This window comes from Amphibalanus amphitrite, unplaced genomic scaffold (genome assembly GCF_019059575.1).
Source record: "Amphibalanus amphitrite isolate SeventyFive unplaced genomic scaffold, NRLGWU_Aamphi_draft 000102F_arrow, whole genome shotgun sequence".
Lineage (NCBI taxonomy): Eukaryota > Metazoa > Arthropoda > Thecostraca > Balanomorpha > Balanidae > Amphibalanus > Amphibalanus amphitrite.
This window is the reverse complement of record NW_024881597.1, coordinates 79,733-150,204: the sequence shown is the minus strand read 5'-3', so window position 1 is coordinate 150,204 and position 70,472 is coordinate 79,733. Positions and strand designations below refer to the sequence as shown.

The window sequence follows — 70,472 nt, the reverse complement described above, 5'->3', positions numbered from 1 at the left end:
TGACAGGGGCGACCCCAAGGCCGCCCGACCTGCCAGCACCGAAGGAGGCGACCCCACGGCCACTTGGCCTTGCAGCACCTTGGCCGCCCGGCTTGCCCGACCCGCCAGCACCGACAGAGGTGACCCCACGGCCGCCCGGCTTGCCCGACCTGCCAGCACCGGCAGAGGCGACCCTACGGCTGCCCGGCCTGCCAGCAACGGCAGAGGCTACCCCAAGGCCGCCAGGCCTGCCAGCACCGGCAGAGGCGACAACGTGGCCACCCGGCCTGCCCGGCCTGCCAGCACCGGTTGAGGCGACCCGACGGCCGCCCGACCCGCCAGCACCGGCAGAGCTGACCATACGGCCGCCCGGCTTGCCCGACCTGCCAGCACCGACAGGGGCGAGACCCCAAGGCCTCCTGACCTGCCAGCACCGACAGGGGCGACCCCAAGGCCGCCCGACCTGCCAGCACCGGCATAGGCGACCCAACGGCACCACGGCCGCCCGGCCTGCCAGCACAGACAGATGAAACCCCGCGGCCGAAGAACTGACAGAGGGGAAAACGTGGCCACCCGGCCTGCCAGCACGAAATGAGGCGACCCCACGGCCGCCCGACCTGCCAGCACCGGCAGAGTTGAGCCCACGCCCTCCCGGCCTGCCAGCACCGGCAAAGACGACCCCACGGCCGGCTGACCCGCCAACATCGGCAGAGGTGACCCCACGGCCGCCCGGCTTGCCCGACCTGCCAGCACCAGAAGAGGCGACCCAAAGGCCGCCAGGCTTCCCGACCTCCCAGCACCTACAGGGGCAACCCCAAGGAAGCCTGACCTGCCAGCACCGAAGGAGGCGACCCCACGGCCACTTGGCCTTGCAGCACCGGCGGAGGCGACCCCACGGCCGCCCGAATTGCCCGACCTGCCAGCACCGGCAGAGGCGACCCCACGGCTGCCCGGCCTGCCCGGCCTGCCAGCAACGGCAGAGGCAACCCCACGGCCGCCCGGCCTCCCAGCACCGGCAGAGGCGACAACGTGGCCGCCCGGCCTGCCCGACCTGCCAGCACCGGCAGAGGCGACCCCACGGCTGCCCGGCCTGCCAGCAACGGCAGAGGCTACCCCAAGGCCGTCCGGCCTGTTCGGCCTGCCAGCACAGACAGATGAAACCCTGCGACTGCGCGGACTGTCAGAACTGACAGAGGCGAAAACGTGGCCACCCGGCCTGCCAGCACGAAATGAGGCGACCCCACGGCCGCCCGACCCGCCAGCATCGGCAGAGGTGATCCCACGGCCGCCCGGCTTGCCCGACCTGCCAGCACCAGAAGAGGCGACCCAAAGGCCGCTAGGCTTGCCCGACCTCCCAGCACCAACAGGGGCGACCCCAAGGCCGCCCGACCTGCCAGCACCGACAGGAGCGACCCCAAGGCCGCCCGACCTGCCAGCACCGACAGGAGCGACCCCAAGGCTACCCGGCCTGCCAGCACCGGCTTAGGCGACCCAACGGCCCCACGGCCGCCCGGCCTGCCAGCACAGACAGATGAAACCCCGCGGCCGCTCGGACTGTCAGAACTGACAGAAGCGAAAACGTGGCCACCCGGCCTGCCAGCACGAAATGAGGCGACCCCACGGCCGCCCAACCTGCCCGACCTGCCAGCACCAGAAGAGGCGACCCAAAGGCCGCCAGGCTTCCCGACCTCCCAGCACCAACATGGGCGACAGCCGACAACGTGGCCGCCCGGCCTGCCCGACCTCCCAGCACCGACAGGGGCAACCTCAAGGAAGCCTGACCTGCCAGCACCGAAGGAGACGACCCCACGGCCACTTGGCCTTCCAGCACCGGCGGAGGCGACCCCACGGCCGCCCGACCCGCCAGCACCGGCAGAGCTGACCATATGGCCGCCCAGCTTGCCCGACCTGCCAGCACCGAAGGAGGCGGCCGCTCGACCTGCCCTACTTGCCAGCACCGACAGGGGTGACCTCACGGCCGTCCGGCCTGCTAGCACCGGTATAGGCGACCCCACGGCCGTCCGGCCTGCTAGCACCGGTATAGGCGACCCCACGGCCGTCCAGCCTGTCTGACCTGCCAGCACCGAAGGTGGCGACCTGACGGCCGCGATTGCTAAGCATGAAGCATGAAGTCCTAGCATGAAAAGTCGTGAGTTATTTTGAAAGGCATCTAGGCATCCGAAATGGAGGAAAGACGTTTTCGTCCTGGCGTATTTGAAACACCGCATATTCGCCGATACCATAAGATCTCGCAAGCAAAAGAAGCGTAACTACGTAGTTAGGTACGCTTCTTTTGCATTTCGCTATGGAGCCGCGCGCTGCACATACGGTTGCCGGACTGCTGGAGTGAATGTAGTTACGCTTTTCTTCCCTACATGCCTTGCTGCAATTTGAGCATGGAGTGAAAAGCAAAAACACCTTACACCATTTTCTAGCAATATCTTATATGCCACGTAAAAAATATTAACACTGTTAGGTTCAGTGCAGTATTGCGAACAGTTTGACACCAAGTTTTCTTTGATTATTTAAGAACCGACGATAATACAAGGTAAAACAGAAAAATCGCTCTCCTGAAAAATCGTCAAAAGCGAGTTACGCTTCTTTTCCTTTTCACGGCAGAATGGATGAAGCAAATATTTATATGGTGATTTCCTCCCTTTGCACCCTTTAAAAACTGAAGATATTCACCAAAAAAAAAAACATGAATAGGAAGAACACATCCTTTTAACCCTCGCCGGACCTATTGGTTTTCTACATACACGCCGGCCGAGGGGGGGGGGGGGGCGGGTACGACCACCCCCTCGCCGTTTCGCCCCTGGTGGAGCTAGCGCGTCGCAGAAAAAACGAGCGTGTGCGCCGTTACGAGACGCAGAGATTGGTCAGTGTGTCCAAAATTGTAATGTTGCGGGAAAATCCACCCATAATGAAAAGTTTAATGACCTCCTAAAAATATAAACAAAAACATCCTCACTGCAGTCACAACTTGTAATATAACCTCGAACCCAAACGTATAGGAGCAGGAGAGACGCGAACCTTGCAAACTCTCACAAGACACCAAGACAACCATTCGAAAAACCGAAATGTTCAAATGTATGAGCTGACTTAAAAACCTCATTTAACATCCCGAATATAAGAGTGCCTTCAAAAACTTATCAGTATTTGATATTTCTACATCATTTACATCTCTACATCGTGACATATATGAAAATGGTGCTTAAAAAGGGTCGAAGTCAAGTTTTATGAAAATAACTACATCCTTTCCGGCCTTTTTTCTACATCCTCCCCCTAACGTAAAATGAATTTAGCCACACTGAGATTGGTACCCGATTTTAAGGTCCTAGGTCAACCGGTGACCTCTGAGGTCAGGTCAAGTGCCCCAAGGTACGGTTCAGTTTTTGGTGAATAACTTCGCAAAAAACGGCCGCAGAGCCGCGATTTTGGCAGCATCGTGTTCGCCTCGCTCAGGCGCGTCGAATGATATCCTTTTTGTTCGGGTCAGGTCAACTTGGGGTGTTGACCTCGGTCAGGTCAGCACCCCAAGGTCACGAAGTTGGTCGAACGAGGTCATGTCGCATATCATTCGATTCGGCAGGTCTTCCTGAGTCCATTGGTGGCTTCCCCGACTCTCTAGCTCAATTTGATCAGGAGTTATTGACGAAAAACTAATATGACCTTGATGACGTCATAAATGACGTCACACAAGGTCAACATTGCAAAAGTGACGCATCTAACCTTGCAAGGAGTGCATCAAATTACGATTCTGTGTGCTTGAGATAGTTGGAGATCATTCCCGGCGCCAGAATAACAGTTTTCATTTTTCCCCATTGACTTATAATGGTGAGGTCACGAAAATGACCTGACCTCATATGACCTTTAGGAAAAATCTGAGATATACAAGTTGTGAGACTCATAATGGATACTAGATCCTGCAAGTTTCATTTCCCTGTGACATCTCCTCTAACAGTGAGGGCGTTGCGAAGTTGCGACATCTGAAGACCGTGCAGAGGTTCACTTATGACGTCATAGGTCAGTGACCTGACCTGACCCAAAAATGCGGTTGGTGTCAAAAGATGCGGCTTGGATCAAAGGTCAGGTATGCCAAGTTTCAGCTCTCTATCGCCAGCGTGTTCGGAGCTATCGCGAAAAAACCCTATGGGGGGGGGGGGGGGCGGCACCCGCCCCCCCCCTCGGCCGGCGAGGGTTAAGTTGCTTCTAAGGTTGAAAAGTGAGACCACACTTAAATACTTCGATACTTTGTACACAAAACATCTTACACCCAATCACTTGTGGAGTCAGATAAGGTCATGTCAGGTTAGGTAAGTCAAGGTTAGGTCAGGTTGGATTGGGTTTAATATTTCTGCTTGTAGTGTACCTGCTTTTTCTAGCATTAAATGATCATATGAACAATTTCCTGGGATGACATATGTTTTGTGACAATATAGGGTGTTTTTTCAATGTTGAGCCTAGGGTGCAAAAGGGGACTTCACCATTGATATTGTTTTCTTAGCTAAGTCTTATGGATCTTATGGTAGGTAGTAGGTACTGAATGTGTAATCTATATATGGTAACTAATGATGTCATGGATAATTGTTTCTATGGCAGTGCAGTCTTGAGCTATGAGAGTTGGTAACTGCACTACCCATTCAGGTAGATTTTTCCTATCAGTGGCAACCCTTTTTAATTTTGTGAAGAAACATCACCTTCCCTTGCGTCACCCTTATCTCTTAGTTCATTATTACATTTAATTTACAGTTTGAATGGTTTTATGCTAAACCATACCATGAATGTTATAATTATGCTCCAGCCAGGTGCTCTGGTGCTCAAATTTGGCTTTTATTGATCCAAATCTAATACACATGCTCAGATAACTTTTCAGATGTTGCATTGGATTCTAACAAACAAAACAACTAGCAGATGAGCTGAACAACTGCTCATCAAAAATTGCTCAATCTACCAAAAAATCAAATGGCTCTCTTGGCCTTTTATGACCAAAATTACAACCCTAAATGGGTAAAAATTATGTTGATCAAGACAGCCCATATTCAGCCCAGATTCAGCCCGGATTCAGCCCAGATTCGGGACACCTCCGATCAAGCTGAAACTCGCACACAGTGTAGGCCATGACATGTCCAATCCACAGTCCGAGTCATTCGGCGGCACTCCCAGCCGTTTGACCTACAGAGGTGAGCAAAGGTCACGTGGCCCAAATTTGCACAGCAGATTGTGGCCCACCCAGTAGAGCTAGAGCGCTAAAAATGGCATCAACCGACTCGCCAGCATCTAATCTTACTTTCCCAATACTCATTTGACCTCTCAAGGTCATGCGATGACCTAAGGTCAATTGTGGGCTATGTCGAAAATACACTTGCACAGCAGTTTTCGAGTAGAGGGATTGACTCAATTCCAAATCAAAGCACATCATCGGGTAGCCTATAAGCCGTAGTAACTTTCCTTAAAAACCGCTTCTCGATATGTGACCCCGTTTGACCTCGGCAGGTCAAAAAGTGCAAATAAACGACACTCCATACGTCGCAGCCCGGATTCAGCCCAGATTCGGGACATCTCCGATCAAGCTGAAAATCGCACACAATGTAGGTCCTGACATGCCCAATCCACAGTTCGAGTCATTCGGTGGCACTCCCAGCCGTTTGACCTACAGAGGTCAGCAAAGGTCACGTGACCCAAATTTGCACAGCAGATTGTGGCCCACCCAATAGAGCTAGAGCGCTAAAAATGGCACCAATCGACTCGCCAGCATCTAATCTTACTTTCCCAATACTCATTTGACCTCTCAAGGTCATGCGATGACCTAAGGTCATTTGTGGGCTATGTCGAAAATGCACTTGCACAGCAGTTTTCGAGTAGAAGGATTAACCGAATTCCAAATCAAAGCACATCATCGAGTAGCCCATAGGCCGTAGTAACTTTCCCTAAAAACCGCTTTTCGATATGTGACCCCGTTTGGCCTCGGCAGGTCAAAATGTGCAAATAAACGACACTCCATACGTCTCAGCCCGGATTCAGCCCAGATTCGGGACATCTCCGATCAAGCTGAAAATCGCACAAAATGTAGGGCCTGACATGCCCAATCCACAGTCTGAGTCATTCGGTGGCACTCCCAGCCGTTTGACCTACAGAGGTCAGCAAATGTCACGTGACCCAAATTTGCACAGCAGATTGTGGCCCACCCAGTAGAGCTATAGCGCTAACAATGGCACCAATCGACTCGCCAGCATCTAGTCTTACTTTTCCAACACTCATTTCACCTTTCAAGGTCATGCGATGACCTAAGATCATTTGTGGGCTATGTCGAAAATACAATTGCACAGCAGTTTTCGAGTAGAGGGATTGACCGAATTCCAAATTAAAGCACATCATCGGGTAGCTCATAGGCCGTAGTAACTTTCCTTAAAAACCGCTTCTCGATATGTGACCCCGTTTGACCTCGGCAGGTCAAAATGTGCAAATAAACGACACTCCATACGTCGCAGCCCGGATTCAGCCCAGATTCGGGACATCTCCGATCAAGCTGAAAATCGCACACAATGTAGGGCCTGACATGCTCAATCCACAGTCCGAGTCATTCGGTGGCACTCCCAGCCGTTTGACCTACAGAGGTCAGCAAAGGTCACTTGACCCAAATTTGCACAGCAGATTGTGGCCCACCCAGTAGAGCTAGAGTGCTAACAATGGCACCAATCGACTCGCCAACATCTAATCTTACTTTCCCAACACTCATTTGACCTCTCAAGTCCTGCGATGACCTAAGGTCATTTGTGGGCTATGTCGAAAATACACTTGCACAGCAGTTTTCGAGTAGAGGGATTGACCGATTTCCAAATCAAAGCACATCATCGGGTAGCCCATAGACCGTAGTAACTTTCCTTAAAAACCGCTTTTCGATATGTGACCCCGTTTGACCTCAGCAGGTCAAAATGTGCAAATAAACGACACTCCATACGTCGCAGCCCGGATTCAGCCCAGATTCGGGACATCTCCGATCAAACTGAAAATCGCACACAATGTAGGTCCTGACATGCCCAATGCACAGTCTGAGTCATTCGGTGGCACTCTCAGCCGTTTGACCTACAGAGGTCAGCAAAGGTCACGTGGCCCAAATTTGCACAGCAGATTGTGGCCCACCCAGTAGAGCTAGAGCGCTAAAAATGGCACCAATCGACTCGACAGCATCCAATCTTACTTTCCCAACACTCATTTGACATCTCAAGGTCATGCGATGACCTAAGGTCATTTGTGGGTTATGTCGAAAATGCACTTGCACAGCAGCTTTCGAGTAGAGGGATTGACCGAATTCCAAATCAAAGCACATCATCGGGTAGCCCATAGGCCGTAGTAACTTTCCTTAAATACTGCTTCTCGATATGTGACCCCGTTTGACCTCGGCAGGTCAAAATGTGCAAATAAACGACACTCCATACGTCGCAGCCCGGATTCAGCCCAGATTCGGGACATCTCTGATCAAGCTGAAAATCGCACACAATGTAGGTCCTGACATGCTCAATCCACAGTCCGAGTCATTCGGTGGCACTCCCAGCCGTTTGACCTACAGAGGTCAGCAAAGGTCACGTGGCCCAAATTTGCACAGCAGATTGTGGCCCACCCATTAGAGCTAGAGCGCTAATAATGGCACCAATCGACTCGCCAGCATCTAATCTTACTTTCCAAACACTCGTTTGACCTCTGGATTGGGCATGTCAGGACCTACATTGTGTGCGTGTGATGCACATTTTGACCTGCCGAGGTCAAACGGGGTCACATATCGAGAAGCAGTTTTTAAGAAAAGTTACTTCTGCCTATGAGCTATCCGATGATGTGCTTTGATTTGGAAATCGGTCAATCCCTCTACTCGAAAACTGCTGTGCAAAGGTATTTTTGACATAGCCCACAAATGACCTTAGGTCATCGTATGACCTTGAGAGGTCAAATGAGTTTTGGGAAAGTAAGATTAGATGCTGGCGAGTCGATTGGTGCCATTTGTAGCGCTCTAGCTCTACTGGGTGGGCCACAATCTGCTGTGCAAATTTGGGCCACGTGACCTTTGCTGACCTCTGTAGGTCAAACGGCTGAGAGTGCCACCGAATGACTCGGACTGTGGATTAGGCATGTCAGGACCTACATTGTGTGCGACTTTCAGCTTGATCGGAGATGTCCCGAATCTGGGCTGAATCCGGGCTGCGACGTATGGAGTGCCGTTTATTTTCACATTTTGACCTGCTGAGGTCAAACGGGGTCATATATCGAGAAGCGGTGTTTAAGGAATGTTACTACGGCCTATGGGCTACCCGATGCTGTGCTTTGATTTGGAAATCGGTCAATCCCTCTACTCGAAAACTGCTGTGCAAGTGTATTTTCGACATAGCCCACAAATGACCTTAGGTCATCGCATGACCTTGAAAGGTCAAATGAGTGTTGGGAAAGTAAGATTAGATGTTGGCGAGTCGATTGGTGCCATTTTTAGCGCTCTAGCTCTACTGGGTGGGCCACAATCTGTTGTGCAAATTTGGGCCACGTGACCTTTGCTGACCTCTGTAGGTCAAACGGCTGGGAGTGCCACCATATGACTCGGACTGTGGATTGGGCATTTCAGCAGAGCTGGGCAAGTGCGTTCCTTTAGTGCGTTCCTGCGTTCTTCCGTACGTACGCACCGCCCTTTTTAGGAACGCAAGAACGCAGGAACGCAAAGTTTTTCAAAGGAACGCAAGTAAGAGGAACGCACCACCCGAAATTTTGAAGCGTTCCTGCGTTCTTGCGGAACCACCCGAAAAATTATATTGCTGCCAATGACCTCTGTGTCAAATGTTTGAATCTCGATTACGTGTGTTTGCCGGTAGAGGCGCCACTTGTCGGTCGAATCGAGGAAGGCTTGCTTAGATTTAGTGGTGATGTTTACTATTCGATTCGGTTTCAGGCATTAAATGTGTAAAGAAATATGATAACTTTTACTTAGATACATCTTTCAACTTAACTATTGTTTTTAAGCAGGTCAGATTTTTGTTGAAAACCCTACGGATGATATTGGTAAAACGTATTTCAGATATTCGATTCGGAAAAGAGATGTCGAGTTGCTTTTCGGCCCCGCGTCGCCATTCTGGGTATTTTGTGCAAATTCTGTGATCGATTCGCCCCGTGTTTGGTTGGGCCCGCGCCGCGTGGTTCGGCGGTATTTATTTGTCCACGACTTCAGTTGTGAAGAACACGCCTGTAGTGTTGGACTGGCGCGATTTGCCTACTTTGTCCGCTACAGTGTTGCGTTGCACTGATTTTGGTATGATTTGCTGCTTGGTAGAGCCAGAATACAATACGGGTTAATAGTTTAGGACGCAGGAACGCAGGAACGCTAACGCACCGAGCGAAAAAAAAATTGAGGAACGCTATTCCAGGAACGCACTAACCGCGGCCGGAGGAACGCAGGAACGCTAACGCACTACCGAAAATCGAGGAACGCGCCCAGCTCTGCATTTCAGGACCTACATTGTGTGCGATTTTCAGCTTGATCGGAGATGTCCCGAATCTTGGCTGAATCCGGGCTGCGACGTATGGAGTGTCGTTTATTTGCACATTTTGACCTGCCGAGGTCAAACGGGGTCACATATCGAAAAGCGGTTTTTAAGGAAAGTTACTACGGCCTACGGGCTACCCGATGATGTGCTTTGATTTGGAAATCGGTCAATCCCTCTACTCGAAATCTGCTGTGCAATTGTATTTTCGACATAGCCCACAAATGACCTTAGGTCATCGCATGACCTTGAGAGGTCAAATGAGTGATGGGAAAGTAAGATTAGATGCTGGCGAGTCGATTGGTGCCATTTTTAGCGCTCTAGCTCTACTGGGTGGGCCACAATCTGCTGTGCAAATTTGGGCCACGTGACATTTGCTGACCTCTGTAGGTCAAACGGCTGGGAGTGCCACCGAATGACTCGGACTGTGGATTGGGCATGTCATGGCCTACATTGTGTGCGAGTTTCAGCTTGATCGGAGATGTCCCGAATCTGGGCTGAATCCGGGCTGCGACGTATGGAGGGTCGTTTATTTGCACATTTTGACCTGCCGAGGTCAAACGGGGTCACATATCGAAAAGCGGTTTTTAAGGGAAGTTACTACGGCCTATGGGCTACCCGATGATGTGCTTTGATTTGGAATTCGGTCAATCCCTCTACTCGAAAACTGCTGTGCAAGTGTATTTTCGACATAGCCCACAAATGACCTTAGGTCATCGCATGACCTTGAGAGGTCAAATGAGTGTTGGGAAAGTAAGATTAGATGCTGGCGAGTCGATTGGTGCCATTTTTAGCGCTCGAACTCTACTGGGTGGGCCACAATCTGCTGTGCAAATTTGGGCCATGTGACCTTTGCTGACCTCTTTAGGTCAAACGGCTGGGAGTGCCACCGAATGACTTGGACTGTGGTTTGGGCATGTCATGGCCTACATTGTGTGCGAGTTTCAGCTTGATCAGAGGTGTCCCGAATCTGGGCTGAATCCGGGCTGCGACGTATGGAGTGTCGTTTATTTGCGCATTTTGACCTGCCGAGGTCAAACGGGGTCACATATCGAAAAGCGGTTTTTAAGGAAAGTTACTACGGCCTATGGGCTACCCGATGATGTGCTTTGATTTGGAATTCGGTCAATCCCTCTACTCGAAAACTGCTGTGCAAATGTATTTTCGACATAGCCCACAAATGACCTTAGGTCATCGCATGACCTTGAGAGGTCAAATGAGTGTTGGGAAAGTAAGATAAGATGCTGGCGAGTCGATTGGTGCCATTTTTAGCGCTCTAACTCTACTGGGTGGGCCACAATCTGCTGTGCAAATTTGGGCCACGTGACCTTTGCTGACCTCTGTAGGTCAAACGGCTGGGATTGCCACCGAATGACTTGGACTGTGGATTGGGCATGTCATGGCCTACATTGTGTGCGAGTTTCAGCTTGATCGAAGGTGTCCCGAATCTGGGCTGAATCCGGGCTGCGACGTATGGAGTGTCGTTTATTTGCGCATTTTGACCTGCCGAGGTCAAACGGGGTCACATATCGAAAAGCGATTTTTAAGGAAAGTTACTACGGCCTATGGGCTACCCGATGATGTGCTTTGATTTGGAATTCGGTTAATCCATCTACTCGAAAACTGCTGTGCAAGTGTATTTTCGTTATAGCCCACAAATGACCTTTGGTCATCGCATGACCTTGAAAGGTCAAATGAGTGTTGGAAAAGTAAGATTAGATGCTGACGAGTCGATTGGTGCCATTTTTAGCGCTCTAGCTCTACTGGGTGGGCCACAATCTGCTGTGCAAATTTGGGCTACGTGACCTTTGCTGACCTCTGTAGGTCAAACGGCTAGGAGTGCCACCGAATGACTAGGACTGTGGATTGGACAGGTCATGGCCTACATTGTGTGCGAGTTTCAGCTTGATCGGAGGTGTCTCGAATCTGGGCTGAATCCGGGCTGCGACGTATTGAGTGTCGTTAATTTGCACATTTTGACCTGCCGAGGTCAAACGGGGTCACATATCGAAAAGCGGTTTTTAAGGAAAGTTACTACGGCTTATGGGCTACCCGATGATGTGCTTTGATTTGGAATTCGGTCAATCCCTCTACTCGAAAACTGCTGTGCAAGTGTATTTTCGACATAGCCCACAAATGACCATAGGTCATCGCATGACCTTGAGAGGTCAAATGAGTATTGGGAAAGTAAGATTAGATGCTGGCGAGTCGATTGGTGCCATTTTTAGCGCTCTAGCTCTACTGGGTGGGCCACAATCTGCTGTGCAAATTTGGGCCACGTGACCTTTGCTGACCTCTGTAGGTCAAACGGCTAAGAGTGCCACCGAATGACTTGGACTGTGGATTGGACAGGTCATGGCCTACATTGTGTGCGAGTTTCAGCTTGATCGGAGGTGTCCCGAATCTGGGCTGAATCCGGGCTGCGACGTATTGAGTGTCGTTTATTTGCACATTTTGACCTGCCGAGGTCAAACGGGGTCACATATCGGAAAAACAGTTAATAAGAAAAGTTACTACGGCCTATGGGCTACCCGATGATGTGCTTTGATTTGGAATTCGGTCAATCCCTTTACTCGAAAACTGCTGTGCAAGTGTATTTTCGACATAGCCCACAAATGACCTTAGGTCATCACATGACCTTGAGAGGTCAAATGAGTGTTTGGAAAGTAAGATTAGATGCTGGCGAGTCGATTGGTGACATTTTTAGCGCTCTAGCTCTACTGGGTGGGCCACAATCTGCTGTGCAAATTTGGGCCACGTGACCTTTGCTGACCTCTGTAGGTCAAACGGCTAAGAGTGCCTCCGAATGACTTGGACTGTGGATTGGACATGTCATTACCTACATTGTGTGCGAGTTTCAGCTTGATCGGAGGTGTCTCGAATCTGGGCTGAATCCGGGCTGCGACGTATTGAGTGTCGTTAATTTGCACCTTTTGACCTGCCGAGGTTAAACTGGGTCGCATATCGAAAAGCGGTTTTCAAGGAAAGTTACTACGGCCTATGGGCTACCCGATGATGTGCTTTGATTTGGAATTCGGTCAATCCGTCTACTCGAAAACTGCTGTGCAAGTGTATTTTCGACATAGCCCACAAATGACCTTAGGTCATCACATGACCTTGAGAGGTCAAATGAGTGTTGGAAAAGTAAGATTAGATGCTGGCGAGTCGATTGGTGCCATTTTTAGCGCTCTAGCTCTACTGGTTGGGCCACAATCTGCTGTGCAAATTTTGTCCACGTGACCTTTGCTGACCTCTATAGGTCAAACGGCTGGGAGTGCCACCAAATGACTTGGACTGTGGATTGAGCATGTCATGGCCTACATTTTGTGCGAGTTTCAACTTGATCGGAGGTGTATGGAATCTGGGCTGAATCCGGGCTGCGACGTATTGAGTGTCGTTTATTTGCACTTTGTGACCTGCCGAGGTCAAATGGGGTCACATATCGAAAAGCGGTTTTTAAGGAAAGGTACTACGGCCTATGGGCTACCCGATGGTGTGCTTTGATTTGGAATTCGGTCAATCCGTCTACTCGAAAACTGCTGTGCAAGTGTATTTTCGGCATAGCCCACAAATGACCTCAGGTCATCGCATGACCTTGAGAGGTCAAATGAATGTTGGGAAAGTAAGATTAGATGCTAGCGAGTCGATTGGTGCCATTTTTAGCGCTCTAGTTCTACTAGGTGGGCCACAATCTGCTGTGCAATTTTGGGCCATGTGACCTTTGCTGACCTCTGTAGGTCAAACGGCTGGGAGTGCCACCAAATGACTTGGACTGTGGATTGGACATGTCATTGCCTACATTGTGTGCGAGTTCCAGCTTGATCGGAGGTGTCCCGAATCTGGGCTGAATCCGGGCTGCGACGTATTGAGTGTCGTTTATTTGCACATTTTGACCTGCCGATGTCAAACGGGGTCACATATCGAAAAGCGGTTTTTTAAGAAAGTATGGGCTACCCGATGATGTGCTTTGATTTGGAATTCGGTCAATCTATCTACTCGAAAACTGCTGTGCAAGTGTATTTTCGACATAGCCCACAAATGACCTTAGGTCATCGTATGACCTTGAGAGGTCAAATGAGTGTTGGAAAAGTAAGATTAGATGCTGGCGAGTCGATTGGTGCCATTTTTAGTGCTCTTGCTCTACTGGGTGGGCCACAATCTGCTGTGCAAATTTGGGCCACGTGACCTTTGCTGACCTCTGTAGGTCAAACGGCTGGGAGTGCCACCGAATGACTTGGACTGTGGACTGGGCATGTCATGGCCTACATTGTGTGCGAGTTTCAGCTTCATCGGAGGTGTCCCGAATCTGGGCTGAATCCGGGCTGTGACGTATTGAGTGCCGTTTATTTGCACATTTTGACCTGCCGAGGTCAAACGAGGTCAGATATCGAAAAGCAGTTTTTAAGGAAAGTTACTACGGCTTATGAGCTACCCGATGATGTGCTTTGATTTGGAATTTGGTCAATCCGTCTACTCGAAAACTGCTGTGCAAATGTATTTTCGACATAGCCCACAAATGACCTTAGGTCATCGCATGACCTTGAGAGGTCAAATGAGTGTTGGGAAAGTAGGATTAGATGCTGGCGAGTCGATTGGTGCCATTTTTAGCGCTCTAACTCTACTGGGTGGGCCACAATCTGCTGTGCAAATTTGGGCCACGTGACCTTTGCTGACCTCTGTAGGTCAAACGGCTGGGAGTGCCACCGAATGACTTGGACTGTGGATTGGGCATGTCATGGCCTACATTGTGTGCTAGTTTCAGCTTGGTCGGAGGTGTCCCGAATGTGGGCTGAATCCGGGCTGCGACGTATTGAGTGTCGTTTATTTGCACATTTTGACCTGCCGAGGTCAAACGGGGTCACATATCGAAAAGCGGTTTTTAAGGAAAGCTACTACGGCCTATGGGCTACCCGATGATGTGCTTTGATTTGAAATTCGGTTAATCCATCTACTCGAAAACTGCTGTGCAAATGTATTTTCGACATAGCCCACAAATGACCTTAGGTCATCGCATGACCTTGAGAGGTCAAATGAGTGTTGGGAAAGTAAGATTAGATGCTGGCGAGGCGATTGGTGCCATTTTTAGCGCTCTAGCTCCACTGGGTGGGCCACAATCTGCTGTGCAAATTTGGGCCACGTGACCTTTGCTGACCTCTGTAGGTCAAACGGCTAGGAGTGCCACCGAATGACTTGGACTGTGGATTGGGCATGTCATGGCCTACATTGTGTACGAGTTTCAGCTTGATCGGAGGTGTCCCGAATCTGGGCTGAATCCGGGCTGAATCTGGGCTGAATATGGGCTGTCTTGATCAACATGTAAAAATTGACGTAAGTTTGGATTGGGCTGGTAGACAATGACAAATTTTGTAATTGAGAGTCTTTCATTGGACACTTTAGCCCTTGCTGGACCTACAGGTTTTCTACATACACCATGGTCTTTAGGAGGGGTGGGGGTGGGGGAAGAAAGTGATTGAAAGTGCACTGCAAACCTCCACCTACGTGACCGTTTTGCTCCAAAGTGAGCCTGAGCCTGCAGCAAAAAAGAAGTGTGCACTGTTTAGTGTTCAAGATGCAGCAACTGTTGACTATATACCTACTGGGTATCCAATGAGGGTTTCAGACCAATATGTTACCTATGACTTCAGTTCAAAGACATCAAATGAGTATCTGACTTTGGGTAATATGCTTGTCAGAATTTGACTCAAAACTGCTGTATTGCCACCATCGTGTTCACCATGCTCAGACACTTGCGTTATTGAGCGTTTTGGCTTGAGTTTTGCGCTGGTCCCGTAGCTCAGTCGGTAGAGCTTTGGACTCCGAATGGTGAGAGCACGCGTTCCCGGCTACACTAGTCCGGGGTTCGAGGCGCGACGGGCGCTTGACGCTTATGAGCCTCCTGGCGGGTATGGTTGCGGTTGGTGGCAGGCTGTACTCTGGAGAAGTCAGTGAGAGGGCCGACCGGCCGTACGCGACCAAGTGCGTACGTTAAACTTTGGACTCGAAATTCTGTCATAGACAGGAATTGCGCGATCGGAGGGTGGAGGGCAGGGCCAACGCAACAAGCTCTGCTGAGCGGGGGCCCTGCCTTTGTGAATCCCTCCATTCAAAAGTTTCGGACAAAATTTACGTGAAAAGGCTGCATACATAAACATTTTTGTCTATGGATGATCTGAAACACCACCGCTCAAAATTAGAGTAAGACTGGGTCCTGTTATCTACGCTGTGCGGCTCGCCATTGACCCGCTGTTTGCGCCGCTGTGCCACCAGGTCGGAAGCAGGGGGCTCGCGCGGCGGCCGGCGGCTCGGCGCTGCCCGACCTGCGCTCCCAGGAGGAGGTGCAGACGTTCTTCCTGCAGGAGGTGCAGCTGGGCGAGGAGCTGCTGGCGCAGGGTAACATGGAGGATGGCGTGGAGCACCTGTGTAACGCGGTGGCGGTGTGCCACCAGCCACAGCAGCTGCTGCAGGTGCTCCAGCAGACGGTGCCGCCCCAGGTGTTCCAGCTGCTGCTGCAGCGACTGCCGCTCGCTGGACAGGTGCGTCTCGGCTGCCTTACCGCAGTCCTAACCAATAAACCGAGGATAGGTAACGTGTGGAGCGGGGCAGGGAAGATTGTTGTACTTTCATTGTGATTGTTATCAAATGCAACATTTGGTTGCACCTGTCTATTTTTCCTAATCTTTCTTTGGTATTTTTATTTTACCCTCATCTATTTTTTCGCGCTGTTCGAAGGTGCAGGAATTTTGTGATAGTAAAGATATTGTTTTATTGTTATATGCAATTTTCTTCTCCGAAACCTAAATTTACCTTCAACCTTATTTGCTCTAAAGTAGGCGGCTTTAGCTTTGGCTCCTACTCATATACATTTGCAAGTAAAAGTAATGCTCACCAGACTTTCTAAGACAAGTGATTGCTATGTAATCCATGATTACATAACGATCACCGGTTACTTTATATGCCATTTATGTACTTTCGTTCATTCTTGTTTGGTATAATGCTATGTATAATATGATCATGCAATAAAGAAAAATTGTGACAAAAGCTGAAGATAGTCTGAAAATGCATCTCTTGATGCATATTACCCGTAGAAGCAATAAATAAACCTGTCAAATCAAATATACATAAGTTCCAAAGCAGGTCAGATCGTTTTCTTAGATGAAGCTTACTCTCGTGCCTCCTACAGCGTCTGGCCGCGTCCGCTGCCGCCAAGGAGAGCGCCTCCATCACCGAGGATGACGTGGAGTAACCGGACAGTGGTCCTGTGACGTCATAACAAACACTACCACCTGCTCTGGGTGACGTCACCGCGGCGCGTGTGCGAGTGTGCGTCCGTGCGTGGGTCTCGGCGCGTGTGCGTTTGCCAGGTGTGTGCGTGTGTGCGTGTGAAAGAGGCGTGTTCTTTGATGTGAGGCTGACGGAGATCTCGCGCTTTGTTGGAGTCCGTACAAGGCCAAGGGCACTACCGAGCGTTTTCTAACAAGCGTGCGTCTGTCGCCTAGTCATCATGATTGTGTGGACGCTGTTAATAGGTATTACACAATTAATAAACAGACTTTTACACATCGATCTCTTTTTGGGGGGGGGGGGGGGGGGGGGGGGCTCGACATGCTGTGGTGACTGAAAGATGCAGTACCATGCGGCATGCAGTACTTACAGATGTTTGCATATCCTACTCTTAGCATAAAAACATCTTCGTAGTATCTGGCGAAACTGTCCGATTCTCTAGAAGTCGACCGATATATCGATTGATTCAGTTGTGGGCAAGGTTGTAGGACGGTACCTATGTAGGAAAATGCGCCACGACAAACTGTAACCATTTGGTGTGTGTTGAAACCAATTCAGTTCTTAGTATGTAATCGATATTTGGTTTATTTATTTAATAAATACGCATGCAAATGTACATTAATGTTGCACTCATATCATTTGGCACTCTATAGATTTTAGCTACAGTCAAACAGCACTATGTCCGGTGCTAGTTGCCCAGTCACATGACAGAGCTAGCGAGAGCAGCACTTGTTCAGACAGTAGCGGGCATCTTGCAAACGAAGAAGTGCTCCTTGTCGCATGCTGTGTCGTCCCACTCCGCCGCGTGCGGGTTGTCAGGCTGAGGAACGCGCGTGCAGTCCTGGCCGAACTGGTTGTCGGGCTGCTGACGAGCCCAGTTGAAGAAGTCCACTTGGGTTCCGTCCGACCACTGAAACTGGCCCTCCTGAGCGATGTCGTTAAAGCCGATCCAGGTTTCGGCAAAGTCGTAGGTCTGCATGATAAAGGCGTTCTCGAGCAGAGAATGAATGGAAGCGAGCTGGGAACCAACGCCAACCGTGGGGCAGGCGATAACGGCCTGCTGCCACGAGGTGGCGTAGGTGGAGCGCCAGTAGCAGAAGCCGTCGAACTCCTGCCACTCGACGTTGGTCGGACAGCCAGCCGAGGCCAGGCCGGCGCACAGCAAGACAGCCAGCAGTTGGTACAGCATAGTGGCGATCGGTACTCGCGGGTCTCTGGAAATAAAAGGACATGGGAATTAATCGGTGAATGCGGGATGAATTCCGCTTCACTGCCTGGTGAGATGTCTCTTTATCAATGTTTATGCTATGGCATGACTCTTCCCATCAACCACTCCAGACCATCACTGTCATGGGTGGAGAACCTGCCCCGGCCACCCCGGCCGTGGCCGGGGTAACTTTCAACCGACCCCGGCGCGGCCGGGGTAACTTTTTCCACTTTTGTAAATCCTAAAAGCTGTCTCCATACGAAAAAAACTGCCATCTATAAAAGCGTCTCTCATTATTCTTATCTTCCTTGAAAAGTTCTTGAAAATTTACTTTATTTTCATTTTGGAGCTTCTATGTTTTTAAGTCTTTTCATCGCGGAGCCCGACATGTTTCTTCAAACAGAATTAATCATATTTAAGGGCCGTTATCGTAAGATGGCACTGTAATAACATCACAAGACAGGACGAGGGTAATATCAGTGAGGTAGAAGGACGAGCTGCTGGGGCTCAAGGCTCCCCCAACTTAACTCGCGCTAGGGTGGTGGCCTTATCGTAACACGTTGAGTCGAGAGGTGGACTTTTCACGCTCCTTCTAACTCGGCTACTGGGCTACGAGGCGAGAAGCGGAACGACGTTTGGAAGATTGACAAACGTGACCAGAGAAATCTGGTCATGTTTTAGGCAAGCTCAATAATAAAATCACCATAGATCATCAAAAGCCAAATTTCTCTGATTTTAGCGTTCTCCGACAACTTTTCTCACAGTTCATGAACATAACGGAGCTTAAACACTGCAAACAAAGCATTCGATTACTCGTTTAACCCTCGCCCGCACATGGGGGGGGGGGGGTTGCCACCCCCCCAGGTAGTCTTTCTGCTCTGCACTCAACATTTTTAGAGCTAGAAGCCTGATTTTTCGCATAGCTGCTTCTCTATCCTTTCTTGATGTCCACTGAAAATTTCAAGTTTCTGCGGTTTTTGGTTTCGGAGATATGACCTTGTTTTTCAGGTCATGTCATGGCCCAAATGATCAATTCTCAACATCTTGCGTTGGCTATGGGCCTTGTGAGCTTTTGACACCTTGATTTCGGCCTTTTTGCCAGTCTTACCTCCCACCTGTCATGGAACATGTTGTTCGACGATGTACAGATGTCAAGGTCAGGGTCAAGGTCAACCTAGGTCATCTAAACTAATTGCGTTTTAGGCAAGCTTAACCCTCGCCGGCACAGGGGGGGGGGGGGTTGATGCAACCCCCCCTAAGGTTTTTCGCGAATAACTCGCGTAAAAAACGGCCGATCGCGACGAAACTTTCAGTACCCTCGCATTGATCAATTTTACACCTACCCTGAAAATTTCATGACCCTGACCCCAATGACCTTTGACCTGTGACCTCTTTTCCGAGACCATGTTTGGCCGGAATCGCGATTCGGCGTATGTCTGCTAACATTAGCCGCGCGTTTGCAAGCTTTTCGTGGTTTCAAACGTTCAAACATGTGATTTGATGTCGCTCCCATACATTAGGGTGGGTGTCAAGGTCACCTGAAGGTCAGGTCAGGTCATTGACCTTTGGTAACCTCGGGTGACCTCGGTTCACTTTTTCGAGTTTTACATGTTTCTAGGCTAGTTTTTGGAGCTGAATTCGAATTTGGCAACCATTTGAACATTTACGAAGTAGTTTTGGTGCCTTCGTAACATGTTACGAAGCTGTCAGAGGCGGCTGACACGTATTACGAATACCCGTCACAACCCCTACCGGTTGACCTGACCTGACCTGACCCGACCTGGTCTAAATGCTTAAAGACATCATTTCTGATCAAAACTAACACGATATTCGTGATCAGCACCCTGGAAAACCACATAGCAGCCACAATTTACGACTTTCTAACAGGTCCCGATTTTCCCGGTTTTCGGGTCATTGGCCTGACCTGGAAGGTCACCCGATGACCTAGGACCTTAAAATTGGGTATCATCGGCTTCGTCTCGTGACGGGCAACACGCTCGTTTTTTCCGCGAAGCTCTAGCTCGATCAGGGGCCAAACGCGAGGGGGGGTCGTACCAACCCCCCCCCTTGTGCCGTCGAAGGACGCAAAATGGCCTGTGCCGGCGAGGGTTAATTTACTTTTCGTAAAGTTTTTTGACTGCTTTTTTGGTAAAAGCTTCTCAGATCATGATTTTATGTAATATGGACACATAAACACTCGGTGCACACATCAGTATACACACAGACACACACAGACATACAAACACATATAATTGACCTTGACCTAACTTGACCTGAAATGACCTCAGCAGCAAAAATCTGGTCGGGTAATGTTACAAAGAGGTTCTAGCTGGCTTGGCACCAGAAAACGGCATCGTCATCGGTATATGATGAGCTTGATATCCAACGGTGACCTAAAACAGCAACATTTTTTTTGTTTGACGTGACCTGGAAGGTCAATGACTGACCTGAGAAGGTAAAACTGGGTATCATTGGATTCGTCTCTTCCCAAAGAATCTTTTTGGTCTTTACCGCGAAGCTCTATCTCCAACAGGAACGAAATGGCGCTGGGGGGGGGGGGGGTGGCAACCACCCCCCCATGTGCGTTCTAGGATGGGAAAATGGCATGTGCGGGCGAGGGTTAACCCGCGCCCAGATGGGGTCTGCCGAGCAACGCGGTCTGATGGGGAGGGGGCCGTTTTGGCCCCCCCCCTAAGATCTCGAGAACCACGCAACATAGCGACAAGCGGTAAACGGCGTTGGATAGCCCCAACGGGGAACTACCTTGTGACCCAATTTCATTGACCTCGGTCAAACCGATGACGTCACAGGTCAGGTCAAAGGTCGAATTTTCACCGTTTACAGGCATTTCAAGAAATGCGTTGTAAAATCGAGTAAAATGCATTTCATTGAAAATCATCGATGGGGAAATGTTCTTCAAACACATACTTTGCTATTTGAGGTCACTGATACCAGGTCAGGTCACAGAGGTCAGGTCACTGGGGGGTCACAATATGAAAATGTCGTGTGATACATGTTTTATGGTCCATTTTACGTGACAAATGCTATTATGTGGGTCAGACAGACTTAAGGGCCAGCTTAGGTCACGTTTTGGTCAAGGTCAGGTCAAGGTCAGGTCAAGGTCAGGTCAAATTAGGTCAAATTTCAAAGTTGATATTTTTGCATAAAATGGGTATCGATTCGATGCAGCTCGTCACGGGGAGTTCAATGGTGGTCTCCGTTTTGCGCTACGAGGTCTAGAATTGCTAAAAATTGAGTTCAAAAATTTGACGTCATCAATTTTTAACAGTTTTTTCGCTATAACTTGGCCAAAAAAAGAGGTATCGATCTAAAATTTGGTATGTATATCGAAGAGCGCAGGGACTATCACATATATTCCGGTTTTTTTCGAAATTCGAAAAATTTTTTGGAAATTTTTTTAAATTTTCTAAAAAAATCAATTTTTTTTTTATTTTTGGGGGTTAAAATCCCAAAATTTCGAAAATCCGAGATAGCAGTTTTGTAGCGCCGTCTTTTCTCTATACAACCACATAACGAACTTTAAAATTGCTTGTTAACTGTAGAATTGGTGAGAGTTTCAAGATGTCATGTTTTTTGCTCATTTTTACTCGAACATGACCTCAGTTTGACCTCAATAACGCCTGACCTGAGGTGACCTGTGACTTGAACTTTTGTGTGAAGGTGTCAAATTGATGTCCGGTAAGGTACTCAAAATTTGGCGGCGCTGCGCGCCGCCGTTTTCTCGCTATTTAAGAAAAACCACAGGGGGGGGGGGCCAAAATGCCCCCCCCCATCAGGGCGCGGGTTAAGGCTCGGTCGTGAATAATATTTCATGTGCGAGCTCAAATCAATAAGAGGGTCAAAACGGTCAAATTTGACATTTTGATTTGTGTGGGAAGGTTGCAACTTCCACGGAATAAGCTTTGCAATGGGCATGATGGCATTTTTAGCACGATCATCCAGCAAATTTGATCTGATGACCTGACCTAGCACTAGGTGACATGCGTCCGAAATTTTAAGGCGTGTTGCAAAATTGTTGTTACAATTACGAAATCTTCCGCACCTGTGTGCAGCAGTTTTCCCTAAAAACGTACAAACGGCAGACATCCATTATTCTATGCCACAGAATAGGGGTTTGTTGATAACCTTTGACAAATATTTGAGCATCATCGTCTTTCTGACTTTCGGTCGCCGGCCGGGGTAACTTTTTCAAACATTCTCCACCCGTGATAACTGTTAAGAGGCCATGTTCATTGTGCATATCAAGCGCCGGAGCATAGACCTCTGGCCGGAGCAACTCAAAACCAGGACCTCATCCTGAGAGAGTTCGATACTTTATTCAACGTCGAGCTGCGGGATGATAACAACCAAACCTGGAGCAAAACATTTTAATCAAACTAGTCCAGACATTATTTCACAAATACCGTTGGCTTGGCGAGCCATTTTATGGGGTCATTGCTACAAAATGTGTCATTTTTTGTGGCCAGACATTTTTTTTTAAACCATCCCCGGCCGAGGGGGGTGCCACCCCACCCATAGGATTTTTTTCACGATAGCTCTGAACTCGCCATAGATAGAAGGCTGAAACTTGGCATATCTGATATTTGATTCAAGTCGGACCTTGCGAAACCGACAGCATTTTCAGGTCATTTCAGGTCACTGGCCCATGACGTCATAAGTGAACCTCTGCATGGTCCTCAGATTTCGCAACTTTGCAACGCCCTCAGTGCCAGAAGAACCTTTACAAGGAGATGAAACTTGCAGGCTGTAGTATCCTCCAAAGGTCTCACAACTTCCATATCTTGGATTTTTTCGTAAAGGTCACATGAGGTCAGGTGGGTCACGTGACCTCACCATTATAAGTCAATTGGAAAAATGAAAACTGCTATTTTGGCGCCGGAAACGATCTCAAACTATCTCAAGCACACGGAATCGTGATTTCATGCACTCCTTGCAAGATCCCATGCTTCAATTTTGTATTGTTGACCTTGCGTGACGTCATTTATGACGTCACTTGCGTCATAAGAGTTTTTCGTCAATAACTTCCCATCAAATTGAGGTAGCGAGTCGGGAAGGCCACCACTGGACTGAGGAGGACCTGCCGAATGGAATGATATGTGATATGACCTCCTTCGACCAAGCTTGTGACCTGGGGGACTGTGACCTGACCTTGACCCGAGGTCAACACCTCAAGTCGACCTCACCGAACTAAAAGTATAACATTCGATGCGTCTGAGCGAGGCGACCATGATGATACCAAAATAAGGCTCTGGCCGTTTTTTGCGAAGTTATTTATAAAACCGAACCCGTGCCTTTGCCGACTTAACCTGACCTCAGAGTCACCGGTTGACCTGAGACCTTAAAACTGGGTACTAGTTGCTGTGTCTCGTTACGGCACACACGCCGTTTTTTTTCACGAAGCTCTAGCTCCATCAGGGGCGAAACGGCGAAGGGGGTCGTTCCAACCCCCTTCGGCCTGCACATATGTATAAAACCAATAGTTCCGGCGAGGGTTAAAACTAATCCGAAATCGCCGCCATCAGGTCATCTTAATCTGCGCCCTGATGGGGGGACCATTTTGGGCCCCTGTGTTTTTTCTTAAATAGCGACAAAACGGCGGCGTGCAGCGCCGCCAAATTCTGGGTACCTTACCGGGCATCAATTTGACACCTTCACACAAAATTTCAAGTCACAGGTCACCTCGGGTCAGAAGTTATTGAGGTCAAGCTGAGGTCATGATCGAGCAAAAATGAGCAAAAAACATGACGTCTTTAAACGCTCACCAATTCTACAGTTAACAGACAATTTTAAAGTTCTTTATGTGGTTGTGTAGAGAATAGACGGCGCTACAAAACTGCTATCTCGGATTTTCGAAATTTTGGGTTTTAAATCCCCAAAAATAAAAAAATGATTTGTTTTTAGAAAAACTCAAAAAAAATTCGAAAAATTTTCGAATTTCGAAAAAACCGGAATATATGTGATAGTCCCTTCGCTCTTCGATATATGTACATACCAAATTTCAGATCGATACCTCTTTTTTTGGCCAAGTTATAGCGAAAAACTGTTAAAAATTGATGACGTCAATTTTTTTAACTCAATTTTTAGCAATTCTAGACCACGTAGCGCAAAACGGAGAAAACCATTGAACTCCCCGTGACGAGCTGCATCGAATCGATACCCATTTTATGCAAAAATATTAACTTTGAAATTTGACCGAATTTGACCTGACCTTGACCTGACCTTGACCTGACGTTCACCAAAACATAATCTAAACTGACCCCAAGGGCTGCCTGTCCCACATAATCGCATTTGGCATATAAAATGGACCATAAAACATGCATCACATGATATTTTTAATTTGTGACCCTCAGTGACCTGACCTCTGTGACCTGACCTGGTATCAGTGACCTCAAATGGCAAAATATGTGTTTGACGAACATTTCCCCATCGATGATTTTCAATGAAATGCATTTTTTCGATTTTACAACGCATTTCTTGAAATGCCTGTAAACGGTGAAAATTCGACCTTTGACCTGACCTGTGACGTCATCGGTTCGACCTAGGTCAATGAAATTCGGTCACAAGGTAGTTCCTCATTGGGGCTATCTAAAGCCGTTTGCCGCTTGTCGCTATGTTGCGTGTTTCTCGAGATCTTGGGAGGGGGGGGCCAAAATGCCCCCCCCCCATCAGACCGCGTTGCTCGGCAGACCCCATCAGGGCGCGGGTTAAATAGGCTACAAAGGTTGAAAACAATCATTTATAAGTCATTAATTAATGAAAAGCGAGTCATTAATTAGAGCTGTAGACTGATGGTACGCGTCCCTCCTGGGTAATCCACTGGATCCGAACGGGTGACCCTCAGCCATCTCACCTGACCACAGGACGTGAAGATCGACTCTGAGGCCGAAGGACGACCATTTCCCGGAATATAAAGGGCCACCGTTGCCGGCAGCTGCGTCCTTCCCACATAATGGTGTTTGACCCTCCACCTTCCGAGCCGCGCTATGGAAAGATACCCCTGGTTTGCCGATGAGAACGGTCATGTGCCGCTTCCAAAACGTCGCCTCATGCTACAACACAAAGGTCGTGTACACAACTTACTCGCAATAACGTATGCTTTTATCGATAAGATTCCCATGCGTAACCACGGTTACATAGTAACTAATGCCAATGACGTAATAGGTGTTCTTGAAATGATATGAAGATTTTTCAGTAGTAGATAGTTTCAGCAAGAGACAGAGAAACAGTGAATTTCTGGGCCATGTCAATGTAGCAACACGCGGTAAGCGACATTCGAAAGAGCGCCGAAAGTCATGAAAAAATACTTCAGCAAATTTTTAGGTCAGGCCAACAACCAGGTCTCCGGAGGTCATCTAAAGGATTTTTTAGACGATTTTTTATTTTGAAAAATCGGCGCTAGCCCGCTGGGGTGCCCCTGGGGTCTCTCTGTGTGTAACGCGCCCCACGGAAGGGAGGACTATTTATAGCCACTAACTCCGAAACCACTTGGCAGTTGGCAGACTGTAAAAATTAAAACGATGCCTGATGGCGCTGGAAAAAGTTGTCGAGGGAAACCTAATTTCATTGACCTCGGTGTCACCGATGACGTCACAGGTCAGTTCAAAATAAAAATTATTAATATTTGGCTTGTTCACAATTTGGGCTCTGGCCGCCGGCTTACAAGTCAGCTCAGTTTCAATTTTGGTGTACACACTCGGTACTAGATACTTAAGATACCCTGCGGCTGTCAAACTTGATCTTTGATTTTAAGGTCAAGGCCAGGTCATCCCAGGTCACGGAAATATAACAACATTCAGTGGTTACGTGACACATGTTTTATGGTCCACTTAGGCCATAGGCTTCGAACTCAGTCGTTTGTGCCATTCGAGGTCATTTTCAGCTGAATATAGCTGAGGTTAGGTCACTTTCAGGTCAAAAAGGTCAAACTTTTAAGTTGAAAGTTTTCAACAAAAAATGTATTTATCGGATGTAGTTTAAGCTCAGGAACACGATGGTGCTATTTATATTGGTGTACATACGATGTAAAAAAAAAAAACGCACTGAAAAGTTGATTTGAAAAATATATGATAGTGAAATTTTAACTATAGGTAATGCGTAGTTATAGCTTAGCTATTTTTGAAGATATCGGGCTAAAACTTTCTAGAGTAGTTCATCGGTATGTGTTCTGTATACTCTGAATTTAAATCTTCAAAAAGACAAAAACTTTTAGAAAAGGCAAAGTATAATTTTTAGATTTTATATAAAGGATTTTTCAAAATCTTGAATATCCGAGAGAGCAGTTTTATAGCCATATGTATTTTAAGTCCTCTCATGCAAAGAAATTGGACCTATCTAAAAAAACTCAGCTCTTGAGAGCGATTACCGTAGCTCAATGTTTTGCATCAAAATCGGCCGAACATAGCGTCACTCTGACGTCATTTCCGGCCGACCTATGGTAGCTACGAAGTTCTGGTTTTGACACAAGATGTTAAATTGATGTAGCCGAAGGTATTGAAAGTTTTGCGACGATACGCCAAACGGTTTAGAAGTTATTGCAGAAAACGAGAGGGGATGGGGGCGGGGAATAAACAGCCCTCTCAAGTGGGACGCGGGCTAACTCGGGAACGAACAGAGCTACCGCACCGCGGAAAACGCTTTTGGTAGCTCATTCAACATCTCTCTGGGGTGAACTCTCAGGTATGACCAAGGTCAACGGTTTAGCCTGCAGAGTTTTTTTTAAGGTAATGTTTTTTTTAATGTTTCCTTTCTGCAATAGCATTTGCTTTAAACTTGCAGCACATTGATTTTACCGGCATCGTATCATTCTCGTCGAGACGTGCCAAATGTAGGTAGGTACAGTAATATACCATAGCATTGAAAGATCATTTGGAAAATCTTATCTCAGGTCAACATTACACCCTGACTGGAAAAGGCCATGCTGCGTATCAGTCGATTCGTATCGTTGGGCTGAACACATCTATGGTGTTTTCATCGCTCTAGCATGTCTCTATCATAAGTTATTGTATAAAAAAAAAACTGTTGGAAACCTTTTATGACCTCAAAGGCATACAAAAGGCAATGTGTGCAATATTCCGATTCAGTTTGTCATGTTTACCCATTACCCGATATTTGTGACTGTTCACAATGGCTTTCGTTCAAAAGCGTCGCAGTTTAATTTTCTCCCATTGGCTTATACTAGAGAGGTCGCAAAATTACCTGACCTTAGGTCACCAATAGGTAAAGGAAAATTCAAGAGGTATCTTCGTTTTCTACATCTTTCCACTCTTATCAATCGCTCTTATCAATCAATAGTTCAAAAACGATCGTTCGGTCAGTTTAGCTGTTGCATAAGAACTTTTTCTGAGACAAGGCGTGACCTGATGACCTGACCTTGAGCGACCTGAGTCTGAAAATTGTACATGTGTTGAAAAGATGTGCTTCCATTAATGGGATATTCGCGGAACATCGCATTGGAAGGGTAGGTTCAAACACCCCGGCCCGGCGTGGGTTAACAAAATGATGGGACAAATAGAAATAGTCAATGAAAATGAAAATAGGCGGCGTTTGCGGTCGGGACTTGAGTCAGATCATATCATTCTGGATCAACACACATTTGACAGAGTTCTGTGGGTTTTGTGTTGGACATCAGGATCAGAATCTTTGAAGTTAAAGGGACAGTATCATCGAAAAAAAATCAATGTGGCCGTTTTCACGACGGGCTATCCGGCGAATGCACCTGACTTGATCAAATCTGCACGTTATTTCTTTTACAGCAAATAGCTTCATTTTATGAATTTATTTCAGTGTTTTAATCGATGATGCTCTCTGAAAATATTATGACAAAGCAGGCATATAAGCAATTAGTGCATATAAGCTAGTAGTGCTAGCTGATAGCTGCTAAGAGGACACACTGAACCTGATTTGACCAATTATGCACCTTATCTGTACCGCCTGTGCACCAAATGTGTACCAGACGGCCGTCGTGAAAACGGCTTGTATGGAGCTGATTTTTTTTACTAGCATTTCTTATTTTTCTGAATAAGAAAAACATAGTTTGAGGACCGAACTCGGTGAAAAATATTTTTTCATGAGCGAGTCATTTTCATGAGCGAACCACCACTACAAGCATGGCCGCCACTTTGGAAGCCTGCGAAATTACTACAGAACTGGCGCAGGTAATACATTATTGACGCTACGCTTACGCGGCCGCTCTTCTGATTGAGTTGTCGTTGAGATCGAGACTGATCAGATGACGTCATACATATACGTCATACATTGGAGGGAGATTGTGATTCAAGCTGGAGGAATTCCTTTGTTGAGCTGCTAGAATCCGAAGGAAACAGCGGAAATTGCCTACGACTATTTAATGAATTTAACGGTGATGAATAAGTGCGAAAAACGTTTTGGCTTTATAAAATTTGATGAAATGACCAGGGTAAAAGTTTTATTACTGGCGGTCAATTCAAAACGGCGCAAACATTTAAACAGTGAAGATAGTGAAGCACGATTCAAAGTGTAGTACACCTTTCGTACTTTGAGCGGCGATAGCGGGATAACGGTGTGGAGCTTCGAGGATCGGTCTTCAGTTCCCGGACCAGAAAAATGGGGCCTATGCAATGTCAAATTTCATCAAAATGGTGATACTGTCCCTTTAAGAATGTTTTTTTATGGCTTAGTAGATTGCTGAAGGCCTAGCGGAAGCATCGGTGAACATTTTAATGAATCATGGGCAATAGCCACATAAGTGCCCCTTTCATTCGTGGAATTTTGCAAGTTCTCTGCTCCCTATCCTATTGTCAATATACCGGCCACCCGCACAACATTTCACTTCTGTTACATCATTAATCTTAGTTACTATGTAACCGTGATTACGCATGGGGCACGTATCATTTAAAACCAGTGTATTTTATGTATACACATCGTTTTTAGCAGCATATGCGAACATTTTGGAAGCGGCACATTACTATTCTCATCGACAAACCAGAGTTATCTTTCCCGGTGTGGGAGGTGGTGGGAGGTCACGCCATACTGTGAGAAGGGACGCAGCTGCCGGCGACAGTGGCCCTTTATCAGCTGGAGGAGGTCGCCGCTCGGCCTCAGAGCGGAGCCTCACGTCTTACAGTCAGGTGAGAAGAAGGTCAGACACTCGGGCAGACTGGGGTGGTGGAGAATGAGGACAGACTTCATATCTACAGGCAAGTATAATATTTGTTATGACTTTTTTTATCGAATTAAGAAATGTAAAAAAGTCGAAAGTGATGTATTCTAATGAGTGAATTTTTGCCCACAGGACATTTGAGGAAAAGGCATTCTTAATTCGAGGACAAGGTCATCACAAATATTATACTTTATCATAGCGAGATGTTCCTCGCGAGAGCACTCAACAGCATATCCTCTACAGACAAGTCTTGCTTATGACCTAAGACGCATTATTTTGTGTTCTCTGCGCAATAATGTTTTCTGTTTGTTTCGGACAATTAACCCGCGCCCCAGTGGCGGTCTCAGCCAACTTCGCCCTAGTGGGGGGGGGGGGGGGTGCATATGTTACCACCCACGTCTAACTCAAAAACTAAGAAGGCTTAGAAAGACGCGGTAAAAAGCGGTCGATAGCTCTCGATGCGTACTTTTGAAAGTATTTCGGTCATTTTTCATCTTAGAGCAATATTGGGGTTACCAGAGGTCATCAAAGGTCAAAATTTGCGAATTGTCATTATATTTTTCAGAAAACATGCCATTATCTCAGGAACTATGATAGCTAGAAGAATGCTGGGAAAAGCAATCGATAGCTTTTGAACTCTTCTTTTGATAAATTCTTCATCAAAAATGACCTCAGGTCAACGGTTTAGCCTCCTGAGGGCAAAAACTCCAAAAATAGCTGTCTTTACGAACAGTTTTTCGACAATAACTTTTGACTAAAAAAAGCCACGACATTTCTATTGCCAGAATCGTGTTCCTCTCGCCGAGACGCGTCGAATGAACTATAATTTGACCTTGAAAGGTCAACTTCAAAATTTGCCCTCAGGTCAAGGTCATGACCTGACCAGAAAAGGTCATGTTGCATATCAGTCGATGCGGCTCGGCAAGACTAACACAATGAGGCCAACCCCAGCGTTCTATCTCTTTCCAATCGAGAGTTATTGGCAAAAAGCTGTTTGTAGCCTCAAATGACCTCGGATGACCTTTCTAGAGGCTATCAGCAAAAAAGACACCTTGGTCGTCACGGGTGGTCCAAATCATTGCTCGGTTCAGAAAGAGCAAAAACGAATATCTACAAAATTTCATCGAAAAATATTCACCGGTTTTCAAGATATTAGACTTTTACTTTTGTTTACTTTTTGGGATCTCCGCTGTTCCTAGCGACTTTATTTGAAAGTGCGGCATTTGTTGCGCGCAAAGCAGCATATACCACCGCGTGCTACAAAACGTTTTAGTCAAACATTTAAAAATCGTTAGATATCTGCCATGACGTCACACATTCAGAGGGGTATTCATATGCATTAGCCCCTCTGAATCAAAATGCTGCAATTTTGAAATTCAATATTTCCGATTTAAGGCATTTCTCGATGTTGTGAATGCCGAAACCGGTAATTGTGAGCCAGGGACCCCATTTTGGCTATCTCAACTCAAATCTAATGCTAAGGTGGGAGGGTCCCTTTAATTGCTTGTTCGGATTACACCCATTGTGTGTCTTTTGTTGTTATAACAGAATGAAAACAAGTTGAGCGAAGCACAATAAAGTTATAGGCTGGCGCTATCATCTACCGAGTCGTTATTGATGTCTATACGAGACCTATGCCTATAGGTTATTATGTATAACTAGGCTTGCATCATTATGCAAATAAGGTCCCAATGATAGGATGGCAGCGCTGGTGGCGCAGCTAGTAATTAGGCATTTGTTCGGAAATCGGGAGGAACCAAATCGGACTCCCGGAGCCGCTTGACCCCCAAAGCGTTCCCAGCTGCGACACAAATAGTGAGGTAGACTCTCGTAATTGCCGTTGCCTAAAAAAGGAGGAAAACGAGGTCACCAGTTTTTGGGTAGCAGTGGCCAACAATAGAAAAGAGAAGTAGAAACAATAGGTGGCCAAGGTCCCGGGCGCCCATTGTAAACGGACTGAACAGTAAATAATAAGGATTGCCGCATGATACAACAAATCAATTTGCTGACCTGCAATCATTGTCATTTCACCGCGCAGCCAATGAGCAGTAATCGCCACGCACATCGTATGTGGATCGCTCTTAAATGTAAATACAATACAATACAATACAATGAGAGCAGGTTTCCGCTAACGAATTTCGTTCGCCATGTTTTCCAGAGACCTGTCAGTATCTCGCCAAGATGCTGTACCAACTGCTGGCTGTCACGCTGTGCGCCGGCCTAGCCTCGGCTGGCTGTCCGACCAACGTCGAGTGGCAGGAGTTCGACGGCTTCTGCTACTGGCGCTCCACCTACGCCACCTCGTGGCAGCAGGCCGTCAACGCCTGTCCCACGGTCGGAGCTGGGGCCCAGCTCGCCTCAATTCACTCTCTGCTCGAGAACGCCTTCGTCATGCAGACCTACGATTTTGCCGACTCCTGGATTGGCTTCAACGACATCGAGACGGAGGGTCAGTTCCGGTGGTCGGACGGCTCGGAGGTGGACTTTACCAACTGGGCGCGTCAGCAGCCCGACAACCAGTTCGGCCAGGACTGCACGCGCGTTCCCCACCCCGACAACCCGCACGCGGCGGAGTGGGACGACTCTGGATGCGAAGAGGAGCACTTCTTCATCTGCAAGCTGCCCGCTACTGCCTAAACAGTTCCGGCGCCCGACGTTCACAGCAGTGTAATAATGACCAAGCAACTAGAACCATGTTAACCAGCGTGGTGGGAGAGCACCTCATAACTAGCTGGGATGCTAAGTAACTAAATAGTGACATTATGCATATTTACATGAATTTTTATCAAATAAACGAGTATCCATTACGAGTCTCACAACTTGCATATCTCGGATTTTTCCTAAAGGTCATATGAGGTCAGTTCATTTTCGTGACCTCACCATTATACATAAGTCAATGGGGAAAAATGAAAACCGCTATTCTGGCGCCGGGAACGATCTCCAACTATCTCAAGCACACAGAATCGTGATTTGATGCACTCCTTGCAAGGTTAGATGCGTCACTTTTGCCATGTTCACATTGCGTGACGTCATTTATGACGTCATCAAGGTCATGTTAATTTTTCGTCAATAACTCCCGATCAAATTAAGTCGGGAAAGGAGGTCCTGACCTGACCGTGACCTGAGGTCAACATCCTAAGTTGACCTGATCCAAACAAAAAGTATATCATTCGACGCGCCTGAGCGAGGCAAACACGATGCTGCCAAAATCGCGGCTCTGCGGCCGTTTTTTGCGAAGTTATTCACCAAAAACTGAACCGTACCTTGGGGCACTTGACCTGACCTCAGAGGTCACCGTTTGACCTAGGACCTTAAAATCGGGTACCAATCTCTGCGTCTCGTAACGGCTCACACGCTCGTTTTTTTCTGCGACGCGCTAGCTCCACCAGGGGCGAAACGGCGAGGGGGGTCGTACCCGCCCCCCCCCCTCGGCCAGCGCGCTTGTAGAAAGCAATAGGTCCGGCACCGAATGACTTGGACTGTGGATTGGGCATGTCATGGCCTACATTGTGTGCGAGTTTTAGCTTGATCGGAGGTGTCCCGAATCTGGGCTGAATCCGGGCTGAATCTGGGCTGAATATGGGCTGTCTTGACGGACATTAGGTCCGGCGAGGGTTAAGACGTTGACATTTTCTTACTCAAAATGCAGAATTAAGATATTTTTGACATTTTGATAAAAAACGGAATAGATGTCAGACATTCCCTTAATGCATTTACACATGCCAAAAGTCAACAAAATATTTCTTAAACTGCCAGAGATATAACCATTTGAAAGACTAAGAACATTTTGACTGCTTTTATTACGTCGCATTATTGTCAGTATTGTTTTTACTTAAAATCAGTCTAGAGCAAAAATTATCCTTCCAGGCGGTGGGGGGGGGGGGGCATTTTTTGCCCCCCTTTTTTTTTTCGATATATCTCGAGAACCACTGCGCCGATCGTCACCAAACTTCAGTACTCTCCCGGGAGTAGCTAGCGCACATGGTGACCAAAATTTTTTTTCCAAAGGCTATGATAGGTTGGCCGCTAATGACGTCAGAGTGACGTCATTTTTGCCATTTTCGACCCAAAAAAAGGTTTCGCGGGAAGAGCTGTCAGGCCTACAGCTTTAGAGATACAGAAAAATGTTCCGACATAAAAGGTGTGGAATCAAAAGGGCTACAAAACTGCTATTTCGGCTTTTCGAATTTTTTGGATTTTGACCCCCAAAAATCAAAAAATATATTTTTTGAATATAATAGCCAAAAAATCCAAAAGGTTTTTTGAATTTCGAAAAAACGGAATATATGTGATAGTCCCTACCGCCTTCTATCTACATACCAAATTTGAGATCAATACCTCTTTTTTTGGCCAAGTTATAGCGAAAAAAACTGTTCAAAATTGATGACGTCAAATTTTCAAACTCAATTTTTAGCAATTCTCGACCTCGTAGCGCAAAAAAAGACCACCATTAGACTCCCCGTGACGAGCTGCATCGAATCGATACCCATTTCATGCAAAAATATCAACTTTGAAATTTGACCTTTTTTGACCTAACGTTGACCTGACCTCCACCAGAAAGTGACCTAAACCGTACCTGATGGTCTTATAACCAATACCATTGAGTTGGAAATGAAAAACTGGCCATAAAACATGCATCGCACAACCTTAGTAAAGTTGGGTTCATGTGGTGACCCTTGGTGACCTTTGGTGACCTGACCTGTGACCTGACCTGGTATGACCAGTGACCTCTAATTGCAACATATGTACTAGAAAACTGACGCCTTATCGCTGATTTTCGATAAAATGCGTTTTACTCGGTGTTATAGCGCTTTCCCTAGAAGCCCCGTGAACGGTGAAACATTTTATCTTTGACCTGACCTGTGACATCATCGGTGACCCTGAGGTCAATGAAATTTGGTTTCCTTCGACAAATTTGACAGGGCTATCGAGCGCCGTTTGAATTTTCCGGATCCGTCCAGTAGTTTCGGAGATACGAGGGGGGGGGGGGGCAAAAAAATGCCCCCCCCCCACCGCGCGGAAGGTGGCTGGGAGGCCCACCGCCTGCCGGGTTATGATACTTATTCACCTCTCTAAGCATGAACGTTGTCGTTTCTTTGGCGATAGAAGTCACCTTTACGTAATGAAATGTTTTTGTCATCGTAAGCGGGTACCTACGATGTGAACTTTTTTACCTTCCTGTGGCGTCATAGAGCCAAGAAAAATGATCAAAGAGGTCTCTGTGGCTGCATATACCGGGTGGCCCAGAAAAAACGTTCCGAACTTTGGAGGCTTATATCTCAAATTCGAGTGCAAATAACGAGCCAAAATTTTTATCAAGGTTGCGTCATTTCTTTGCGCATTGGTATGCCAAATTATAACACTGTACCATCATTTTCAAGCTGACAATCTTAAGTTCAATTAAGCAAGACGTTTTTGCTTTTTTTGCCGATATCGAACGATAGTGATGATTGGGTTAGACGTTCCATGCTATAAAAAAGAATAGAAAATTAGAGCACGTGAATGAAACCAGCACGTATGTTCTTATTTTAAATATTTTTGTATCAATTATGTGCCAAATATATTGAGCCAAAATGGTGCTCATGGATGCCATTCGTTTCAACACCAAATCATGTTTCAAGCAGGAGTGGCGTGGTACATGGACTGCTGCTGATTGCCCTCCTTTCAGTAGATCAAACAGTAAATCGACCGGATAAGGATAACAAACTTAAGCAGACTGGTTCCTGTACCAGAAGACCACAGAATAACTCATGAAAAACAACAAAGCCAGCAGATCACAAAAAAAAACTGGTTGAAAAGCTACCTTTTCCCAGGGATGTCAGCCAGGAAAGCATTTGAGCCACAAGATGGTTAAAACACTGGAAACTTCTTCCGATAATGTTGCCGCTGGCACAGAGCCATCGTGGTTGCCTGAGGGAATGTGTCATCCTAAGGCCAACACTATCAATGAGACTAGCTGCCAGTGGCAGTCCTGGCTGTAGGCCGCGATGCCGGGGTGAAAGTGCGAAGGTGAAAGTTTCCTGCTCGAAGCAACCCGTTCACTCACATTTTTTAGTAAACATCGGAGCAAAAAAGTATTTTTTACATGGCATGCTTGAAACACAAACCGTTCAAAAAGTAATTTACCGAATAGCATGAAAATCACACCATTTACTGAACACATGTGCCGCATTGACTCTTCGAAGTTTCGAAGTTGTATCTTTATCAGTTTCTGAGGAATATTGACTTAAAGTTGGGAACGTTTTTTCTGGGCCACCCGGTATATGACATGTCTTCATAAAGACTCGAATATTCACAATTTCACAATTCAGCATGGCGTTCCATATGATTCATGCAAGTGTCTTCTGATTGGTCGAGGCTGACCTCTTTTGTGACATCACAAGTCAACGTCCATTCAGATGACTATCAAGATGTCAGATCTATGATATGCGTCATATCCAAACTCATTTTAGAAGCTTAGATTTCGTTTTTTTTTATGACCAACTTCTCGGCACTGAAAAATGGACAGATTTGACCTTTTTGGCCTTCCTGTGACGTCACAGGTCAAATATCGAGTTCATCGATATTATACCTTGTGCATCACTCCAACAGGACCTGGAACCTGCCAGACCTCAACGGGGCGCGGGTTAATCTGGACCTTCCCTTAAATTGTCTTTTTAACCTTCGCCGCAGTGGGGGGGGGGGGGCATATGTTACCACCCTGTCGCGTTTTTTGCGTGTGAATAAAAACCGCGGCGCGTAGCGCCGCGCCGCTTGGGGTAGATTTTGGTACATCAATTTTGGACAATGTGTGAAATTTTCGACCCCAGGTCATGTCAGGTCAGGTCACCAGGTCAAGTTAACTGACCAAGCCTAAAAAAGTTTGCAATCATGCCCAGCCTGCAGTGTTTGTCAGAAAGGTTTTAAACTTGGTGGATTGCATGCTGTTATGGGCGCCTACAATTTGTATATCTCGGATTTTTTATATTGGTGACCTAAGGTCAGGTCAGTGGCGTGATCTTTTCATTACAAGTCAATGGAGAAAAATGAAAATGCCTTTAGATCCGTGTGTACGCATAGGAACAGTCCAAATATTTCAGAATAACAATGATTTGGACCACCCGTGATGACCTAGGTGTCATTTTTGCTGATAGCCTCTAGAAAGGTCATCCGAGGTCATTTGAGGCTACAAACAGATTTTTGCCAATAACTCGCGATTGGAAAGATATAGAACGCTGGGGATGGTCTCATTGTGTTTGTCTTGTTGAGACGCATCGACTGATATGCAACATGACCTTTTCTGGTCAGGTCATGACCTTGACCTGAGGTCAAATTTTCAAATTGACCTTTCAAGGTCAAATTATAGTTCATGCGACGCGTCGCGGCGAGAGGAACACGATTCTGGCAATAGAAATGTGGCTTTTTGTAGTCGAAAGTTATTGTCGAAAAACACTTTTCGTAAAAACAGCTATTTTTGGAGTATTTGCCCTCTGGAGGCTAAAACGTTGACCTGAGGTCAATTTCGAGAATGACCTTATCAAAAGAAGAGTTCAAAATCTATCGATTGCTGTTCCATGCGTTTTTCTAGCTACCATAGTTCCTGAGATAACGGCATGTTTTCTGAAAAATATAATGAAAATTGGCAAATTTTGACCTTTGATGACCTCTGGTGACCCCAATATTGCTCTAAGATGAAAAATGACTGAAATACTTTCAAACGTACGCATTGAGAGATATCGACTGCTTTTTACCGCGTCTTTCTTGCCCTCTTAGTTTTTGAGTTAGAGGTGGGTGGTAGCATATGCCCCCCCCCCCCACTAGGGCGAAGTTGGCTGAGACCGCCACTGGGGCGCGGGTTAACTTGTTTGTACTGTGACCAGCTAGTGTGCCTTTTTCTGATATTAATCGCATCTACACTTACAGTGGCAAGTGGCAAGACTTCTTCATAATCCTCCCTTTTGCTTTTAGACACCTCATGAAGCCTCAACCTAGACATTACACTCACACATTCTCATCGACAAATCGGGGCCATCTTCTCCTACTGGGGGAGGGGGAGGGGGAGGGGGATCGGTCATGATGAGAATGGCACAGAGCTGTCTGCGGCGCGACGGCTGTCTACACCCGGAGGCTGGTATCTGGGACTTAGTGGGTCGTCCTTCCGTCGGCCTCGGAGCAACGCTGCGCGACTGACGATCAGGTTAGAGGAGGGGCTACTTGCTTGGCCTGTACTCTGTAGGGGTAGAAACATGCTTTTATACGTCTAAATGATATTGCTTCGTGTTGAAGAACTCGTTGAATTTGGTGACTATGTAGTTTACTCTTGGAAAAGGTAAGATGTGCCAAGCGAAATCTTATGTAATATATGCTATTACTAACTTCAAGATAGGCAAGTGTTCAAACAACATGATCACATACCTATTACCTATGCATCTGGTTTTAATGCTACTTAACCATTTTTTTACGTTATTGATGCTGCAATGTCTCATGATAAGACAATATGTAAATCAGGCACTTCAGCCGAGAAGTATAAGTGCGCCAGTCTTTGCTTTGCCCATTTGTTGACGACATTGTCATGTCAATAATGGGGATATAACTTGAACTAGGTGCACTCATGTTGACTGCCGTTCGTTTTCAGAAACACAGGAGAATACCTACCTCATCAGTTCGCCACTATGCTGTACCAACTGCTGGCTGTCGCGCTGTGCGCTGGCCTGGCCTCGGCTGGCTGTCCGACCAACGTCGAGTGGCAGGGGTTCGACGGCTTCTGCTACTGGCGCTCCACCTACGCCACCTCGTGGCAGCAGGCCGTCATCGCCTGCCCCACGGTCGGCGTTGGTTCCCAGCTCGCCTCCATTCATTCGTTAATCGAGAACGCCTTCGTCATGCAGACCTACAACTTTGGCGACACGTGGATTGGGCTGAACGATATCGAAACGGAGGGCTCGTTCCAGTGGACAGACGGCTCCAAGGTGGACTTCACCAACTGGGCTCAGAAGCAGCCCGATGATTACCATGGCCAGGACTGCGTTCACCTGCCGTATATCGACAACCCGAACGGGGCCGAGTGGGATGATGAACATTGCGAAGAGGAGCGCCATTTCCTCTGCAAGCTGCCCGCCACTGCCTGAAGACATTGCTGCCGACCTTCACGGTGTATGTACTGTGCGCATGTATTTATGATGATCATAACCTAGCTACTTCAAAATTGGCGACGGTGTAGTGGAGATGCCAAATAAAATACAAATGTCGTTTGAAGAGGAAATTCATCCCTCCAAGCTCCAGCTCGGCTTGAATGCACCCATTTCATAACCAATGACCATTTCCCATTGCACTAGCACGTTTCACGACATTTCGACGGACCGCTCTTCGGGTGAGCCAGACATGCCATAGCTGTCCACCAATACTAAGACATCCAGTGTTCTATAGCAGTCAGTGCAAGAAGGTCCAAACCGCAGCAACGTGAAAACAGTTTAGAAGTGACCAATAGCTAGGAAGTGACAGTTGTAATACCGGTCGCGTGAACTTCTGCACACTGACGTCAAACCTGTCCATGGACAATTTTTAAAATTAGGTTCTACATGTTCACGTTCACGGCTTTTAGGTTCCCATCAGTCCTCAGACAAACCCATTTTCATACTTAATCGCAGCTCTCTCAGCACACCGTTCCCTCTTTTCCATCCTTAGGACAGTCTTTCTGCGGCAAGAGGAGCGTCATATTCAGGAATCGGGCCAACAAGCACGCCGCCCGAACTCAGTCTCGGTCCGAGGCACCGCCACCGCCACCGCCACCGCCTGTCCGAGGCACCGCCACCGCCACCGCCACCGCCTGTCCGCAAGGCACCGCCACCGCCACCGCCTGTCCGCCACCGCCTGTCCGAGGCACCGCCACCGCCACCGCCACCGCCTGTCCGCGAGGCACCGCCACCGCCACCGCCTGCCCGCGAGGCACCGCCACCGCCTGTCCGAGGCACCGCCACCGCCACCGCCACCGCCTGCCCGCGAGTGCCAGCTCTGCCGAGTCAATTAGATCTGTAGCTTTTATCATTTTGTATTACTTGATGATGTAATGGAATTTAAAGCTTGTTTAGACCCAAAACCAGTGCGAGAGAGAGAGAGAAAGAGAGAGAGAGAGAGAGAGAGAGAGAGAGAGAGAGAGAGAGAGAGCTCTACCCTCTTTCATTCAGATGTTTACCCGTCATATAAGCAGCTCACCCCACCCCCACCCCCACCCGCCCGCCCGGCCCCTCTCATGGTGCTGCGCCGGCGCCGGCGCGCCCGACGACCCCGTCGGGCCATCGGCGCCGACGGCCGTCGGCACCGACGGTCGTCGTCTCCGACGGCCGCTCTATCGATCGGCTCAGATCGGCAGCGATGGCGTGCCCCAGCGGTCGCGACGAGTCCCGTCGCGAGGAGCGTGCCTCCTCCACCGACGATCGCGGCGTGGAGCGTCTATTCGAACAGCAGCCGCGGCCCAACATCAAGATCGTGCGCATCCTCACCGTGCTCGGCTACGTGTTTTGCGTGTCCTCGGCGGCTATCATGCTGTCGTTGTACTACGTGTTCCTTTGGGACCCGTACACGATGAAGGCGGGTGAACCACTGGCGGCCGGCGGCCCGTACAGTACCAACCTGTCTGCCTGTGAGAGCTTCCGCTACAAGGTGCAGGAGAAATAGCGAGCATCTGGTGAGTACGGAGAGAGGGACGCGGGGTCGTTGGGTGAGGAGGGGGGGGAGGGGTAGTGAGAGAAAGTTCATCTGCTCACAGCATGGGCATTGGATAGGCAGGTATTGAACACACGATAGTGTCAAAGTATCAGCTCAAATGGCTTGATAGTAACTTGAATAACTAGTAGGTATCTAATGTCTCTTGCCCGGTCCATTCATGGATGGAGTCATAGTTAAGCTCTTATGCCTGTAGGCCAAATAAATAACGAGATCGTGGGGAAAAATCCCAAAATGGCTCAAACATCTTTGATAATGATACTATACTAACTATCTTTGATAATGATACATCTGAGATTGGTACAATTCACAAATTTTATGTGCTTTATTTAGCTTCCGTTACTCGCGATCTTTTTCATGTGGAAGATCGTTCACCTTTGGGCTTTGTGCTTTCCTAACTGTGTTCACGCACTGAAAACAATTTAATCCAAGGCCGGCGAGTAAACCGGTGTTTCACGGGTACCCCTATCCGCAACCATTTTTAACCACCCTCCCAGGAGTAGTGCTAGGTCCCATTGCGGTGTAGTCGTACTTGCTCTGAGCGGATATAACCGCTGTCAGCGAACATGTCCGCTGAGAGCAGGGACGACTACACTGCAATGGAGCCTTACTGTACTCCTGGGAGGATGGTTAAAAATGGTTGCGGATAGGGGTACCCGCGAAACACCAGTTTACTCGCCGGCATTTGGTTAAATTGTTTTCAGTGCGGCTTCTCCCGCGTGTTTGATTGCATGGTCGTGAGCATTTATGGTTGAACATTGAATGACATTTATAACCTCCCGCAGGTTTCGGGACATAAGTCTGTCTAACGAGTACGACACCCGCTGGCCGCTGAAGTCATGAGTCACCCTAACATCGAGTCGTGGAAATTAGCATATCCATTCTCCTTGTCGACTACACCGGACCAGCAGCGGAAGATTTACTAGATGGCAGCACCTTTGGAGCGCCAGAGGTCGGCACTGCTCGAGAGTGAACGGCCGTACTAAAGCCCGGTGCCGGTGGCAGCCAACGAAATTACGTCACAAAGGGTGGAGAGCCTCACTCGCCAAATGTTGTGGTCGAACAGTTTTTGAGGATAGTCGTGTAACTGAGTGTTGGAGATGTGACGAGTACCGAAATGGGTGTAACATTGCGTGAACTGTGAATTTCTGGCTGAACGACGTCAAGTTTCTTTATTATAAATTTCGGTGCTCTACGCAGTCACGCGGCGCTTGTCTTCGTCCGTCCCATCAATCCTCAGGACCAACCCATCCTCATTCTTGGTCACCGAAAAACCTGTTCGGCCTGACTGCCCACCATTGCAGTCCCGTCCCCAAGGAATAAGCTCAATCACTGCGGCGCGTTACATGGCTCTTTTCTATGCGGTGAAAACTGAAAAGGCATAAGCCAGCGAAGCAAAACAAGCAAAATTGTTTACCATCGCTTCCAAATCCGACCAATGGAGACCTGCACAACGCACATTGAGCTGTCCTTATCGCCAAACTTATTAGCGTCGTGCGTTAAATGAACTGTGAAGATAGGTATAATGAATGGTGATGCTGTAGGTGTCACTGTTGAGCGAGCTCGCGTTGTGCTCCTACGCATTGTTTTGAACAGTGCCCTTAGAGCCTTTATGAATGCTTGATTAGTGTCTTTCTGTTGAATAAATATATGGCGAGTCATACTGGAAGGGCCTTTGCACTATAACTACCTACCACTTCTAATGTCCCCACCGTTCCCAATCAGATATCTGCGAACAACGCCCGAACAGAGCTCAGAACAAGACGATTGCCTTGGTTCAGGCCAGGGACTAACCATTTAAAATGTAGGTACTGCTGAAGCATTTACACCTGCCTGCATGGACAGCCTGTCCCAGGAATAATGTAACATGTCTTCTGCACTTAGCTCAGCTGCACGTTTTTTTCATGAGCGTTGATGCATCTGTCGTATTTTATAGGGTACCTATGACGTTTTCAAAGATCCAGCGTCAATCTCATCGAGTCACTTTTCCCGGGGGCTGGATGCTCCTACTATGATTCATATGATCCTAAACGAGTGTTTACATCCAGCGTATGGTAAGTAATTTCTTTTCAATCCCTTACCTATTTCAATTTGACTTAACCCTCGCCCCGCTGGGGGGGGGGGGGCAATTTCCCCCCCTCCCCCTGTGGTTTTTCCTGAATAACAAGAAAGCGCCGCCAAATTTTCAGTACCTTCCCGGGCATCAATTTGACACCTTCGCACAAAATTTCAAGTCTTAGGTCACCTTAGGTCAGGAGTTATTGAGGTCAAACTGAGGTCATGTTCGAGCGAAAATGAGCAAAAAACATGAAATCTTGAAACGCTCACAAAATCTACAGTTACCAAGCAATTTCAAAGTTCTTTATATGGTCATGTAGACAAAAGGCGGCGCTACAAAATGGCTATCTCGAATGTTCAAAATTTTGGGTTTTTGCCCCTAAAAAATTCAAAAATTGATTTTTTTTAGAAAAACGTTTAAAAACAATTTTTTCCGAATTCCGAAAAAAAACGAAATATGTGATAGTCCCTGCGCTCTTCTATATACATACCAAATTTCAGATCGATACCTTCCTTTTTGGCCAAGTTATAGTGAAAAACTGTTCAAAATTGATGACGTCAAATTTTTGAACTCAAATTTTTAGCAATTCTAGACCACGTAGCGCAAAACAAAGACCACCATTGAACTCTCCGTGACGAGTTGCATCGAATCGATACCCATTTTATGAAAAATATCAACTTTGAAATTTGACCTAGTTTGACCTGACCTTGACCTGACCTTGACCTGACCTTCACCAGAACATAATCATAACTGACCCCAAAGGCTGCCTGACCCACATAATCGTATTTGGCATATAAAATGGACCATATAACATGCATCACATGATAGGTATTTTCATATTGTGACCCTCAGTGACCTGACCTCTGTAACCTGACCTGGTATCAGTGACCTCAAATAGCAAAATATGTGTTTGACGAACATTTTCCCATCGATGATTTTCAATGAAATGCATTTTACTCGCTTTTTCAACGCATTTCTTGAAATGCCTGTAAACGGTGAAAATTCGACATTTGACCTGACCTGTGTCGTCATCGGTTTGACCTAGGTCAATGAAATTGGGTCACAAGGTAGTTCCCTGATGGGGCTATCCAACACCGTTTGCCGCTTGTCGCTAGGTTGCGTGGTTCTCGAGATCTTAGGGGGGGGGGGGGCAAAATGCCCCCCTCCTCAGCAGGGCGCGTTGCTCTGCAGACCCCAACGGGACGTGTGTCAAGATTTTAAAGCTGTTCTGGAAGTCTCATATTCTATCAAAGTGTCTTGTTTGCGAAAGTTGCTGACCTTCGATATGATCGAAGAGGTAAAATGCATCAAACAATGGAAGCCCGGAATATTAATTATATGAGTTTAAAGCATAATGGATTATGGAAATGGAAGCATACAAAACTAAACTAGTCTTATTTTGACTGATCGGCATGTTTTACATACATATGCAAGTTACCGTTTAGGTTTCGTTTCGCAAGTATATATATTCGGAATAATTAATACAATTATTCAAAAACGTTCTTTATTCTCAACTGCATTGGCGTCTTGAATGAATGTCATGGACGATGGTGTGAATATACGGTATGCTGATAACCGAATCATTAATTTTCACAAAAGCTATAAGAAGTTCCCTCTCAAACCTTTGGAACCCCGGATTCAAGTAGCAATTAGTGTGGTCGTTGGAACATGTGATTGGTACTTCATGGTATTCCGGGAACCGCATCCCGTATTTGGTGCATGGTACTTCAAATATGAAGGACCATGCCGTTCCAACTCGCGTGTTATCTTGCTGACGCAGAGTCCCTCTTGACGAGTAGCGGACACCCCCACGGATTATCTGCCGAGCCCTCTATCCTCCCTCACATTCTGCAAATCACGGCGGGCCCCCGGCGACGGCCGCGATAGGACTGACACGGGCCGCCCGCCGGTGACGGCTGTTGTTGTAGCGCTCCTGCGGTAGTCTCCGGTGCTCGGCGTGTGCTCCGGCGTTGGTCCCCGGTGCTCGGTGTGTGCTCAGCGGCTGAAAAAGGTGCACCATGAGGCCGTCACGACGAGCGCTGCCGGTGCCGCTGCTTCTGGCGGTAGTGCTGTGCGGGGTCGGCTGTCGAGCGGCCCCGGCCCCCGCAGCAGGTAAGGGCAACTGCGGCATAATAGATAGTAGGAGTGTTGCTCTAGGAGTGTAATTAAGGCTCATTATGTCACATTAACGTACTTGCCTTAGCGTGTCTTGTTTTATTGCAACTAAACCCTCGCAGTTGCACCTGTTAGAATTTGCAAATTCGTAGTGAAAACGCCAGGGACGAGATTTAGTACTATGGCATCAGACTTGTGCATTGTGAACTGTGCGATGTGCATTGTGCATTAATCCAAGCATTGGATCGGTGACCTGGGTGGATCTGATTACATAGCTCGAGGCTAGGATCTAAATTTTGTAGTTGAGCCATTCTTGACCTGAGCCATTCAGATTCATGTTATCTATATTTGAGCCATTGGGGATTTTCCACCACGATCTCGTTATTTATTTGGCCTACAGGCATAAGAGCTTAACTATGACTCCATCCATGAATGGACTGGGCAAGAGGCATTAGATACCTACTAATTATTCAAGTGGGATGTTCAGTGGGTTATCGCCACAATAGGATACTGATACCATTGTGAGTGTCGCCTGTAAATTTATAAGATTGATATAACTTCTATAGATATAGAATATACATATAGATGCATGAGCATTGAGTGCATCACTTTGGTGAACACTGCACCTACATAACATACACCAAGGCCGTATATAGGAGGTAAAATGGTTAGCCGTTTGTTTACATCGGTGACATTGACAGATGACGTCAGCGGGTGTCTACCAATCTTCGCCAATATTAACCCTCGCACGACCAGGCCATTTCTCATAACACGAACGACCAGGGGGGGTTGTTACGACCCCCCCCTGGCGTTTCGAAACGGAAGGTCATAGAGCTTAGCGGAAAAAACCAACGGATTGCTCTCAACGAGATCTCGCGATTGGTGGTATATTTTTTGGTCCTAGGTCAACATTTGACCTACTTTTGACCGGTCAAAGGTCAAATTTTCGGAAAAATAGACCTTTTTCAACTTTCCGCGGCGATTGCGGCAAAACGGTGGGAGATATCGACTTGAAATCTTCACTATCGTGTTCCTTGATCAATTCTCTATCGTTTGGTATGTATTTGGTTTCCCTAGCTCTAAAAATGGCGCGTTGGGAGCGCCGGAAGTCGGCAAGGTCACAGTCGGCGGCAGAAATTCGAAAAATCAAAATTTAATTTTTTTAAATCTGATTGTATTTTTGGATTTGGGAGGTCCATTTGCTCCCTATAGAAGCTAATATTGCTGCATATTCCCATTGAGGTGACAAGAATTAGCAAAATAGTGGTTCGGGCGCTTTTCAAAAATAGTACCGGACGCTGTTCCTCTTGTGACGTCATAGCTCCGTGACCTGACCTGACCCGGTCAATTTTCTTGCACCACACGATAGCCAATGCTTGCCCCAACATGCATGGGAAGTTTCATCATGATCCATCAAACAATGTGGGTATCACCGGCAGAAAACCTAGGGATTCGGCGCACACGTTTGGTAACTGTCGGCCGGAGGCTGTACCTCTTATGACGTCATAACTCCGTGACCTGACATGACCCGATCAATTTTTTTTCGGCAAAAGATGCGCAAAGGTTGCCCCAGAGGGTATTGAAAATTTCAGCCCGCTACGACAAGCCGTTTAGCGTGCACTTCGAAAAAACCTCAGAGGGGGGGGGGGGTTGATACAACCCCCCCCTAGGCGTTCTAGGGTTAACCTTCCGAGGATTTTATACTCTAAGGCAGTTTGATATTAACCTTTAGGCTCCCTTAGAGTCTAAAAAATATAATTTACTGCACAGCAAAATTTTGAAAATCGACAAAACCTTGATACCCCGTGACGTCATCTGTCTCCTGAGCCCTCCCTATGTGGCAGCATAGAACCGTAACCCCCTGACATACACATGTGAAGGAGACACATTCAAGACAAGGATGGTGTGATTGCGTCATCTTAAGCTTGATAAGTTGAAAAATTGTTATAAATTGAACACTGGGTATAAATATACAAGTACGCGGTCTCCACGTTTAGAGGAAAGAAAGACTACGCCAGTTGAACAATTGTGGAAAGTTGATAATCATATTTTAATTAGATATCATTGAAATATTTTGACCATCCGTCTTTTTGCTGATGACATAAGGTCTCATAAGTTATTTATAAGAACGGATTCAAAATCTCCGTTTATTTTTACAATCAAATAATATTTAAGCTGAGGCCGATATATGTTTAAAGGAAATATACGACATTTGTCATTCAAAAAGGGGTTTTGAACTGAAATAGCAGTTTTGTAGCTTGGGCTGAGATTAGCACAAATCGGGAGCTTTTACGGCCCAACAATCACCCTAGGCAAAGCCACTCCATTTCTCGTCCCGAAATCATTCCCTTGCGCAGAAATATTTTCTTTACGGAAGAATTCCAAGAATGCAGCCACCTATGGCAGACGCCAATCGTCAGCCAATCAGCATGCAGTTGGTCCGAGCTAGGTGATATGATTGGTTAACCCGCGCCCTGCTGGGGGGGGGGGGGTGTTTGAACACCCCCCCTTGCGGTTTTTCGCGAATATCTCAAAAACGGCGGCGCTCCGCGCCGCCGTTTTTGGTACACCTTATCATGCATCAATTCTACACATGTTGTGAAAATTTCAGACCAAGGTCATTCAAGGTCAGGTCACCAGGTCACTTGAAGTGACCTCACCTCATAAAAAGTTTCAATGTCTGTCATAGCTACACCGAGTGACCGATCGCTTTGAAACTTTCAGCGATTGCTAAGAGCAATAGCATGTACAAAATGTATATCTCAGAATTTTGATATCGATGACCTAAGGTCAGGTCAATTTTGCGACCTCCCCATTATAAGTCAATGGGAGAAAATTGAAATGCGTCTCTTTTGGACGAAAGACATTATAAACACTCCCAAACACTGAATTACAAGTGGTTTAGACACACTGAACATGAAAATGGTGTCCGTGACCCCTGTTTATGCCCTGAGGTCATCTTAGGTCACGAATGGTATCTAACAGTTTTTCGCAAATAACTTTTGATAGAGGCATGCTAGAGCGATGAAAACACCTTAGATGTGTTCAGCTCGACGATACGGATCGACTGATATGCAACATGACCCTTTCCGGTCAGGTCATGACCTTGACCTGAGGTCAAACTTTCAAGTTGACCTTTCAAGGTCAAGTTATAGTTCATTCGATGCGTCTTGACGAGAGGAACACGATGCCGGTAAAAGTAAGCTCGTACAATGCTTGGGTCAAAAGTTATTGCAGAAAAACTGTTTCCGAAAAAATCGGCTATTTTTGCAGTTTTTGCCCCCTGCAGGCAAAACCGTTGACGTTAGGTCAGATCTGAGGAAATTACTCAGAACGGCCGTAATAGGGCTATCGAATGCGCTTTTCCGCGGCGCTGTAGCTCTATTGGTTCCCGAGTTATGCGTTGGCTTCTTGGAAATTTTTGACATTCGACCTGGAAATCGGCGAAATTTTGCCTTCAATGACCTCTGGTGACCTGACCTTTGACCTGACCAAAAAATTGACCGAAGTGATTTCCTCATTATTTTTGACGCTCTTTCGAACGCCGCCTTTCGCGTATCGCTACGTGGCCCAGGAGCCGAGTTAGAAGGGGGGGGGGGGGTGTTCAAACACCCCCCCCCCAGCAGGGCGTGGAAATCCAGGACCCCCAGCCGGGCGCGGGTTAACCCGCAACCGCCTGGGGGGAGGGGGTCGGATCCGACCCCCTCCGTTTTTCTCGAATAACTCATGAACCGCTTACGCTATCAACTTGAAACTTGGCATACCTTCTCCCCCATCAATTTGACGTCTCCTGTGTAATTTTTAAGAAAAATGTTCCAATTTTTTTTAGATATATCGATTTTAGTGATCAACTACATGGCGTTTTCAGTCAAAAAGTGGTAAATGTTTAAAAAATCGCCAAAAATCAAGGTTTAAAGCAAATTGCAAATTAAGGACATAAATCGAAGCAACTCAACGAGTTCTTTAAAATAGTTATCTCGGATTTTCCATAAAATGCGTTTTTCACCCCTAAAAATTCAAAAACGATATTTTTTAGAAAACAGCTAATAAAATCCAAAATTTTGAGAATTATAAAAAACCGGAATATATGTTATAGAGCTCTATTAGAACATTAGATGTCCCAAATTTCAACTTTCTATCTTGATTTTGACCCCCAAATTGTAAAAAATAGCTCCAACATGCATAGGGCATGGTGACGTCATAAGCATTTTCGTGAATTAGAGGCACTTTTGAACATCACATGTAAAAACAAATGGCACCACTAGATTTCTGGGCCAACGCTCGTCTAGAAAAGTGCATTTTTATGTCAAAAATAAAAAGTTGAAAAATTGACTTTTTTTCTTAGCCCTCGTTTAGTTATGTATGGTACAAACAATTTTTTATGCTTTCAATGCTGAATGCACACTTATCACCAGCACAGTGACCTGGGGATTACATATAACCATTACCATCGGATTCGTTGCGAAAAATAAGCCATAAAACATGTGTCGCACGCCCATGTAGCAGAAAGTGAAAACCGTGACCTTTCGTGACCTGACCTGACCTTGACCTGTACCAAGTATGACCCCTTTACGCACATGGTACCTTCACTAGGTCTTTGAGGTCATTTTTGGTGAGTTTCGAGCAGCAGCTATCGATTCCGCTGTCCGTAAGCCTAATCATGCAAAACCCCAGAATTTGACCTTTGACCTGACCTTGACCCAAAAGTTGACCTCAATCTTAAAATCTTAAGAGTGCGTTAGGAAGGTCTCGTAGAGACCTTTCGAACGCCACCTCGCGGGGCTCGATACAACCATTGGTTCTCGAGATAACAGGGGGGGGGGGGTCGGATCCGACCCCCCCAGGCTGTCGTGGGTACGGAAATAGCCCAGGCGGTGCCGGGTTAATGCGTAATTTGCTTCCGCTGCAGACACTATCTAGCTTCTACCAAAGAGGGAAAATAGTTTTTCCTGTATAAAAAATAGAAATTATATTTGCATGTAAATATTCATTATTTTTTCCTAATCATTTTAAGCATAAAACTCGTGAAACTAGAGCAAAAAAGGAGAAAACTTGGGGAATTGGTATATTTCCTTTAACCCGCGCCCGGCTGGGGGTCCTGGATTTCCACGCCCTGCTGGGGGGGGGTGTTTGAACACCCCCCTTGTAACTCGGCTCCTGGGTCACGTAGCGATACGCGGAAGGCGGCGTTCGAAAGAGCGTAAAAAATAATGACGAAATCACTTCGGTCAATTTTTTGGTCAGGTCAAAGGTCAGGTCACCAGAGGTCATTGAAGGCAAAATTTCGCCGATTTCCAGGTCGAATGTCGAAAATTTCCAAGAAGCCAACGCATAACTCGGGAATCAATAGAGCTACAGCGCCACGGAAAAGTGCATTCGATAGCCCTATCAACGCCCTTTCTGAGTAATTCTCTCAGATTTGACCTAACGTCAACGGTTTTGCCTGCAGGGGGCAAAAACTGCAAAAATAGCCGATTTTTTCGGAAACAGTTTTTCTGCAATAACTTTTGACCCAAGCCTTGTACGAGCTTACTTTTACCGGCATCGTGTTCCTCTCGCCAAGACGCATCGAATAAACTATAACTTGACCTTGAAAGGTCAACTTGAAAATTTGACCTCAGGTCAAGGTCATGACCTGACCGGAAAGGGTCATGTTGCATATCAGTCGATCCGTATCATCGAGCTGAACACATATAAGGCGTTTTCATCGCTCTAGCATGCCTCTATCAAAAGTTATTTGCGAAAAACTGTTAGATATCATTCGTGACCTAAGATGACCTCAGGGCACAAACAAGGGTCACGGACACCATTTTCATGTTCAGTGTGTCTAAACCACTTGTAATTCGGTGTTTGGGAGTGTTTATAATTTCTTTCGTCCAAAAGAGGCGCATTTGAATTTTCTCCCATTGACTTATAATGGGGAGGTCGCAAAATTGACCTGACCTTAGGTCATCGATATCAAAATTCTGAGATATACATTTTGTACATGCTATTGCTCTTAGCAATCGCTGAAAGTTTCAAAGCGATCGGTCACTCGGTGTAGCTATGACAGACATTTAAACTTTTTATGAGGTGAGGTCACTTCAAGTGACCTGGTGACCTGACCTTGAATGACCTTGGTCTGAAATTTTCACAACATGTGTAGAATTGATGTAGGATAAGGTGTACCAAAAACGGCGGCGCTCCGCGCCGCCGTTTTTGAGATATTCGCGAAAAACCACTAGGGGGGTGTTCAAACACCCCCCCCAGCAGGGCGCGGGTTAACCCGCGCCCCGTTGGGCTTTCCAGCAATACGCGCCATGCTGGCGGGAGGGGGGGGCATATTTTGCCCCTGCCTAACTTACGAACCGATGGTCGTAGAAAAACGGGGAAAAGGGCAATCGAAATCTCTCAACAAGACAGAGATTTGAGTCTTTTTTTGCCAAACTAGGTCATTAGTCAGATCGAGGTCAGGTCAAGGGTGAAAAATGAAGTTTCTACCTAATCGGCTTTGGAGCGCAGTATGTAGGCGAAGAATGGACTGAGACCCAAAACGTGTTCTAAGGCCATCAAGAAAAGATACTTTGCATACAATGTCATGGAAAGGTCAAGTTCAAGGTCAGGTTAGGTCACCAAAAACGGTATATGAAAAGGGCATGTATGATACATGTCTATGGGTCATTTTATCCATAGAATTCAACGGACCACAGTTTAATGAATTTTAGTTCGAGGTCAGGTCAAGGTCAGGTCAAGTTTTGAAGTGATTGCTAAGACCTAAAAAGATATTCATCTTATAGCTTTCACGATGAATTGCATGGTGCTATTTTTGTTCCCGTAGGAGGTCTAGAACTGAAAAAAATCATTTGTTGAAAAATGTGTGACATGACGTCATAAAAAGTTCTATAACTCCTACATTTTTACCAAACTCTTCTAAAAATGGGAAGGTAGGTGCACAGAGACCACTATTCTAACATACATATTTTTTAGGTTCTTTCGATAAGCTTCAAATTTTTGATTTTATATTGATTTAAAACACAGCTGGAAAAAAGATCAGGACCAAAATCAAAAAGTTTCAAAAGAGAACTGAGATTGCTACTCAAAAGACAATGTATGATTGCCTACAAGTTTTTTTTGTTACGTCTTGATTCCTAAAAACCTGGAGATGTTTAAGGTGTTTGAAGTTTTGCAGTTTTTGAAGCGAAAATGGTAGACACGACGTAACTTAAACGTCATTTTCTAAAAAAAATCAAACGGATTTCGCTCAAAATTTTAGGAAAGATGTTAAATTGATGTATGCTGAAGTGCTTAAAGTTTGACGTCGCGGGTCAAACGCGCTTAGAAGTTATTGGCGAAAAACGGGAGGGTGCAGATTCTGTCTACCCCAGCGGGACTCAGGTTTAGATCAAGGTCGGTCAGTCCGATGCAACAAACTTTGAATAAATGGTCTCCCTCAGCTTGATATCTATCGTGTCAGTTGATAAATACTCAACTTAAAAGATCACCTAGTCTAATAAGGTACAGAAAAATATGACATTAACCCTCGCCCGACGAGGGGGGGGTTGATGCAACCCCCTAAGGTTTTTCGCAAATAACGTTAAAACGGCGGCGCGTAGCGCCGCCAAATTTGGCATACCCTCTGGAGCAACCTTTTGGCACCTTCCCTGAAACTTTCAGGTCTCTGCCGTTTCAGGTCAGGTCACCAGGTCAGACAACCGGTACAAGGTCATGGTCAAATTTCAATTTTCTTTATGCACCTGACCAACTTACAGTTTTGAACTGATTTCCTTCAAACTTTCAGGATATCCTAAGTTCACCGAGTTGTATAACACATAGTTCGTTTTTTCATGTCGCTGACCTGAGGTCAGTTAGAGGTCATTACGTCGTAATGTTAAGCCTATGGGAAAATATTCAATTCGGAAAATACTGGCGATATCCGCTTCTTTCTATCACTTTGGTGCTCTGAAACAAAAGTAGGTACTTAACATTATGTCACTTGGTGCTTCTTTGTTTGGTTTACTTGTCCATGGGTCAGGTCAAATGAGGTCAACTGAGGTCAAATGACGTTTGTGCCAATAACTTGTCACACAATAAAGATAAAGCTTTCAAAATGGCATCATTCTGTTCCTCTTGAACAGCCGAGTCGAATGATATGCAACATTAAGCATTTCGACCATTCCTAAGACTTAAGATGTACTTAAGATGTGCTTAACTTTTTAAGTACACTTAAGCAAGCAAACAAGTATATCATTTGACGCGCCTTGACGTGCTGAGTTCACTGGTGCTTTTCTTTTTGCTCTATCTTAATCAGATCAAAAGTTATAAGCGAAAAACTTTTGGCCTGTTTCAGCAAAAATTTTACACTTATACCCCCCCAAAAACCCCCTAAATATTGACCTAGAGCAACCAAATTTGCACAGGGGCGAGACCTCCTACAGACCCATCTACCCTGTAAATTTGGTGTTTCTAAATGCCATAGGTGCCAATCGCCAGGGGGGGGGGGGGGTCGTACCAACCCTACTCGCCGTCCGTGTTATGGAAAAGGCCCTCGCTTGGCGAGGGTTAACAGCGAAGGTGATGATAATGTCCTCGGGGCTTGTAATTAAAAAAAGAAACTTTTGTCAAGTCCTGCTTCCATTGTGTCGCATGCCGAAGTGTTATGGCTGCTGCGATGTCTCTGATTGGCCAAATGTCGCCGACAGCGGTTCCAATGCTGGTCAGCACAGCCGTGGATCCGCCTCCACCCAGTGCCAGTGGAGACACTCCCGCGGCACTCACAGAAGACTCTATGGGTGCCGAACTAGGCGGTATGATGATGCAGGTGCGTGACACTATAAAACTATGTACTTAATAACTAAATTAGATAGTTGTACGTGCGTGTTCGAACTCGCTACTTTAGGAGCGATTCACAAGTACACCATTCTGTGATAGACATGCTTAATGCTTATTACCATGTGACGCTTCTTTTGAGCATGCAAAACTGGCTCACTTCCAAATGTAATATACAACTTTTTATCATTTTTGCAAGTCTTAACCCGCGCCGGGCCGGTGCTCTGAGATTCCGCGCCGGGCCGGGGGGGGGGGGTGTCTGAACACCCCCCCCCCGTCTAACTCGGCTCCTGGGCCACGTAGCGACACGCGGTAAGCGGCAATCGAAAGAACGTCTAAAATAAGGACGAAAACACTTTGGTCATTTTTTGGGTCAGGTCAAAGGTCAGGTCACCAGAGGTCACCAAAGCTAAAATGTTGACTATTTCAACATTTTGGAAACTGCCAACGGCTATCTCGGGAACCGATAGAGCTACAGCGCCGCGGAAAAGCGCATTCGATAGCCCTTTTACAGACCTTTCTGGATAATGTCCTCAGATTTGACCTCAGGTCAACGGTTTAGCCTCCAGAGGGCAAAAACTTCAAAAATAGCCGTTTTTACGAAAAGTGGTTTTTTGGCAATAACTTTTGACTCAAAAGAGCCATGACATTACTTTTGCCAGCATCGTGTTCCTCTCGTCGAGACGCGCCGAATGAACTATAATTTGACCTTGAAAGGTCAGCTTGAAAATTTGACCTCAGGTCAAGGTCATGACCTGACCGGAAAAGGTCATGTTGCATATCAGTCGATCCGCAACGTCGAGCCGAACACATCTAAGGCGTTTTCAGCGCTCTAGCACGCCTCTATCAGAAGTTATTAGCGAAAAACTGATAGATTCTGTTCGTGACCTGAGATGACCTCGGGGACATAACGAGGGGTCACAGTTGCCATTTTCCGGTTCAGTGTGTCAATTTTACCTATATCTCGATGTTTGAGAGTGTCTAGAATAGCGTTCGTGCAAAACAGACGCTTTTCAATTTTCTCCCATTGACTTATAATGGAGAGGCCGCAAAATTGACCTGACCTTAGGTCACCGATATCAAAATTCCGAGATATAAATTTTGTAGATATAGTTGCTCTTATCAATCGCTGAAAGTTTCAAGGCAATCGATCAATCGGTGTAGCTATGACGAGCATTCCTATTTTTTCTGAGGTGAGGTCACTTGGCGTGACCTGGTGACCTGACCTAAGGCGACCTGGGTCTGAAATTTTTACAACATGTGCGGAAAAGATGCACGAACAGGTGTGCCAAAAACGGCGGCGCTCCGCGCCGCCGTTTTTGAGATATCTGCGAAAAACCGCAGGGGGGTGTTCAAACACCCCCGGCCCGGCGCGGGTTAAGTCATTTTATTAGTTACAGCTTGTCTTGGCCACTTTTAAAATCAACTATGCACTTTGTTTCAGATGACGTTTTTTGGCGGTAACACCTTCAAGCTCTGGTTCAAGTCTTTCGGCATCCACGACGCCGGCACGCTGACTGCCGCCTGTCTGGGAGTCGGCGTCATGGCCGCTCTCTACGAGGGCCTCAAGGTCTTCAGGTCGCTGTCCAGATGGTTTAGTACTTTAAGTCCGGATAGTGCAGCGAGACCACTCCTTGGTGGAAGGCGCAGCCAATTCTACGACACTTTCCAATCGTAAATTTTGGCTATACAGCGCACTTTAGGGGGAGGGGACGCTGTTTTCTAGTTCAGTGAGAAATTCTTTATCAATGGGATAGTAATTAATTGAAAACATAGCTACATCTTTTACCATTCCAATGTTAACTCATGGCAGCTGATGAAGTACCGGCCAATCATCTTGCGTCGTGCTCAACCTGATCTCGCCTTGATCAACTGAATCTCAATTTGATTAACTTGATCTCGCCTCACGTCGTCACCTACCCTGCGCCCGTCAGAGATCATTTGTAAAATAAGGACAAACAGAAACTCTCTCCTGGGGGAGTACATAATGTTACAACTTACAAGGTCTTTTGTACCAACACCCTGGACTTAACTTTTCAACAACAGACAGCTCTTATGACATTCGATTGTGTGTTTTGCAGGTTAATCCTCGTCGACAAAATAGCTTCTTCCAGACTGTCGTCTCCTGGACACTGGTGAGTGATGAAGGAAGGAAGTAAAACACCTTACAAAGTCCAAAACTAATATATCTATTAGCTAAATAATTATCTATCAGCAAGTGCTTATAAAACATTGAGCGTTAAATTACGGTATTCAATTCTTTCATTCTTTTTTGTTCGTTTATAGACTTTGGATTATTTTGATAGCAGACGCCTCCAATTTGTATGGCTTTTGTATTTCTTGGTTATTTACATTCGTTCATTTACTTTTCTTTTCAGGATTCAAGTCTTCCTGCATATTGTGCAAGTAAGTTTTTTTTTAACGGTAGCCAAGATTCTTTCAAATTCTATATGACGCTAGAAGATTGTTCTCCAAAAAAGTTGCAATAATTGTGCTGACGTGTATGACATTCGAAGACAAAAAAATATTTTACCCCCACCGCTTGAGGCGATAACTGATAACGTGTCGCTCCCAGCCTGCATGTAGTCGGATTTTGCGTGCCTTGCCAGTTATCAGGTTAGTAGAATATTGCTTGGTGAAAATAATCGCACTATAATCGCACATTATAGTATTTTGTTGTATATCGATCACTCGCAGCGACACTATTACTTAGTGGAAAATTATGAGCAGTAGTTAGTTTTCTACATTACAACAATTTCACAAAGACTAGGTTCAGTTGCAAATTTACGCAGCGTTAAGGCCATCGATAATGATGACATCAGGCCAATATCAGGACGAATCACCACGAAACAAGTCAGATGGAGCTGGGCGTTCAAATCATCAAATACAACTCAGAAATGTGTGCACCATTACCTTTGTCTACTGTCCCTCTCACCCCTGGCCGCATTGACCATTGTCGCACCTCCGCCTTCAGGTCACCTGCGGCTACTTCCTCATGCTGGCTACCATGACGTACAGCTCGTGGATCATGATGGCCGTTTGCGCCGGAGCAGGAGTCGGCTACGCCATCTTCGCGCCCATGGTCTCCAAGCGAGCTCTGCTGGGCGCCGGCTCTACAGACCACTGTCAATAGGCACTTCAGGGGTCCATAGATCATTGTGAATAGACGTGAGCTCTGGGGTCTACTGTTCACTGTCAGTAGATACATGAAGGGGTCTACAGATCACTGCCAGTAAACTCGGGCGCCGGGGTAACGGAACACTGTCAATAGACACAGACGTCAAGTGAAAGGTATAAAGAAACCCTGCCGGGCTCGGAGTAACTGCATTGTTAAAAAAGACAAGTGGGTGGCTCTATACGGCGGGCCGCTGCGACACACACTGGTATAATGCAACGGGTGAGCTGTGATTTCCTAACGGGTCAACTATGGCTGCCTAACGGGTCAACTGTAAACGCTGAGCGGTTTTGTGCGAGAAGAAATCATTGGGATTTTAGGCTCAACGAGTTGAGCGTGGGGATACTGCTGGCCAAGCCAATTGCTGGATGGGTTTGACTCTCATAGTTTGATTCTGTTCCGTTATTTAAAACATAGTAATAATGTTTCATGCAGTACCATCATCATCATACGATCATTCGATCATAACATTATAATTTGTGCCGTCAAAGAAAATTAATGTCACTTATTGATTCACCTTTTGGTTCTAATTTCCATGAACGCTGAAATTCCAGCAACTTGTTGATGAAGACTTTGGATAATGCGGCGATATTTTACGTTTATAGCGTTATTCAGTATTCGCAGAAAGTCGCATTTTTGCATCTGAAGCTGCTTGCGAGCCATGATGTTGTTACCTTCGATGATATTACTGCTAAATGTCGGAAACTGAATTGCCATGCAAGCAAATATGATCAAATAAATCATTTTATAATACGAGCATATATGATTGGTAGGTGCATATAAAATAGAGACGCATCAAATAGCGTTGAAGATATCGCCCACCTCACCTGCATGCTAGACAAAACGTCAACAGATTACGGAGCTGAAGATCAAAGTGTAGATACTATCGACACGGCGCTCGAAGTTGAGGTCAACAATTACTAGACCATAGAACTTCGTCACACATTTTATTGATCCTGGATAGGTTGTCGAGCAGTTGATAAACTTTAAAGATAGGAATTAGGAAAGATAGCTTGCTATGGGCGCTATGGGTCGGACACGGTCGCACATGTAGGCACTTATAAGGTGCTCAGTTTTTGTACAGACGTGGCACGTGCGACACTAACACGAATCCCTGCCATGTATTCGAGTATCATCCACTTAGCCTAGCTCCTTAAAAAAGAAGAGCCTAACTAAGGACTGCTCTAACAACTTAACAAGACAAATGCATTTAGACTGGCAGAGACATGAAACCAGGATAAAAAGTATGACAGATCAAACTGAAGTGTCCATTATGTAATGTTTGATTCGTCCGCTGAGCACAAGTCCTTCAAAGCCATGGAAGTGCTGACTGCTGATGATATCATTAGGCTGTTACTAAGCAATACATATTTATTGACTTCCAACCAAGTACATCTTTTCTATAATCTGCCCGGTAGCGTCATTGTTGACACAAAGATCACCTTTTCCAGCTACTTATCGTTGACTTGTGTCTTGTAGTAAGATGATTAACCCTCGCCGGCACAGGGGGGGGGGGGGTTGATGCAACCCCTCCCTAAGATTTTTCGCGAATAACTCGCGTAAAAAGCGGCCGATCGCGACGAAACTTTCAGTACCTTCGCATTGATTAATTATACACCTACCCTTAAAATTTCATGACCCTGACCCAAATGACCTTTGACCTGTGACCTCTTTTCCGAGACCATGCTTGGCCGGAATCGCGATTCGGCGTATGTCGGCTCGCATTAGCCGCGCGTTTGCAAGCTTTTCGTGGTTTCAAACGTTCAAACATGTGATTTGATGTTGCTCCCATACATTAGGGTGGGTGTCAAGGTTTAGCCGGTCCCGTAGCTCAGTTGGTTAGAGCGTTGGACTCAGCGTGGTGAGAGCACGCGTTCCCGGTTACAACAGTCCGGGTTCGAAGCGCGACGGGCGCTCGACATTTATGGGCCTCCTGACAGGTATGGTTGCGGTTGGTGGCAGGCCGTAGCCAGGTGAAGTCAGCGAGGGGACCGGCCGTGCGCGGCTTTGTGCGCACGTTAAACTTTGGACTCTAAATTCTGCCATAGAATCGGAATTGCGCGATCGGAGGGTAGAGGGCAGGGTCATCGCAACAAGCTTCGCTTAGCGGTGGCTCTGTCCTTGTGAATCCTTCCCATCAAGAGGTTCGGACTAAATTTATAAAAAAAGGTCACCTGAAGGTCAGGTCAGGTCATTGACCTTTGGTGACCTCGGGTGACCTCGGTTCACTCTTTCGAGTTTTACATGTTTCTAGGCTAGTTTTTTTGGAGCTGAATTCGAATTTAGCAACCATTTGAACATTTGCGAAGTAGTTTTGGTGCCTTCGTAACATGTTAACCCTATTAGTGGCAGGCTCCTGGCTACCCCTATTAGTGGCAGGGGGGGGGGGCTGTTTACGACCCCCCTTGATATCTCGAGATCTAACGGGCCGATTTTCAAAATTCAAACGGCATTCGATTTCGCTCAACGTGATCTACATTTCTAAAAAATAAAAATTAAAAAATGTCAATAGGGGGGTAGAGGGGGGTAAAAACGGGCAAATTGCAGATACATTTTAGACTGTTTATCACGGCCAGGTTTCTGAACCAATCTTAACGCAACTTTTGCCGATCGATAGAGAATACACCAGGAATTCACATGGATCCTAAAAATATGCATTTTCAAAAATCATAGCGGATACAGATCATTGAGATTGGGGGTACACAAAAAGTATAGTAAATAAGGTTTTTGTTGGTACTGTTTCTAAAAAGGGTGGTAATGGTCTTGTTATGTTACAATTTTCTTATGACAGAACGACTACAATTGTATTGGTCATGCATAGGCGGTGTCAGGGCACCTATGTTGGGAGGTAAAACATAACCCCCCTTTTTGGACGCCTGGATCCGCCTATTATAGCAAAAACGTGTCAAAAGAGGATGCACAATAACTGTATATGTTATCACATGATACCTTTCATTCACTGTTCGTAAAACTGGTGCAGCATCGTGATCTTCGCCCAAATGACTCGCTTCACGAATAGGACCCCCCAATTCCCAGTGCTCTGGAGCCGCCCCTGGTAAAGTTATGAACTTGAAATTTTCAGGGAATGTGCCCAATTTAGTTTTAGGAAAAGTCAGAAAATTTCAGCATCGTAGCTTCAGCGGTTTCGGAGATATTCCCGAAAAACCTGAGGGGTGGATGAAAACAACCCCCCCTACCACTAATAGGGTTAACGAAGCTGTCAGAGGCGGTTGACACGTATTACGAATACCCTTCACAACCCCTACCAGTTGACCCGACCTGGTCTAAATGCTTAAAGACATCATCTCTGATCAAAACTAACACGATATTCGTGATCAGCACCCCAGAAAACCACATGGCAGCCACACTTTATGACTTTCTATCAGGTCCCGATTTTCCCGGTTTTCGGGTCATTGACCTGACTTGGAAGGTCACCCGATGACCTAGGACATTAAAATTGGGTATCTTCGGCTTCCTCTCGTGACGGGCAACACGCTCGTTTTTTTCCGCGAAGCTCTAGCTTGATCAGGGGCCAAACGCGAGGGGGGGGGGGTCGTACCAACCCCCCTTGTGCCGTCGAGTACGCAAAATGGCCTGTGCCGGCGAGGGTTAAGGTCCAAGCTTCAAACATCAGTTTAAATAATTTAACTCTCGCCGGACCTATTGGTTTTCTTCATACGCGCCGGCCGAAGGGGGGGGGGTACAACCCCCCTCGCCGTTTCGCCCCTGGTGAAGCTAGCGCGTCGCGGAAAAACGAGCGTGTGCGCCGTTACGAGACGCAGAGATTGGTACCCGATTTTAAGGTTCTAGGTCAACCGGTGACCTCTGAGGTAAGGTCAAGTGCCCCAGGGTACGGTTCAGTTTTTGGTGAATAACTTCGCAAAAAACGGCAGCAGAGCGCCGATGTTGGCAGCATCGTGTTCGCCTCGCTCAGGCGCGTCGAATGATATACTTGTTGTTTGGGTCAGGTCAACTTAGGGTGTTGACCTCAGGTCACGGTCAGGTCAGCGCCCCCAGGTCACGAAGTTGGTCAAAAGAGGTCATGTCGCATATCATTCGTTCGGCAGGTCATCCTGAGTCCATTGGTGGCTTTCCCGACTCACTAGCTCAATTTGATCGGGAGTTATTGACGAAAAGGTAATATGACCTTGATTACGTCATAAATGACGTCACGCAAGATCAACATTGCAAAAGTGACGCATTCAACCTTGCAAGGATTGCATCAAATCACGATTCTGTGTGCTTGAGATAGTTGGAGATCTTTCCTGGCGCCAGAATAGCAGTTTCATTTTTCCCAATTGACTTAAAATGGTGAGGTCACGAAAATGACCTGACCTCATATGACCTTGAGGAAAAATCCGAGATATACAAGTTGTGAGACTCGTAATGGATACTAGATCCTGCAAGTTTCATTTCCCTGTGAAAGCTCCTCTGGCAGTGAGGGCGTTGCGAAGTTGCGACATCTGAAGACCGTGCAGAGGTTCATTTATGACGTCATCGGTCAGTGACCTGACCTGACCCGAAAATGCGGTTGGTGTCAAAAGATCCGGCTTGAATCAAAGGTCAGGTATGCCACGTTTCAGCTCTCTATCGCCAGCGTGTTCGGAGCTATCGCAAAAAAAAACTTATGGGGGGGGCGGCACCCGCTCCCCCCTCGGCCGGCGAAGAGTTAGCTAACCCCTTTCTGCTCTCTAAAATAAGCTAGAGAACAGAAAGGGGAAATGCGATGGCGGTTAGCATTAGCAATGGAAAAACACAATTCCAGCAAACAGCGTTTGTCTATTTCAAACAGCCTGCGATTACAGAAGACACTCAGAATTCAAATTTCATTCTTAGCAGTCCCTCAGAGGTCAAGTGGCAAGCGTGGTACAGGGTGATCAATAAAGAATGACATAAAGTTAGCCCCCACGAGAGGCACATAATACATATTTTAATGCATAAACAGCGCACCGTTAGAAAGAGAAATGTTGGACATTTGACATTACACAAACGAAAGTCGGTTGACTTGTGAGTTGTGACACTTCGTTTGTCTATGGGAGGTGATCGAAGTGCCCACCCCTCTAAGCGCAGCGGAGCTCGGCCCGGGGCAACAGCTGAGACTTGAGAGGCTCATTTACAGAAAGTTGATGGTGCGTCGGCAGATTATGCTTACCGACGTATCCGACAGATGGCAGCAGCAGTTAACTGTGGGAATGGAGAGGCAGCGCCAGACCCTGACCGCACACACGGTGAGTTCTCTCACATCGTTTTCGTTGCTGTGGTGATCATTGCCCCAGGCCCAGACCAAGGTTCATCATGACAGGTAGCCACTTACAATGATCTCGTTCTTGCCGTCGTGCAACACGAATCTTCCCCCAGCACCACCCCAGGCCCCCACCTAATCTGATGACAATGTTCTGTGGATCCACCGGAGAGCGCCCTCTTGGCTTGAGCAAATTGCACTCAGAAACAGTTTTTAGAACATTCGATGATTGGCTTACTCCGAGGTATCCGGCCAGTCTCAATTTCCGGTAAATGCTCTTGACACGGAGACATTATCTAGATGCCGAAATTTCCAGAAAGCCAAGGTTTAGTATGCCGACTATCTCAATCAATCTCAACATCGATACAGCGACCTTCTTTGAGATAACATTGGAAGTTTTTAAGACCGTGCCGTTGTCCAGAAGACCCCCCAGGTGTCTCCATGAACGAATGTCTTGACGGTCCGCGGATTCGATCCGCGCGCTACACATCAAAAGAAATTCTTGCTAGCGATCCCCCGTCCAGGAGATTTCCCAACAACTGCGCATTTGAACGCATTTGAACGGCAAAATGCCATCAAAGGTGAACAAACATCCACTCTATCGCTGCACATCACCCACACTTGGCCAACGTCACCACAAACGCTGCCAATCTCTAAAAAAAAAAAACACGACCGAAGTCGTTACGACAGCCTGTCAGCCGCCGCCGCCGCTGGTACAGAATGCCGTTTGTGGCCGCTATATACGACAAGGCGCCTCGGTAGCTCAATGGATAGAGTTGTGGTTAATTAATCGACAGATTGCCGGTTCGATTCCGGGCGCGCCGCGACTTTTCCCATGTACACCAACGTATGGTCTCCAAAGAGACCAATGTACGGCCCTCCAGCAAAAGAGTGGATGGTTAGCCTCTGTGCTTTTGGTGTAATAACTTTGAATGACAGAGACACTCCTGTAACATGACTCAACAGAAATGAGAAGAGGGTTCGTGCACACACTTAGGCAATGATTTTCAACAGCCATTAGACGTATTCATCAATGCAGATCGCTTATTGTGATGTTGGCAACCAACCACTGGAGCGCCGTACACCAGCGTATGGTCTCCAACGCATTATCTCCAAAGAGATAAAAATGCGGGTTTCACTGAAGCCCAAATAAAAAACAAAATTGTTTAAAAAAGGCCAAAGGGTGGCTCTTTGCAAAGTCGTGCCAGGTGCCTCAGAGACAACCTAATGGGCTTTTCTGTTTCTGAGTGTGAAGAGGGCGTAGTCGATGCCGGCACCGCAGCACCGACAGATTTTCGGGTACGAGCTGTAGGTTATCGTGGTCGGCATCAGGACTTAGCTGATGGTGACCTGCTGAATGACCAGAGGGACTCGACAGCAACACAGAAAGGAGCGGTGACAGCGGTCCCGCACGCGTTCGAGGGAAGTTACCATGGTTGGTGTAGTGTATTGCACTCACACATACATCACTCGCACTCAAGACTGAACAACTCAGAACAATCAACTCGACTAATGTGCCCCGCGCCCTTGCCGACGGCTCGTCGGCGGGCACCCGACTCCGTCTCCCGGCCGGCCCGGGCGCGGCGCCGCGGCGCGGCCGTCCCGGTTACCTGACCCGGCCGGCTAAAGGTCGGACCGGCTCCGGCCGCCACTGCCAGCCCGCGGCGGGCCCGGGGAGGGGTACTACACTACATTCCCTTCCCCCCGAAGCGCTCATCTCCACCAGCGCCTCGTTGCCCGTCCCGCTCGCGTGCGGTACGGGCCCTCCATGTTTCCGGCGTCCTCGACGTCGACGTTAGAGGCATTTCCGGCAGAGTCGTTCCAGACGTCTCCACCTACGTCGACTTCGGCCGCTCCGCCGTCGCCTGTCTCCACTGCGACGGTCCCAGCGCCGCCTCCGGCGCCGTCAGGAAGCTGGTCAGGCCCGACAGCCTCTCTTCTCTCGGCTGTCTCCACGCCGACAGTCTCGGCGCCGCCGCCGGCGTCGTCAGGAAGCAGATCAGGCTCGTCAGCCTGTTCTCGCCCGCCTCCTCCGGGAACGTCAGGCCGGCGGACAGATGTATGACACGGGGAGAGTCGCTCGGCATGGACTCTGATGCCACCCTCCAGCTCGAACGACACGGGACCACGCTGTGCGGTGACGACACATGGCTTGGAAAACCGAGGTTTTCTCTTGCGCGGCCTTGGCATCAGGCGATAGCGAACGAGATCGCCTACCTTTATGTCGGGCTTCCTTGCCGTTCGGTCATGATACCGCTTCATCTTTCGCTGCTTCTTCCGGACGTGCTGTTGGATGGCGCCGTCACCTCTGCAGTCACTGCTCTGCACCACGGCGCTCTCCAGTGACGTCCGCAGCTGGCGTCCGTGCAGCAGTTCTGACGGGCTGCGTCCCGTCGTGGCGTGCGGCGTCGCCCGGTACACCATCAGGAACTGCTGAACGTGCCGCCGCCTGTCTGCCTTCTGCTGCTCACCTATCTGGATGGCAGACTTCAGACTGCGGTTGAAGCGTTCCACAGCTCCGGAACCTGCTGGATGATACGGGGACACCTTGATGTGTTTGATCCCGTTAGCCTGCAAGAACGATGCAAACCGTGCTGACGTGAAATGGGTTCCATTATCACTCACCAGCTCTTTCGGCCAGCCTTCTCTGGTCGCGTGAGATGCCATCAGCCTGGTTCAACTTCCCCTCGATGTGCTGAACCTGAAACGCATAGTTCATCAGCTTGACGGCCCAGCGAGACATTCGCATACTGGCCCGACCGATGCCCTTGGCAGACAGCAGAGAGCGAAGGGCAGCGTGGTCCGTCCGCAAAACGAACTCCTTGCCCCACAGGTACTTGTGCCACTTCTGACACGCCCAGACGCATGCCAGGCCCTCTCTGTCAGTTACGCTGTACTTGCGCTGTGCTGCGCTGAGCGTGCTGGAGGCGAATGCCACCACTCTCTCTCCGTCTGGGTGGATCTGTGAGAGAACGGCTCCGAGACCAACGTCGCTGGCGTCGGTCGTGACAAACGTCTGCAGACTGGGGTCGAACGGTGCCAGCGCAGACGAGTTCAGGATCGCCGACTTCACATCCTCCAGCGCAGCTGTCATCTCCTCCGTCCACCGGAAGGCTGGGGCGTCTTTCCTCAGCGGCTGCCGCAGAGGTTCTACCCGAGAGCTGAAGTTGGGCACGAACTTGCTGTAGAACGCGAGGGACCCCAGTGCAGCCTGGAGCTCCTTGGTGTTCTGGGGTTGTCCCATGTCTCGAAGACCTTGGACCCGATCTGGTGAGATTCCGATCCCACGCTCCGACACGACGAACCCCAGGAACTCCAGCGACACAACACCCAGCAGACACTTGTCCCTGTTCAGCGTGATGTCGTAGTCCTTCAGCCGCTTCATGACGGTGCTGAGCCTCGCGTCGTGCTCTGCACGGGTGGGCGCTGTGACCAGTACGTCATCCAGGTAGACTTGAACACCAGGGATGCCTTGCAGAACAGTCTCCATGAGCTTCTGGAAACTCTGCGGAAGACTTTTGAGCCCAAAGCAGCACCGCTTGTACCTCCAGGTCTGACCCTCATGCACGAAAGCAGTGAGGTTCCTGGACTCCTCGTGCAGCTCCAGTTGATGATAGGCTGACTTCATGTCGAGCTTGGACATCACCTTGGCACCTCGGAGCTTGTCCAGCATCTCCTGCATCGGAGGGATGGGGTAGCCGTTTGCGACAATGGCTTTGTTCACCGCCGTCAGATCGAGACAGATCCTCAGGCCCTCACCTCCTCGCTTCCGGACCACGACAATCGGAGACAACCAGGGCGGAGAGCCACAGGGTACCTTCTCGATGACTCGTTGGGCTTCCAGGGACTCCAGATGGTCACTGACCTCCTGCCTCACAGCGTACGGTAGAGTCCTCAGGTGTGGCGTGCTGGGCACAGCTCCGGGAATCAGACGCACCTTGTGGACGAATCCCTTGATGGCTGGCAGCACCTGATCCTGCTTCACCTGGCAGACGACACTGCCACGGCTCACCGTGACTCCGAGCTGATGCTGGAGATCACGGCCCATGATCGGTACATCACCCACCGCCACGTACAGTTCCGCTGGAACGGAGAGCTGGTCCGGTCCTGTGACGTCAGCTGACATCTTACCCAGCACCTTAATGCCGCTGCCGTTCCACTGGGCGAGCTTACCCGCAGGACGGAGAGGGACGTGACTGAAGAGCTGCCAGTACGTCCTCGCTGGGACGATGCTGACCGCCGAGCCGGTGTCAACCAGCATCCTGACACGCTTCATCTCAATGGAGGCATCATAGTACGGGCACGACACTGTCTGAACGACCGGACATACGTCATCCTTAGCAGACACGGACAAAATCTGCACATTGTCAACAGCACCGGTCTTGTTAGAACGAGGACAACACTTGCTTAAGTGTCCGACAGTGTTACACTTGAAACATTTCAGGTTCCTCGCTCTGCACTCCTTGTCATTTGCCCAGTGACCCGGTCGACCACAGGCACGACACGTACCTGACTTCTTCACAGGAGGCTGACGCTGCGTCTGCTTACGCGCTGAGTCACTGCGGCTCGTGCTGCGCCGCTGCCCAGTATACGCCACCTCCACCGCAGGAGCTGAAGGTGAAGTCGCACCGGCAGATGAGTCGTGCAGTAGAGCTTTTCGCTGCAAGCCCCGGTCATGGGCCTCGGCCACAGCCTCTAGCTTGGAGAGAGATAGGTCATCAATCATTATCAGCTTGTCACGAAGCTGGTCAGAGCGACAACCCTCGATAAACTGATCACGCAGTATGTCGTCAGTCAGGGCACCATAACTGCAACAGGCCACTGCCTCGCGGAGGTTGGCCAGGAAAATCACACATGACTCATCAGGGCCTTGGGTGCATTTCCGGAATTTCAAGCGAGCAGAACGAACATCAGAATCGCTCTCAAACAGTTTATTGAAAACAGCTACAGCAGCATCGAACTGAGACACAATTACAGCACCAGCGCCGCCGGCGTCAGTGTCACTTACTCCAGGTTCGATGTTCTCCTCCTTGGTAGCTGAAGCAGCAGCTCGGTAGAGTCGACGTGCCTCCGCTCCGACTGCTGTCAACAGGAACGCTGTCCGACGACCGTCCGTCCAGTCCAACCACCCGCTGGCCTCAGCGAAGACCAGGAAGTCCTCGTACCATTGTCGCCAGCTCCCAGGACGCTGTCCCGGCCGCGACAGGAACTCCGGTGGCGCCGGTGACTGGAACATGTCTTGAATGCAGTCCGCTTACTCAGCCTCTTGTCGCCACTTGTAGTGTATTGCACTCACACATACATCACTCGCACTCAAGACTGAACAGTGAACAATCAACTCGACTAATGTGCCCCGCGCCCTTGCCGACGGCTCGCCGGCGGGCACCCGACTCCGTCTCCCGGCCGGCCCGGGCGCGGCGCCGCGGCGCGGCCGTCCCGGTTACCTGACCCGGCCGGCTAAAGGTCGGACCGGCTCCGGCCGCCACTGCCAGCCCGCGGCGGGCCCGGGGAGGGGTACTACACTACAGTTGGGGAAAATGCTTAGGTACTTATTTCTTCCTAGTGGCTGCTTTTACCTATAATTGCCAAATGCTACAGAGCAAACAAACCTAATGGGTTGAAAGACACCCCACTTCACATTCATGATTAAGTGAAACGCTATTGCATTAAGGATGATTTTGAAATTTACAGAAAAATGCGCAATAAATATGTAGAAATGTTGATTACAAATCCACGTCCAGGTGTTCTTTCCTTCAGAAAGTTACTAAGGACAAAACATGCCAACCATCACTGACCTGCGCAATGTGCAAGGTAAAAGATAAACGCCGCCCCGAAAAAAATACAGCAAGTGGGGGGGATTGGGGAGAGTAGATAGTGGTGGCCACCGGCTGACGAGCGGATTCAGTCCTATCTCGACCATGGCAGAATCATGAAAATATGACACGGCACGGTTACTTGCAAAATGTGACGGCTGACAGAGAGCACGGCAGATATGTGATGTGCGGGGTGTTCGCTACTTGTCAAGAGCCCTTCAGCGCTGCTCTGCGGCTGCAAGATAATCCGTCGGTTGGGCCGTTCCAGAATCCGAAATGGAGCAGTTCGAGCTTCTCTCCAATCTGCATCGATTAGTAGCCGAACTCCATCCACTTAAATCGAGGCATGACGTGCATAAAAGCGCTGGTCTGTCCATCGCCCCTGCTCCGACGCCCAAAAGGTTTGAGCGAGCGCTGAGTTTCATCCCCATGATGAGCTATTTCTGAGCTTAATATTCAACAACGATTGGTTGACGGTCGTCAAGTTAGATGTAAGTGAATCCTAATCTACATATAACCTAAGATTCGGAATCAGGCGAGCCCATACGATTTGGACCAAACTTGGTCAGTGGATAGTACGTAACATCCTGATTACGATGCACCCAAAATCTAAGCTCGGCCCGCCATATTTACGAAGTTACGGATGTTTCAATTTCAAGGTCATTCGGGAGAGCCCCTATGATTTCCGTCAAAATTGGTGTACGGACACTCTAGATGCTCTGAATTACGAATATCACAAAATTTAAGCTCGGCCCGCCATATTTACGAAGTTACGGAGGTTTGAATTTCAAGGTCATTTGGGCGAGCCCCTGCGATTTCCGTCAAAATTGGTACACAGACATATTACATTCTCCTCATTACAAATATCATAAAAGTTAAGCTCGGCCCGCCATATTTTTCAAGTTACGGAATCACAAAGTTAAGGAATTTCAAGGTCATTTAGAGAGCCCATCCGATTTTCGTCAAAATTTGTATGCGGACACATTCAACGCTCCTCATTACGAATATCGTAAAAGCTAAGCTCGGCCCGCACTATTTCAAAAGTTACTGAGGTTTGAAACTCACTGAAATTCAAACATCTGTAACTTTTGAACTAGTGCGGGCCGAGCTTAGTTTTTATGATATTCGTAATGAGGAGTATGTAATCTGTCCGCATACAAATTTTGACGAAAATCGGTGGGGCTCTCCCAGTGACTTGAAATTCCGTAACTTTGTGACTCCGTAACTTGAAAAATATGGCGGGCCGAGCTTAACTTTTATGATATTTGTAATGAGGAGGATGTAATATGTCCGTATACCAATTTTGACGGAAATCACAGGGGCTCGCCCAAATGACCTTGAAATTCAAACCTCCGTAACTTCGTAAATATGGCGGGCCGAGCTTAAGTTTTGTGATATTCGTGATGAGGAGCATCAAGAGTATCCGTACACCAATTTTGACGGAAATCGTAAGGGCTCGCCCGAATGACCTTGAAATTTAAACATCAGTAACTTCGTAAATATGGCGGGCCGAGCTTATATTTTGGGTGCATCGTAATCAGGACGTTACGTACTATCCACAGACCAAGTTTGGTCCAAATCGTAGGGGCTCCCCTGATTCCGAATCTTAGATTATAGATTAGGATTCACTTACATCTAACTTGACGACCGTGATTGGTTAATGGTCCTTTTTCCACGAAGCGCTTCTCACGACGCTGTTCAACGACCAGCAAGGCCAAGAAAGATTCGTTCTAGTCTGAAGGGAACGCCTTATGCTGGGTTCCCACTACGACCGTTCAACATCGTAAATTGCAAGAACGGGAGCAAACAGACGAGATCGTTGATCTAGAGACTTTTCTAAAAAAAAGTAGAACACTTCCCTAGATCTGGTATACGGGGCAAGATGGGAAAACACCAGGGGAAAACACCGTGAGACATCGGCAAACGGCTTGGACAAAGCCAGTTGAGTGAGAGTAGCGATGATGAAGGAGGGATCGGCACAATAAGCTATTGAAAAAATATGTTCGGAATATAGTTGGCGTGGTAGAAGATCCCATGCAACTGAATGAATGATAAAATTAGAAGACCCTTTAAAATCATTAACCCGCGCCGGGCCGGTGCTCCGAGATTCCTCGCCGGGGCGGGGCCGGGGGGGGGGGTGTCTTAAAGGTAGTGTGCCAGCTTTCCTGGACCGTATGGAGTTAATGGCCCAGATAAGGAGAACCGGATTTTTAGAACTTATCCATACCTTCAAAACTCATGGAAACGTCTTAAATTCTTCAAATTTTGAGTACCCCAGTGCGAAATTCGCCCCGACGGGTTGTCGGTCGTACCCCAACCACATTTCACACCACTATGAACAATAAATGCACACACTGAAATCGCTATTACCGATATGCTCATCCAATCAAGTTTCGATAAACCCGTTCATCATCATCTCCTGCGGTTTCGAACACGCCTGTTAGGTGGTGCGGTAGACCGCGCCCAAAGCCAGGGCCCCGGTAACGTGAGGTAGCCGAGTCGGGGCAGCGTGCGCTGACCCAAGCCGGGGCCGCGCGTCCTCCCGGTGTCATGTGATAGCCCGGGGCTGCCCGCGGGGATGCGGTAGACCGCGCCCAAAGCTGCGGCCCCGGCTTGGGTCAGCGCACGCTGCCCCGACTCGGCTACCTCACGTTACCGGGGCCCTGGCTTTGGGCGCGGCTTCTGCTCATACTTTGTGGTGCGGTGGTGGTGCGTCGGGCCGCGCGCTCTGACTTCGGCCAAGAAAAATGCGTCAGCTGATCATTGTCATTTCTGCCACTTGCGTGTGGTGAAATGGGGTCATAACTTAAGAGACGGCTTTTTCATATCAATTATTTTACATAAAATCATATTTCGAACCATAAATAATGTTCGACAGCCAAATAAAAGAAACAATACCAATACAGGCTTACAGTTTAAGGCTCGACATTGTGTTGTCTACGATTAGACAGCTGATAACTCATTCCCGTACGTCGTAACTCTATAATGACCTTTGCTTATTGTCACATGTGCGCCGCATTCGCGATTGTTGCCGACGCCTGTTTGCAGGTCAGCCCACTACAGTTGTTATACATATCGAAAAACCGATAAACTTTTAGGCGAAAAAGGCACTATTCCAGGCCCATTTTTGATTTTCTTTGCGATATTAGGTAAAAACAGAAGCTTCTTATCCTAGGAAAAATAAAATGGGAAATCTTTCAAAGGTGGCACACTACCTTTAACCCTCGCCGGCACAGGGGGAGGGGGTTGATGCAACCCCCCCCCTAAGGCTTTTCGCTAATAACTCGCGTAAAAAGCGGCCGATCGCGACGAAACTTTAAGTACCCTCGCATTGATCAATTTTACACCTACCCTAAAAATTTCATGACCCTGACCCAAATGATCTTTGACGTGTGACCTCTTTTCCGAGACCATGTTTG

The 70,472-nt window shown here is 47.6% G+C and overlaps 6 protein-coding genes across 7 annotated transcripts in view; 5 read left to right on the top strand and 1 right to left on the bottom strand.

The window, feature by feature from the left end:
* LOC122380629 (mitochondrial import receptor subunit TOM20 homolog) overlaps positions 1-17,054 on the top strand; it is a 25,063-nt gene extending 8,009 nt beyond the window's left edge. The window contains exons 2-3 of the mRNA XM_043363960.1: positions 15,765-16,030; positions 16,678-17,054. Coding sequence (XP_043219895.1) covers positions 15,765-16,030; positions 16,678-16,740 — 329 coding nt within the window. The 3' untranslated portion in view covers positions 16,741-17,054. The remainder of the gene's footprint in view (positions 1-15,764; positions 16,031-16,677) is intronic.
* Positions 17,055-17,335: 281 nt separating this feature from the next.
* LOC122380640 (lectin BRA-3-like) lies at positions 17,336-24,903 on the bottom strand. The gene is made up of 2 exons (XM_043363986.1): positions 24,857-24,903; positions 17,336-17,992 (listed from the first exon to the last, which is right to left on the bottom strand). The coding sequence occupies exons 1-2, from the start codon at positions 24,901-24,903 to the stop codon at positions 17,512-17,514; spliced, it is 528 nt and encodes a 175-aa protein (XP_043219921.1). The 3' UTR covers positions 17,336-17,511.
* Positions 24,904-29,045: 4,142 nt separating this feature from the next.
* Positions 29,046-31,814, top strand: LOC122380621 (lectin BRA-3-like). Its single transcript, XM_043363951.1, has 2 exons — positions 29,046-29,111; positions 31,302-31,814. The coding sequence occupies exon 2, from the start codon at positions 31,325-31,327 to the stop codon at positions 31,778-31,780; it is 456 nt and encodes a 151-aa protein (XP_043219886.1). The 5' UTR covers positions 29,046-29,111; positions 31,302-31,324; the 3' UTR covers positions 31,781-31,814.
* Positions 31,815-37,241: 5,427 nt separating this feature from the next.
* Positions 37,242-38,263, top strand: LOC122380639 (lectin BRA-3-like). Its single transcript, XM_043363985.1, has 2 exons — positions 37,242-37,319; positions 37,758-38,263. Exon 2 carries the CDS (start codon positions 37,795-37,797, stop codon positions 38,248-38,250), a length of 456 nt encoding a protein of 151 aa, XP_043219920.1. The 5' UTR covers positions 37,242-37,319; positions 37,758-37,794; the 3' UTR covers positions 38,251-38,263.
* Positions 38,264-39,487: 1,224 nt separating this feature from the next.
* LOC122380628 (putative transmembrane protein INAFM2) lies at positions 39,488-41,513 on the top strand. The gene is made up of 2 exons (XM_043363959.1): positions 39,488-39,806; positions 40,630-41,513. The coding sequence occupies exon 1, from the start codon at positions 39,494-39,496 to the stop codon at positions 39,794-39,796; it is 303 nt and encodes a 100-aa protein (XP_043219894.1). The 5' UTR covers positions 39,488-39,493; the 3' UTR covers positions 39,797-39,806; positions 40,630-41,513.
* A 2,276-nt stretch (positions 41,514-43,789) lies between these two features.
* Positions 43,790-56,406, top strand: LOC122380624 (probable low affinity copper uptake protein 2). Of its 2 annotated transcripts, none has more exons than XM_043363954.1 (6): positions 43,790-44,015; positions 52,697-52,815; positions 54,268-54,401; positions 54,905-54,958; positions 55,202-55,229; positions 55,798-56,406. In XM_043363954.1, the coding sequence occupies exons 1-6, from the start codon at positions 43,922-43,924 to the stop codon at positions 55,954-55,956; spliced, it is 588 nt and encodes a 195-aa protein (XP_043219889.1). In that variant the 5' UTR covers positions 43,790-43,921; the 3' UTR covers positions 55,957-56,406. The 2 variants fall into 2 exon arrangements, with proteins under 2 accessions (XP_043219889.1, XP_043219888.1); XM_043363953.1 differs by having other exon boundaries at positions 43,825-44,015; positions 54,268-54,497.
* Positions 56,407-70,472: the final 14,066 nt, after the last annotated feature.

What these genes read in the sequence shown, in the direction of transcription:
- LOC122380628 (XM_043363959.1), top strand. Translation starts at nt 39,494, where the DNA reads ATGGCGTGCCCCAGCGGTCGCGACGAGTCCCGTCGCGAGGAGCGTGCC.
- LOC122380621 (XM_043363951.1), top strand. Translation starts at nt 31,325, where the DNA reads ATGCTGTACCAACTGCTGGCTGTCACGCTGTGCGCCGGCCTAGCCTCG.
- LOC122380640 (XM_043363986.1), bottom strand. Translation starts at nt 24,903, where the DNA reads ATGGTCGTCCTTCGGCCTCAGAGTCGATCTTCACGTCCTGTGGTCAG. An exon ending in TCTTCACGTCCTGTGGTCAG is followed by an intron (nt 17,993 to 24,856) that starts GTGAGATGGCTG and finishes TTTTATTTCCAG; the next exon opens with AGACCCGCGAGTACCGATCG.
- LOC122380624 (XM_043363953.1), top strand. Translation starts at nt 43,922, where the DNA reads ATGAGGCCGTCACGACGAGCGCTGCCGGTGCCGCTGCTTCTGGCGGTA. An exon ending in TTCTACGACACTTTCCAATC is followed by an intron (nt 54,498 to 54,904) that starts GTAAATTTTGGC and finishes TGTGTTTTGCAG; the next exon opens with GTTAATCCTCGTCGACAAAA. An exon ending in TCTTCCTGCATATTGTGCAA is followed by an intron (nt 55,230 to 55,797) that starts GTAAGTTTTTTT and finishes CTCCGCCTTCAG; the next exon opens with GTCACCTGCGGCTACTTCCT.
- LOC122380639 (XM_043363985.1), top strand. Translation starts at nt 37,795, where the DNA reads ATGCTGTACCAACTGCTGGCTGTCGCGCTGTGCGCTGGCCTGGCCTCG.